The following is a 72,089-nucleotide window of genomic DNA, read 5'->3' as shown; positions in this document are numbered from 1 at the left end:
CAATGCAAGTTAATATCTTGTAGTTTCATTGTGGTTCTTTTTCTTCTTAGTTTCCAAATTTCCGCGTGCTTTGATGGCACTTAAGGTTCTAACGCATCGATGTTGCTTATGACCCATTGTCAGCAACATCGATGCACCAACCCACAAGGTAGTGCAATATGTTGCACATGCTCTTCACTCTTCCCCAGAAAAACTGACTTTTTTGCTAAAACTTCCATGGATTTCATTCACATTATTCGGAATGCTGAAGTCCAAATAGTCAACATGCTCGTGACCTTTGATGTAATCTCCTTGCTCACAAATACGCCCATTGATGACTCCATGCTACTCATCAAAAACCTCACCTCACAGGGATTAGCTAAGGATTAACCTGGACCTCGTAAATTCTGTCTCTGGAACTCATACTTCCTATGGAATGATAAGCACATTGAACATCATGAAAGTGCAGCCATGGGATCACCCCTCTCTTCCGTACTAACCAACATTTTCATTCAGATCTCGCAGCTGAAGGCAATGGTCTTACCCAAAGAGACCAACCCGTAGTAATAGTGGTTCTTTTTGCAATACTTTTTAAAACATTTAAAACCTCAATCCAATTTTGATATATACATTAATGTATAAAAAAACACATATATAGTTAAAAACAAAATTATTTAAAAATAAAGAAACAGAAACTCAAGTTGTCAGTTCAGGTCAGTTTCCTTTAAAAACTCAGAAACCTTACCTAAAAAGTTGGGGTCCTCTCCTAAACTATTGCTTAAATTACCTCTTATTTTAAAAAAGGTATCTGGCCTTTTATAATTTATTTCTGAGTCACAATCAGGCGCAAGTTACAAACATTGCAGCAAGGTTGCACTTTTGTCTCCATGAAGAGTGTGTGAGGGCTAAGTGCCCTATTCTCAGGCTCGTGATCCTGACCTCTTCCCTCTGAATGTTCCAGATGGAAGAGGGCCCTGTCAAAAAAACCAAATTTATGGCCTTAAGTTCCTTGTTTTGCAAGAATCACCAAGCTGCCTTCCACTGGTTCAGAACCAAATTCCGCAAGGCAGCCACGACGTTCACCACAGGAAGCAATGCTGAGTCTGTTTTGAGTTTGACCAGGGCTTCCTTTGCTGCTTTGCCAGCTTTTTCAATGCCTGGTATTCCCACATGACCAGCAGTCGGTATAGAGGATACTTACTTCCCCTTTATCTGAAGGGACCACAGGGTATAATAGATCTCCTGAACCATCAGGTGCATTGATGACAAGATTGACATGGATTTTAGGGAAATAAATGAGTGCGAACAGATGAGAGAAAAGCCATTACATTCTGTTATGTCTTTTAGGGCCCTTTTGAAAGCTGACAGTTAGGCTGTGAACCCCTAAATCATCTCTTAACTCTCCCCCAACCTCCGATCAACACCCTCCGCCACCCTCTGGTCAACACTCTCCCTCAATCAATGACCAATCATCAACCGCAAATATAAGAACTGCTCTATTGAGCATAACTACGAAACTTCTCTCTCCTACTGACAATTAAAACCCTTATTAGCATCTTCACCAATGACCTTATACCAGCCCTTCTTCAACTTGTAAATGGTGCCTAATTCACAAATAAAGAACCACTTCCTTAAAACTCTACAATGGAACATAAATTGCATAAAATACAAAAAAACAATAGCTAAACCTCCTAATAACCAATCATAATCCAGACATCATCCTTCTTCAAAAAACCAAACTTAATAATAGCCAAACATTTAATTGTCCAAATTACTCTACAATCAGAAGAGATAGAGCCAATGATCCTGGTTGCGGGGTCATGATCCTATCCAAAACTAACCTACTCTTCACATAACTTCAACCCTCACCCACCCAAAAACTGGAATTCGCTGGAATAGCAATAAAAGGAGTTACTGGGACCCTTAACATTTGGTCAGCCTACTTTCCACCTTCATCCTCAATGTCAGATGCCCCTGGCTTATCAGCGCTCTCATCCCTACTCCACCCAAATCTCATAAAATGTGGTGACTTAAACGCCAAACATTCTCCCTGGGGTTGCAAAACCACTATCACACGAGGGCGAGCCCTTCATAAGCTCCTATTTACCAAAAATATCGCAATTCACTCACCGCCTTTCCCTACCCTCTTCCATCATCACCCCCACTCCTCAAATATCCTGGATGTAGTTCCATTATCCGCAGATATCGCATTCCAAATCCTTAACCTAGATAACTCAGCCTCGGACCACTGCCCCATATTTTACTGCGTTCCTACCCTTCTTCATAAAACCAGAACCAACTAGAAGAGTTAACTGGAAACTATTTAAAGAAGACTGCTTGGCCATTAACCTTGTCCCATCTCCTGCTAGCACTCCAGACAGCTTTGGGACAGCGGCTCAAGATTTTACAAGCACCTTAACCATAACCATTCATCGCTCTTGCTACCCTCCTTCTCCGGCCTCAATCGCTGGTGCCACACTACCTCCGGATATTTTGCACTTAATTTCACTTAGAAACAAGGCCAGAGCCCTTATGGCAACGCACTCATATCCGCCAAGATAAAATCGGCTTCTGTGCACTTCAAAAATTTGTAACATACAAAAGTAGAACATATTGCGAAAAAACTTGGCAAGAGAAAATAAGTTCACTCTCACATAACGACAATTCGGTATGGACCCTAGCCCACTGTCTGCGAAGGAAAAAGGTACCCATGCCGCCAATACCACATAATGGGAGAGTACTATACAATGACTGCGACAAAGCAAATACCTCTGCCAACTCCCTCCATTGCATTTTAAAAAACCATAATACATCATCTTTGGATTCAGAAGCGTTGAACAGCGTCTCTTGCCTGTCACTTTGCCCATTCCACATATTCCCGGAAATTACTCGTCATGGACTTTACTCCATTTGTTGCGTGGACATAGTAGGGTTGGGTTCGTGGAATCAAAGAGGGGCTTTCATTGCAATACATTTATTGGACTTACTACACAAGGAGTCCAGCCCGGAAGGAAAGAGGAAGCGTGGAGACAACAGCAGGTTCGGCCTCCGTAAGAGATTTCCACAACCTTTAGTGTCTTCAGTCACTGCTCTGCTTTGCTTATAGAGCAGTTTCTTGCAAGGGCTCTTGCGTAGCCCTTACACTGCGCCTTTCCAGCTTCCAAGGCTACTAAGGCGGGAAGAATTCTTCAGCGTTTTCAGTCGTTTGATTTATTCCCGCTCAGAGCAGCCTTGGCTTCTTCTTTGCCGGAAGGGTGTCTTACTCGTCTTGGCATGCTATGGGGCGCTTGTAGCGGTCCCATGGCCAGACCCTTATGTCGCCAACCCGAAGAATTACTTTTACTTCCGCTTCTGCCACTTTTATGAAGAATTTTCCAGATATTCTAGGGAGAAGGACGTCCAGGGTTTCCAGCTTTCCGTCCTCGTGCACCTCGGAAACGCGGGCGTAAGCACCGCGTGCCATGATGTCACGAAGAGCAGAATTCTGCACCACCTGAATTTGAGCGAGACTCGTTCGCGACACTCCTGACCGTACCGGAGCAGCGTACGTAAACAGGCAGCACGCACGCTTGGTACAGTCTACGCTTCCTGTCGATACTCAGGACCGGCGGGAGGATAATCGGCCGGAGCCGATTAAGCGCCGCGAATGCCTTTCTACGTACACGAAGCGCTTGGGCGTTCCTAAGGAGTTTCCGGTCCATCAGTACTCCGAGGTAGGTAACTTCGGATTCCCACGGTAGGGCGACTCCATTCACTGTTAGGTTCACTCCTGGCGGCCGACCATTTCCCGGATGGAAGATGATCGCCTTCGTCTTCTGTGCGTTAACAGCAAAGCGCCATCGGCGGTACCATTCAAGGAGATCCGCCACAGCGCTCTTTAGTCTTCGCACCGCGGTCACCTTCTGCCAGGAGCAGCACAGGAGGGCCGTATCGTTGGCAAAGAGAGACAGGATATCGAGGTTACCACGTGGAGTTGGAATGTCGTGGGAGTAGATATTGAAGAGCAGTGGTCCGAGGACTGATCCCTGGGGCACGCCGGCGGAGATCCGACGCACCCCTGAATTCGCCCCGAGCCATTGCACGGTGAATGTCCTGTCTCTCAAATAGGAGTGAACCATCCGAACAATCCAAGGTGGGAAATGGAGTCGTCTCATCTTCAACAAGAGAGCCGGATGCCAGACGCGATCGAACGCCTTACTGACCTCGAAGAAGGCCCCAGCAACCGCCCTATTTCTGTTGAAGCTGTCCGTTATGAAATCCGCCGCTCGCACCAGCCGATGGACTGTGGAAGGCTGCGCACGGAAACCAAACTGCTCCTCCGGGAGGATGTCATTCTCCCGGACGAAATCAGTCAGCGGCCGTTGCAGCAGTCGCTCGAATATCTTACCGAAGCCGTCGAGCAAGGAGATAGGCCGGAATTCTCCGGGACCCACCTCCAATTTCTGCGACTTCGGCAGGCAGACGATTCTCGCTCTTCTCCAAGTGGTCGGGAAGAACAAAATCCTGACCCAGCCATTTAGGAATTTTGTCAGGGACCTCTCCGCCGCCTTTGGAAGCTCCCGAATGACCACATTGGGAATGTTGTCGCTTCCGGGGGCCTTCCTCGTGCGTAGGTGACGTATTGATTCTTTGACGTCCTTCTCGTCGAATCTTGGAATTTCCGAGGCGTCTTTCAGATCGGCGTCTCAGGCTCTTTCAAACGCTTCGATTTCTTCTTCAATCTCGGCAGAAGCGGGATTCCCAGGATTGGGTGAAAAGCTGCAGACCAAGTGATCAGCGAGCAGTTCCGCCTTCTCCATGGGAGATCGTGCCTCTCTGTCTCCGTCGGTAATAATCGGGTCAAGTCTTTGAGGGGCCCGCAGCCTCCGGCATATCTTCCACACCGACGGCAGGTCCTCGTTGCCGTCTTCTGATAGGAGCTCATCCAGCAGGTGTGCCTCCCAGTGGCCCGATCGGACCTCCCGGAGGGCATCCTGTACCGACGCGTTGAGCTCTGAGAGCTGCCTTCTCACATCCGCTGTACGATATTTCTGCCATTGGCGCCGCACGTTGTTTTGCCGCGAAATGAGGCCTCTAACCCCCGCTGGAAGTGGAACCCGAAGATACGAGTTTCGTTGTTCCTATAGCGGTATCGAGGCCTTCATTGCGCCGTCTATTGCAGAGGTGAGGTGGCTGACCATTTGATCGGCCATCTCCGGTGAAGTCGGCTCCAGTGGCTCTCTTGGCAGCTCCTCAGCGATGACGTGTCGGAATGGTCTTTGTCCCGGTTCCGCTGCCGGTTTTTTGGGCGGCTGCTTCCCTGGTGCTGGCTTGCGTGCGTTGGCGTGTTGTCGCCGCTCAGCCTCCTGAAAGGCGGGACACCGGCGAGAGACGGCCGCATGAGGTCCACCGCAGTTTCACAGATGGCATCATCTCCCCTTCCTCGGGAGCATTCCTTGACTGCGTGTGCTCCTGCACAGCGCATGCAGCGTTTCGCACACCAGCAAGCTATGCCGATGTGTCCAAACCGCATGAAGTTGCTGCACTGGAGTGGACCTCTGTCTCCACGGTAACGCTCCACAGTGACGTAGCGGTGGCAGAGCTGGCGGATGTCCCCGGGGGCGATGGCCGATGGAGTCTTTACCACGTTCGCTACGTGGCGATCAATGGGGACCGGTTTTCCGTCCTCCGTGACCGTAAGGCGACGTACGCTACGAATTTCGTATCCGAGGGATCTGTCCCTCGGATACCTTTTCGACTGCTATCCATCGAGAGATACCCTTGATGAACAGCTTCATCCCTGGCACCCTTTCAATGGGCTGCGAGTGGTGTTGGATTTTCTTCCTCTGCAGCAAGGAGAGTGCCTTTTCATGCCCCTCTCTGTTGGAGGTGATGATCCGGATTAAAGCTCTTCGAACTTCCAAGCCAACCAATACCATCCAACAGCCACCGAATTCACCTGATTTGGCTCCCTGTGACTTCTTTCTGTTCAATCGAGTTAAAAAACCATTACGGGGAACGCGTTTTACCAGCCGAGAGGAAGTAATGGAAAAATCGCAGGAAGCACTGATGGACATACCGAAAACCGAATAAAAAAATGTTTCGAGGATTGGATCAAGCGCTGGCATAAGTGTGTTGCAGTCGATGGGGATTACTTTGAAGGGGACAATATAGATTTAGATGAATAAACTTGTATTTTTAATTTTCTGAATAAATTCCGGGAAATTTTTGATTAAGGTAGTATGCTCGAGAACCGCCTCCTCTCACAGTTCTGTGTCGGACTTAGGGAAAAATTGGGCGATTCGTGCTAGTGCGCAATCCAAGAACCATGCAAGAGGCTGAGGAATTTGCTAACCTAGCGGAATTCAATGCTCGTAATTACTCAGGCATTAGGGAAGTAAACTTCTTGCAGAACCATGACTTTTGTATACCCGTGCGCAGTCCTAACGTGAAGACACCGACAACCTTTCCGTACAGTGACCCGACACGATATTTCACAACGAGTCATGTTCAACCCCATCTCGGGCCAATCTTAAACCCCACTGTGAGCCCTAGTCTTTCGGATCAAGTGCACGCAATCCAGACAAATGTAAACACGAAGCCTTCACAGTCTACACTGTCGGTGGGTGGAGGGAACGTAACTAATGCGGCTCGGACTTGTAATTACTGTAAAAAGGTGGGGCACATCGCGCGCTATTGCCGTACAAAACCCCGCGCATGTTATAACTGTGGGGAAGGGAGCCATGTCAGTAAAGATTGCCGTCTGATGATTTGCGGCGTGTGCAAGCAAGCGGGTCATCGCCCGATAGATTGTCCCACCCCCAACCAAAAACGAGATCAGGGAAACGCGGCCACCCCGGCCGGCAGGTCGGGGACGAATTAGTGCTCGTCGTAGCACCAGAAGTCGGCTTCACGGTCTCGGTTACAGTACTAGGTAGAGTGTATTCCTTTTTAGTGGATACCGGTGCCGCTGTGAGTATTATGCAGAGTATAAATTTCCCTTTTGGAAACCTAAAAATTGACGACTATTCCTCCTTTGAGAGAAGTGCCTCCGGCCATGCGCTCGCCACAGTAGGGCAATGCAACATACCTTTCATTATCGATGGAGAAGTTTACCCTCACGATACATTGATTGCAAATCTAGGGAAAGTACCGTATGACGGTATCCTTGGACTAGACTTCATGGTAAAATACGGAAGTAGCATTTCGAGCGGAGAAGGTAAAATGAAAATAACAGAAGGGCACGAAACCATGTTTAAATCAGGTTACTAAAAACAGAAAATTTCCGCCGTATTTTTAGAGGACATAATTTCATGTGATGATATCCAAGCAGTGCCTAAAACACCAAGTAATGAATCTTTCAAAGAGGATAACGCCAGCAGAAGCTCAAAGGATAAAGTGAATGATTGACTCGTGGCTGTTGATGATTTGCTTAATATTAATTGGGAAGAGTTGAGTGATGATATATTAGTGCCCCAAGGAATCGAAGTCACAAGCACCGGTTTCTTGCGGACATTTTTGGGGATACTGAAGATGTCTTGGTTGAGGCCACTCACTCTAGCGGGACAGAAGGACGAGTAACCTGTACGCGAGAAGTTTTTAATTGAGCAAATCTAACTGTTGGGCAGAAAGGCGAATGTAAAACGTCAGTTGTTGAAAGCGATCCATCCGTAGTCCATGCAGAAAGTAATTGCGGGACAGAAGGACGAGTAACCTGTACGCAAGAGAAAGCGTCGCATGAAGCTACATTTGTTGATACAATTAAAATTCCTCCACGCTCGGTTATGTTGACGAGTACAAAGATTCAGGACTATTATGGCGAGGATATCATTATTCAGGGAAGGGAGGGAGATGTATTAATACTTCCAGTTCTAGCAACCGTCTCCCCCGATGGTGTAAAACCTTTGTTGTTATGTAACACACGGCCTGAACCAAAGATGTAAAGAAAAGGGTCCTTATACAGTTTCAACATTTTTTCAGAAAGTCATGAATTACTAGCTGTAAATTCGATTGAAACAGAACCCCCAGAAATTTTGCCCGAGCACCACTCCACCGCTGAGTTACTGTCACTATTCTCGTTTTCTGATACTCCAAATGAAGCGACTGACTCTTTAAAGCAACTTTTACTAGAGTATGCAGATATTTTTATCCACGGGGATATTAAATTGGGATGCACCAACCTGGTACAGCACACCATAGATGTGGGAGATTCCAAACCCATTAAAAAGGCTCCATATCGCGTCCCTCACTCTCAAAGTGAAGCTCTTAAGGAGGCCATCGGGGATATGCTTGAGCAGGGAGTCATATCTCCATCTACCAGTCCATGGTCTGCTCCTCTGATTCTAGTAAAGAAAAAGCATGTTCCAGGAGAACCTGTCAAGTATAGGCCTTGCTTTGACTATCGCGCTCTGAACGCCGTCACTAGAAAGGAAGTATTTCCACTGCCAAATATGGACGAAATATTCGATCAGTTAGGAGGGACAAAATATTTCAGTTGCCTAGATTTATCTCAAGGTTACTGGCAAGTTGAAGTAGACGAAAAAAACAGGGCACAAACCGCTTTTAGCACTCCAGACGGGCACTACGAGTGCAACAGGATGGCATTCGGCCTTTCGAACGCGCCTTCCACATTCATGCGTCTTATGACAACCGTACTAGATGGAATGATCAATCGAGGAGTTTTGTTCCATCTCGACGACATATTACGGCATGATGAGAGCATGGAAAAACACATACTAGGCTTGAGAGAAATTTTTTCAAGACTGAGGAAAGCGAATTTGAAACTGAAACCACAAAAATGTAAATTCTTCCAAACACGAGTGAAATTCCTCGGTCACGTCGTTTCCGTTAATGGGTTGGAACCCGATGAAGAAAAAATACATGCAATAAGCAGTTTTCCAGCACCACGTAACGTTAAGCAACTGCAAACGTTCCTTGGGTTAGTGGGATATTACAGGAAATTTATTTTGCATTTTGCTCAATTTTCGAGTCCTCTTACCTCGCTAACAAGGAAGGATACGGAGTTTATTTGGGAAAGAGAGCAACAAGAATATTTTGAAAAATTAAGGGTTTGTCTCACGAGTCAACCCGTATTGCGATTCCCTGACTTTTCGAAAGAATTCATTTTGACCACTGACGCTTCTTCCGTGGCGATTGGAGGAGTGCTGTCGCAGAATTTTGAAGATGGCGAGCATATGATAGCATGCGCCAGCAAGCAGTTGACACAGCAGCAAAAAGCATACTCCGCCACTGAACTTGAGTGTTTGGCGGTCGTACATATGATTAGAAAGTTCAGAGTATATCTTTTAGGCCGTCCGTTCACTTTAATCACTGATCATAGCCCGCTCCGATGGCTACTTGCCCTTTCCGAGCCGCAACCCAGACTGGCTTGGTGGATAATGGAGCTCACCGAATGCTCGTTTACAATAAACAACAAAGCAGGAAAAGATATTCCGCACGTAGACGCTCTCTCCCGCGCAGTGAACTCAATTGTAAATGCCCTCCATCAAGACACGAAATACGAGCCAGTTTGGGATAAAACCAAGATTGCGCAAGAACAGTCAATTTGTCCGGAACTTCGACCACTGCGTACGCTAGCGGAAGAACGAAACCCCAACTATCTCTTAGACGAGCATGGAGTACTCTATAAAATCCACGTTAAGACCCCCGATCCACTATACATCATCTGTGCACCCGTAAGCATGAGAGATTACATATTACAAAGATGCCATGACAGCCATTAAGGATATCTAGGAATAGACAAAACATTAAATATTGTGCAAAGACATTTAAATTGGCCCGGGCTGTACGCCGACACTCGAAATTACGTTAGTAATTGCGTAAGCTGCAAGAAACGAAAGGGAAGAAAGGAAAGAATACCTAATCAACCTGTCACCTAAGCGTCATATCGGTTCGAGAAATTTGCTTTGGATATAATTGGTCCATTAAAGGTATCCAATAGAGGCAATCGCTACATACTATCATGTCAAGATTATCTTACGAGATATCCGGAGGCCATACCTATCATCGATCAATCCGCAGAAACTGTAGCTCGAGCCTTCGTAGAGCAGATCATTTGCCGTCATGGGGTGCCAGCCATCCTTCTCACTGACAGAGGTGCCAATTTCACATCACAGCTTATGAGGCGAATTTGTGATCTATTGAAAGTAAAGACAAATTTTACCTCCCCTTAATATCCCGCTTCCAATGGTAGGCTGGAGAGGGCGCACCAATCTTTTGCCGCCGTTATTTCTCACTATGTCAACCAAGACCACTCGGATTGGATCATCCTCCATCGTCAGAAAAATTTTAGACTTGCGGCCCCTGCCCGGGAGGATACGCTCTTAATTCACCCTACTTCCCTCCCTTGTATCTGCCTATTAGTTATGGCCCGAGTAATAGCAGTAAGACAATTGCTACGGAGAAAGAAGGTAGCAAGGATGATCAAAGAATTGTTTGGCGAGACACCTCCAATCTACGACCGCCTTCCGGCGGCCGATGGCCACTCCTGGTGGGAAGGAAGCCCACCTCTTTCGCCTCCAGCCCAGGTGGATGGACCACCGCCCACACCAGGTCGCTTCCCTTCTCCCGTGCGACAACACCTGGGTGGCGGTGATGAGTATTGACTGGCTTCCTGTATGTACAGCATGGGGAAGGGCAACGCAGCCAGCCAATGTATTCCGCAGGAGATGGAGAGGGTCTAGCTCCAGCGTCACCAACCCAGGGAAGAAACTACTCCTGGCGGGATGAAACCCCACCGTTTTCGCCTCCAGCCCAGGCGGGTGGACCGCCACCCACGCCGGGTCGCAGTCTCTCAACACCGGAGATCCCGCCCAACGAAGAGAGAGGAGGGGATTCCTCTCCTGCCTCCTCACCCTTCGACGGACAAAGCAGTCCACCAACCGCTGTCGTGGAAGCCGGTGAATACTTCACAAACTCCAACTTGCCCCCCCTCCCCATTGTGTTCAAAACTGCAGTTTCAAATTTAACATTGGAAGATTCAGTGCCTCGTCCCCCAGCCGGAATTGAAAAAAGGAGAGAATACCCCCCGTCGCGGAAAGAGCATAAGCGTAGGCGACGTATTCTCAATAAAAGACGGAAAAGACAATTAATCCAACAAAATAAAGGAGATCGCGAGATCGCCATGTGAACTCTGCGACCGCATTAACTATATATTCTAATCTAACCTTTAATTTCCTCCTTATAGAAACCATGGACCTCCTTACCGTACAGACTGTGTGTCTAGTGACAATAGGACTGTTGAGTGGAGCAAACACCTCTGGTCTGCTTTTCGTCCCGAAAGGACAATTGTACTTCATAGTGAGTGATTGGATAGTGAACATAGACCTTCACATACCTCAGCTAACAGCTGCAGTGGACATAGTTAAACGACAGAACACCCAATTCCATGAGATTAATTTAAAATTAACAGCATAACCAAACGCGAGCATGTTTTTTCACTTTGCTAATATCTCTTTTCTAATATGATTTGCTATATCTAACAAAATGTACGGTTCAACTTAAACAATTTGGAAAGGTAATTAGAAATGTTAATTGGAGCCACCGAAGCAACTCGTAAGGGCAGAGGATTGTTTGACGTGGTCGGTTACGGACTGCATTACTTTACAGGCACTGCGACCGACCATCAGATACAAACATTAGATAAGAAAATAGAAGGGTTATCCATTCGCACCGAACATACCTTAAATGCGTGATATACATTTCTGTCCAACGCATCCAATATACTTAAAAGACATGACTTCTTCGACAGGGAAAGCCCTAGAACTCATGCAAAAAAATATAGAAAAGAGTATCAAAGTACATACTGAGACTATAGCTTCAACAAAATACGCTTTTAAAGTCTTCAGCTACAGCCATACCGCTTTTATTGCCCTCACTCTCCACATCACTGAACTGCCAGATAGGATTAGCTCAGTCTCCATTTGCAATGTTTATCAAGGGCGGAACGCCTTTGAAAGTGGCGCTTTAGCCTCAGTAGCGTCACCGAATTAACTCTCGACTGCCCTCAAAAATACTCCAAGTTATCCATCAGTAAGCAAGGCACCCTAACTCTTGCATCTGGGTGTTCGGCCAGCGTTGGAGTAAATTACATACCCGCCTTAACTGAATTCCACAGTGTAAGTACTTCCTTGCAAACAAATATTTCAGTAGAACCACTGCTAATGATAAATGAAAGTGTTATTGATGACCGATACCTGAACCTGGCAAGTAACGACGCCAACCTTGAGCACCTCTTAAATTCGATCGCAAAATTAGATACTCATGACGTACCCACCGTATCCCTGTCCGATATAGAAAGAAACGTTAATTCCCTGTCCCCCCTGGGTTTGGACATAAAGCGCGCTCATTACGTAGGAATCTCGTCTTTTGTGGTGCTCTTGAGCTCTACCGGATACGCTGCAAAATGCTTTTCCTGTAGGTGCGCGGGCCACATAGCTCGCGATTGTCGCTCTAAAACTCGAGCTTGTTTTAACTGCGGAGCAAGGAGACATATTTCCCGAGACTGCCCCCGCTATGCATCGGCATATGTAAGGAAGTTCGCCACCTTCCAATTAATTGTCCAGAGCGCTCAAACCGAATGGCCTCGGGAAACGGGATGACCCCGACCAGCGGGTTGGGGAAGACCTCATCCTATCCATCACTCCAGTGAAAGGAATGACGATTAGCGTGCAGATTATAGGAAAATTACGTCACTTCCTTGTAGGCACAGGTGCGGCGGTCACGATACTTCACGAAAGAGTGTTCCTTTTAGATACATTAGGAATAGCCCCGTACGACCGCGTAGTGAGAAGCGCCTCAGGCCATGCATTGATGACAAACGGTCAGAGTCGCGTACCTTTCTGTATAGACAATCGTGTTTACCCTCATGATGCTTTAGTAATAAATCTAGGGGACACACTCAATGAAGGCATATTTGGCTTGGATTTTATGATAAAGTATCGTAGCTAGATTTATTTTGAGAACAAGACCATTAAATTTGAACCTGACCACATGATGTCTTTAGAATCTGTATGCAGTAAAGGTGAGGAAGTAGATTTCATTTCGTGCGAGAATCCCCCATTAGGACCCTGCGAAGAGGCCGACACGGTGCAACACTGTTTCATAAACTGAATGACTTCGTGGAGAATAGCGATGGGACGGGTTCAAGGAGTTCCCATTAGTCCGGCTACTTTTACGATGAGGAAAATGTGCTATAGAAAGTTGACCCTTTGGAGATTGAACCAATTTTTAAAATATGTGCACCCAAAAATATGCGGAAATTTATTTTGACTCGTTGTCACGATAATCCCCTATCAGGAATCATCGCGGAATCGACAAAATGGTGGAAATCGTCCAGCGACACTTCAACTGGAAAGGCTGTTATTCGGACACCCTCCAGTACGTTCAGCATTGCATCGAATGCCAAAAGAGCAAATTACGCGTGAATAATATTCCATTACAGCCACTGATTGAAGCTGCCTACCCAATTGAGAAATTAGTTTTGGATATTGTTGGATCACTACCCCTATATCTCCGAGTTAACCGATATCATTTAACTCGCCAAGATTGTTTCACAAGTTATTATGAAGCCTTTACGACTCCAGATCAATCGGCTAAAACAGTAGCAGGATTTTTTTTCGAGCACATGATTTGCCGTCACGGTGTGCTTAAATATTTACTGGCAGACAGAGGTGCAAACTTCACTTTGGAACTAATGGAAAGCGTTTGCAGGGAACTGAAAATAAAATCTATCTTCACTTCTCTCCATATAACCCCGCCTCAAATGGTCGTCTAGGGCATGCACACCATTCCTTTGCTTCCGTGACTCCCCATTATGCAGCCCAAGACCACTCTGATTGGGACGAACAACTGGGCTTTGCATTGCTCACTTATCAAGACAGCAAGAGCAAGCAAGCACCAAGTGGTCAAACACGGAAGTAAGTTTCCCGTTGGGGAGGACCCTCCAAAACAGTTAAAGTTAGAAGCTCGGTTACCGCAGACATTGAGGTCCTGAAACACGGAAGACGTCTCCTAGCTCATATGCGTAACCTTTTACCCTCACCGCCAGATAATCCCTTACCCCTGTTTTTACGTGACGGCATGGCATGGAAGCCCTACAACTACAGACCATGCACGAGCCCTCAACAACCAAACCAAAATACAAATTCTCAGTCGTTTCCTTCTCTCCGTAACCCTTGGCAAAACCATCAAACCGAAATCGTGGAGACCCCTCAATCATCTCTTAACTCTCCCCCAACCTCCGATGAACAACCTTCGCCACCCTCTGGACCACACTCTCCCTCAATCAATGACCAATCATTAACTGCAAATATAAGAACTGCTCTATTGAGCATAATTACGAAACTTCTCTCTCCTACTGACAGTAAACCCCTTATTAGCATCTTCACCAATGACCTTATTCCAGCCCTTCTTCAACTTGTAAATGGTGCCTAATTCACAAATAAAGAACCACTTCCTTAAAGTTTTGCAATGGAACATAAATGGCATAAAAAACAAAAGCTTGAAAAACCACTACAACACGAAGGCAAGCCCTTCACAAGCTCCTATTTACCAAAAATATCGCAATTCACTCACCGCCTTTCCCTACCCACTTCCATCATCACCCCCACTCCTCCGATATCCTGGACATAGTTCCCTTATCCGCAGATATCCCATTCCAAATCCTTAACCTAGATAACTCAGCCTCGGACCACTGCCCCATATTTTACTGCGTTCCTACCGTCGTTCATACAACTAGAAGAGTTAACTGGAAACTATTTAAAGAAGACTGCTTGGCCATTAACCTTGTCCCATCTCCTGCTAGCACTCCAGACAGCATAAAGAAAGCGGCTCAAGATTTTACAAGCACCTTAACCATAACCATTCATCGCTCTTGCTACCCTCCTTCTCCGGCCTCCATCGCTGGTGCCACACTACCTCAGGATAATTTGCACCTAATTTCACTTAGAAACTAGGCCAGAGCCCACTGGGAACGCACTCATATCCGCCAAGATAAAATCGGCTTCTGTGGACTTTGAAACCTTGTAACATCCAAAACTAGAAAACATTGGAAAAAAACTTGGCATGAGAAAATAAGTTCACTCTCACATAAGGATAATTCGGTATGGACCCTAGCCCACTGTCTGCAAAGGAAAAAGGTACCCACCCCGCCAATACCACATAATGGGAGAGCACTATACGATGACAGCGACGAAGCAAATACCTCTGCCGACTCCTTCAAATGCATTTTTAAAAACAATAATACATCCTTGTTGGATTCAGAAGCGTTGATCAGCGTCTCTGGCCTGTCACTTTGCCCATTCCCCATATTCCTGGAAATTACTCCTCAAGAACTTTACTCTATTATGTCCCACTCCAAAACCTAGTCATCTGCGGGACCCGATCAAATCTCCTACCTTCACCAGAAAAACCTTCCTTAATCTTTTATCAAACACCCACTCTCTATCCTCAACGCCTGTCTTACCCAATTGCACTTCCCAAAGGCAAGTAGTCTTCTTTGATCTCCAAAGAGCTTTTGACAAGTTCTGGCGAACTGGTTTAATACATAAACTACTTAAAACCGACATATCAGTATACCTAAATTAGACCATCCCCTCCTTTCTTTCAAACCACACGTTCTTTTTAGCCCTTAACAATGCCAAATCAACTACCCGGTCCATATCCGCAGGCTTTCCTCAAGGATCAATTTTGTCACCCGTCCTATTACACCTCTACATTAATGACCTCCCATCCGACCTAAAAGCTATCTCTATGCGGATGACTCAGCTAGAGCGTCAACTTTCTTTGACCCAAATAATGCCGCGAAAAATGTCCAAAAACACCTTAAGAGCATAGCAGAGTGGATGACCAATTGGAAACTAACCATTAACACCACAAAATGCATATACGTAAACTACGCTAGAAAATGGAAGAAACCTCACATTACACCTATCCACTATGGCAGGGAAATAATCCCACAGGCATCATCGGCTAAATTTCTCGGTGTACAAATGGACAGTAAACTCACTTGGCAAGCACACACTCAATATGCACACAACAAGGCCAATTCAGCCGCTTTCTTATTCTATCCCCTCAGAAAACGCACCAGTCCCCTTTGTCTTCTCACCAAGGTACTGTTCCTTAAATCTATGATACCACCTATCAGCCAATGATGCCTGGTTTGTAAGAAACTCAGATATTCACACCGATCTAAAAATACCGGACCTTCTAACATATCTAAGCGACCTAGCCACGTCATTTCAACAAGCAATAGGAAATACAAGTAACCCATTATTAGAACCTTTATGGGATTATCCTGATAATCCCCATTTCAGATACAATTGTGCTAAAGCAAGCATAGATGGGCAGTCATAATTTCCAAATATAATACTGTCACAAACTGCAATAAAATATACTCACTAGCTTAACTTCGCCCATAAACCACTTATAACCTGCGACCATTGATCAGCCTAGCTGGATATTGGTATAAGATAACGCCCTAGCACCTAACGGCGCAGTCCAAAAGCATCGTTTGGTCGGCCGGTAGCAAGACCCCCATTCTTCTTTCGCATCAATAACGACCAATGAAAAAACGTGGAAAAAGTGAAAGAAATTGTTTACGATTTAATCAGCATAATCAAAATATTCGGAGAGAAAACGATTGAAGATGTATGGCATGTCGCAATTGGCTCATTCTAATTAAATTATTTTTATAAAGAATGTTTTGGGTATTAAAAGCGAGAGAAACAGCAACATTTCTCCATAATTTTCGAAATTTGAATTACAAACACAGCGGCAAATGAAAGTTGCTCAGGAACATTCACACGCAAATGAAGTCATCGACGATTTTGAATTATTTATTCCTGTTGAAAAATAGGATGACGAAACAACATTGGGATTAAAATCATATGACGTAGAACTTTAAGGCATGATTTACAAATTCTTTTAACCATATTTTTAAAACACACGAAAATCATCTCCCGTTCATAAAATCACATGTCTGTTCTTAGTGGCTGTGACATGCTTGGAAATGGCACCTTGCTTCTTTTCCAATCTTTTTGCTAGTTCCATCCCTTTTGGCACAACAAACTGCACACATCCTACAAAGCTTTTCCTTCTTCTCTGTAGGTGGAATATACTTGGGAAATTGTAACTTTCATAGAGGTTCAAGGATTTGTTCTACTGAAGTCCTTCCACCCTCACATGTTATATCATATGCAATGTACCCATCAATTACATCTTCCACTAGTTTGATTCTAAATTCTGAACTTACCCTTTGGTCCACCACCCTTTCTCTGCAACAGAAATCCATTCCATGAGCCTTGGTCCAACAAGTGAAAAATGTTTAAAATAATTTTTGACCCCCTTTTTTCATAATGGGGAAATAAGTCAGGTGCTGATCTTCCCTTTCTACTCCACCTATTGTATTATTGTACACAACAGCAACTTTTGGCTTTTATAGCACCATATCCTTTTCATTTATATTCCACAAATTCCGTATTATGTACTGTAAAGGGTACAAAGACGTGACGGCCTTCTTATCTTCCCAATTCATAGCAATCACTTTGCCTTGCTGGAGGGCAGTCAATTCCTCCTTTTTCAACTTCTTTAGTCTATACGTCATCTAGTGCTTCCTTCCTTTTAATTCTCAATGTCCAATGTCTATCGGTTCCTTTCGAAACCAATAAATCAGCCAGCTCTGAGGAGGTCTAATAGTTGTCTGCAGTCAGGATATAATCTTTGACCTAGCAGAGGTTTCATTACTGCTAGCACAATCTAAGTATGTATTAGAAAGATTGGCATATTCCACGTTCAATACTGACCATTTCCTGTGTACAATAAACACAGTAATCAATGCTGGAAGGTCGGTTTAAGGGTGATGGTAGAGTTCACCCTGTACTTAGCTCTATACAGTCTGTGAAATTCACACATCAGGGTATTAAGGGAAGCCAGTTACTTTCACTGTGGCAGATAAGGTTTTCCAGGAAGATTGGTACCAGAAAAAATCACATAGCTTGACTGGAGCAGCAGCTGCCCTGAGTGCCTTGCCTGGGGTTTGAACTCAGGACCCTCCGGTCAATAGTCCAATGCTCTACCCCCCTGGACTATTATGACCCACATTTTTCCTGTAGAAATAATATTAAATGACCATATATATCCAGACTTAGGCTCAGAAAATCTAAACGTTTCTACCCCAAATCTGGCTCCTTTCAGGGAAACATACTGCATCAGTGAGAGCTCATCCTTGTACAGTTGTTTTATGAAGAATGATCAATGCAAAACAACACACTAATTTCAATAGTATTTATACACTACCAATCTATAAAACTTGATTTTTTTTAACAAAAGAATCAGTATAGTGGTCAGCATATAACTTGATTTCCACAGTTATTAGTTCAATTGAGTAATCATCAATTAATGCCTGAGAGCATTGAAGAATTCCAGCAGTTTCATCAATCTCTAAATGAAAAGGATGAGAAGCAGTCAAAAGAAATCTTGGAATTGGTGGTTAGCGATGTTGCTGGGAATCCATCGGACACCAAAACACCCATGCATCAAGCAATTGGGCAATCAAACCTTCTTCATAAATCTGGGAAAATATGTCCGTTTCTGGATCATTCATTCTGAGGTAATGAAGATTAATATTTAATATGTTTGTTTTAATTTGAGTTTATAAATTTTCCAAAATAAAACGACAATGAATACATAAATGAATTAATAACTGTTTAAATGAGTTTGCCATTAAATTGGTTTGATATTTTATAATTTTGAACACAAACTTTATAATTCAAGAAGACTTCTCATCGTCTTAAACTGTTCCAATATTTCATCGAAATCTGTTTTGATTGATTCTGAATTTTTTATGAAAATAAAGCCTATAAAAATAAATAAAATATACTCAATGAACCTGTATGGAATCAGTAATTATTAATTGGCTTTGAAATCGCGTGCATTTAAAACAATTGACTTATATATGTCATACATATATTCTAAAATAAATGGCATTTCTAAGCCAATAGATGCCAAACAAATATAATGAAGATGAAGAAATGAATTCATTTTACAACCACTTTAATTAAAAAGGAGTGCTTTATAATATGGGATTTGTGGCACCCAATTGGGTAATTGCAAAATGGCTGTGGAAATAACTTAAGAAGCCCTATCATCTACCGAGCGTGTATTAAATACAGTTTATTTCATGTTTAATTTTTCAATATTGAATCTTTCAATAAATTGTATTTTAAAAATCCACATTGAATAATTTGGTCTCAATGTTTTGGTTGATCATGGAATACATTATTAAGTATTATTTTCAATTTATATTGACATTGTTTACGGCTGTAGTTTGGCACTTGATTCCTGTTCAATTCCATCCAAAACATAGACCATAACTACTTCAAAAAGGAGCATTAACATATATATTTTCTACACTTAGATGGATACTCCAGTCAATTCAAGCAGAGTTTACGATCAGAACAAAATTAAAAGACAACTATCTCAGCAGCTGGAAATCTTGTCGTGAATGAAATTTGGTGTTCTCCAGAATTTAAAAGGTATATGTTTCATAAAAGATCTCACCAGTCCATTCTTTCCATGTATGGCGTAAATAGGAAGATTTAATATTTTAAACAACAAAGCTTATTATATTTGAACGAAATTCTAGATGGTAACTTTGCAAAAATGTATATATCTATTGTCGCAAGTATGCGACATGGTACTCCTTCCCTGGCTCCTCCGAATGTCCCACGTGACCAAAGACAATGTTTCATAAGTATTCCTCCCCTGACTCCTAAATTGGGTATAAAAGCCCTGGTCGCCGGGCAAAAAGCAGTCAGTTGGTTATCTGGCGGTAACCCGTAGGGCACGATGATTCAGCTATGTTGCGCTTGTCGTGACAGTGTGTCCTATTCCTTACTAAACTTCAGACGAGTGCTCTGCCTAGGTTACGTTCGTTTGACCTCGTCCCCCCAGCAATACTCCCTTCCTTTCCGACGGACGAGGGCTCCACCTAGGTTATGCGTGCCATGACCACGTCCACCCTGCCATACTCCCTTCTTTTCCGACGGACGAGGGCTCTGCCTAGGTTATGTGTTTTGTGACCGCGTCCACCCTGCATTTACCCTGTCCCAGGTAATTTTCTGCCATTTTAATTCTGTCGGCACTCGCGTTCATTTACCGAGGGTCTAGCCATCCATAATTTGCTTACACTTATGTAAATGGTGCATTATGACTGATGTTGGGTAATATACGGCTGCTTTGTTAATACTTGGTGTAGTTACTCTGACCTTACCCATACCCTTTGTGTCGCATCATAGAAATCCCTCTTTCGACATATTGGTGTCAAGTGAGGGGTTGCACGGTTGGACTAGTGATTTATTCAGTGTATGCGACAGTGTCTCATAGATTATCATGTGCCCGTGTACCTCTTTAAATCGGAAGTTCAGTATTTTCTCGGACAGGTGGGATATGCTAATCTGAGCTGAGCTCACGAATTATTATTTTAAGACACGTGCTATAACCTCATCCCGATTCTCTGCGCACAATTAAATTAAGGATTACTTCATCAGAAACCATTAATTAGCCCGAGAAGGGCCCACCATGGGTATCGGATACACAAGGAGTATGAAAAAATAAATTAATTAAGCTTTAGTTTGTCAGTCAGACAAGGAGTTGTAAGGATTGCTGAGTGAATTGGAAATTTAGTGGGACAGATATGGGATGAGAAACAAAATTAATAAAACAAAGGTTATGCAATTTTCTAGAAAGAAAAAAACTAAGCTAAACATTAAAATAGGCAGGCAAAAACTAATGCAGGTAGAACAGTTCACTTATCTCTGAAGCATTTTGGACCAATTCGGTCAAAGTAGTAGGGACGTATGGAGAAGAATTATGCTAGGCACAGAGGCTTTCATAAGGAGGAGAGAGTTGATGAATGGGATGTTATGTAAGGATATTAAAAAAAGACTCGGGAAACTTTTGATATGGTGCAGAGTTATATAAGGTGCGGAAATGTGGTCATTGAAGCAGGAGGATAGTCGTGGACTGGAGGCTTTTGACATGTGGGTGTGGAGAAAATGGAGAAGGTGAAATGGACCGAGAAGAAAACCAATGAGAAAGTACTTGGTATGGTTGGTGAAGAGAGGGGTTGGTTGGGAGAAATCCTGTTTAGGCAGTAAAAATGGATGAAGGGCATATTGACCGACAGGGGACTGTTCAAGATGGTAATAGAGGGGAGAATTTGAGGCAAGCAAGAAAAGGGAAGGAACAGGATAGGGAAGTTTCATTTAAGGATTCAAGTTCCTTCTAGATTATTATTATAAGGAGTTAATTTCATTATTCCCTTGAAAATTGTATCTTAGTATAACAGTCTGATTTACCTAATTTCTCTTAAATTTTTAGTAGTTCTAGGATTAATTTGTCCATAAAAACATTGCCTCATTCGGCTTCCAATAATAATTTCAATGCCCATATTTTCATGAAGAATTTCTAGTCTTTGAGATATTTTTGGTATCATCATGATTACTGATTTGCCCTGTAAAATTAAACCTACATATGTTTTATATCCTTATTATGCTTTGTGTGTGCAAAAATATCAAAATCTAGAAGATGCAAAGGTACGATTCAGAGCCACTGAAAGATAGGCTAAAGCAGGCAGGTTTCAGTTTATCATTTACGTTTAAATACTAACAAAACTCAGCATATTGTATGCAGTTATAGTATATAAAAATGTACTGATGTTGAAAATTCTAAAATACTAGGAATTAATATAGATAGGAAACTTAACAGGGAGACTCACATCAGTCAGATCTGTAATGAACTGATTAAAGCTCAACTTTCCCATTTCAAATGAGTATCGTTTAACACTTGGCCATGTCTTCTTTCCATGTCATTTAAATTACAGTGATGAGTTATGGGGTCATTTCCCTAATCATATCATACGAATCTTGCTACTATACAAGAGAGATTTTTGCTCCTTTGCTAATACACCACAACGTGATTTCTGCAGACCATTTTTAATTAGCTGTGGAGTCATGATTGTACACCATGAGGGGTAGAGCAAATCTAAATAATACAATTTTTTGTGGATTTTCATCAACTTACAGTGCATTTCATATTGTGGACATTCAAATGTAAAACTATCTGTTTTTTTACACTGTTTTTGTAACACTGATTGCTTATTGAGAGATGAGTAAGGTGGAAATGAAATCCTTTGAGTTTGGTGCATTCATCAAAATAAATCCAAGAACGCTACAATAAAACTGCTAATTCTTCAAGGAAATTTGACAGAAATTATGATGGGTGCCATTTCATTATGTGTGCTCATTTTGGTTTACTAAATTCTCCAAAATCAAAGGACAATTGATGCATGTTCCTTCATCATACTTAATGAGAATTTAACCGTTTAAATGAGCGTGTCATTATATTGGTGATGTTAAACATTTTTTTATTATTTTACACAAACACTCAAATTCAAGGAGACTTCTTATTGTCTTACATTGCTCCAATATTTAATTAAATTTTGTTTCCATTGATTCTGAATTTGTATAATAATAAAGCCCGTCTAAATGCATAGTGTACTCAATTAAACTGCATATAATCAACCATTATCGGTTTGCTGTGAAAGTGAGTACATTAAATGCATTTGAAATATAAAGGTCACACTTGTATCCTTAAATACTGGCATTTTCAAGAATATAAGCAATGGCAATCGAACAGAATGTAGAAGAAGATGTGAATTCAGGTCACAGTCACCATAATTAAAAAGGAGTATTTCACAACAGCAAGGGATTTGTGGCGTTAATAGGTGTATTTGCGAATTGATTCAGCATATTAAATAAAATGGTCCCTCACTACAGAACAGATTAAAAATCTAACTTTACGTTAACTACTTAAATATCCAATCTTCCTTTTTATAACCATTTTATTTTAACAATCCATTTTCATTGATTTTTACTCAATGTATCGTTTGATCATTGCGCATGTGAAATAATACTAATTTCTAAATATTATTGACGATGTTTACAGCTGTCGTTTGACACTTGACTCCCGTTCAATTCTACCAAAAACATGGATCTTAACTACTTCAAAAAGGAACATTTACAAATATATTTTCTACAGAGATTGATACTGCAGTCAATTCAAGCAGAGCCCAAAGCAATTAAAACATGACTATCTCAGCAGCAAGTATTATTGTTGTGTATGTAATTAGGTGTTCTCCAAATTTAAAAGGCATATATCTCACAAAAGATCTCCCCCGTCCATTCTTTCCAAAATACATTCACTAAGATTAGCAACCTGAAACACCATATCCTTGTGTACGCAAATGAGAAGCCATGCCGTTAAGAATTTGCTCAATGTCATTCAGTTGGAATGGAAAGCCTATGGTCTTTGAGTGTGTAAAGAATGCTGTTTCTGAAGTACGCAAAAATGTTTGTTTTGATTCGTTCATTTGGTGACGCTGTTGCCGTGGCAACAGTAACAAACAAGTGCAGAATGAAATGTTTCGAATTAGATTGAGAATAAGATCTAATTTTAAAGAGAAATAAAGTATGCTCTATGGATACTATATTTTCGTTTGTTAGGTATAAAGATCAAATACTGGAAAGGAAAATCAAATTATTGGACATGTGCGGAGACATACAAACGTTTGACTTTCCTTTCTCAACAAATATATAATGGCAATTGAAGATGTTTTTCTTTCTTGCAAGCAAGAAAGTCATTTCAAGATGTATCCGGGCTTCGTGTTGGTAATATAATAAATAAATGAATGAATAAATTTACCATACATGGGAAGGAGTGTATGAAATATATCAATATGTAATTATATTTAAGAATGCGAACCATTGCCTATTAGTGTACACGCCTGGGCTATGTTCCAAGCAATGCAAGTTAATATCTTGTAGTTTCATTGTGGTTCTTCTTCTTCTTAGTTTCCAAATTTCCGCGTGCTTTGATTGCACTTAAGGTTCTAACGCATCGATGTTGCTTATGACCCATTGTCAGCAACATCGATGCACCAACCCACAAGGTAGTGCAATATGTTGCACATGCTCTTCACTCTTCCCCAGAAAAACTGACTTTTTTGCTAAAACTTCCATGGATTTCATTCACATTATTCGGAATGCTGAAGTCCAAATAGTCAACATGCTCGTGACCTTTGATGTAATCTCCTTGCTCACAAATACGCCCATTGATGACTCCATGCTACTCATCAAAAACCTCACCTCACAGGGATTAGCTAAGGATTAACCTGGACCTCGTAAATTCTGCCTCTGGAACTCATACTTCCTATGGAATGATAAGCACATTGAACATCATTAAAGTGCAGCCATGGGATCACCCCTCTCTTCCGTACTAACCAACATTTTCATTCTGATCTCGCAGCTGAAGGCAATGGTCTTACCCAAAGAGACCAACCCGTAGTAATAGTGGTTCTTTTTGCAATACTTTTTAAAACATTTAAAACCTCAATCCAATTTTGATAAATACATTAATGTATAAAAAAACACATATATAGTTAAAAACAAAATTATTTAAAAATAAAGAAACAGAAACTCAAGTTGTCTGTTCAGGTCAGTTTCTTTTAAAAACTCGGAAACCTTACCTAAAAAGTTGGGGTCCTCTCCTAAACTATTGCTTAAATTACCTCTTATTTTAAAAAAGGTATCTGGCCTTTTATAATTTATTTCTGAGTCACAATCAGGTGCAAGCTAAAAACATTGCAGCAAGGTTGCACTTTTGTCTCCATGAAGAGTGCGTGAGGGCTAAGTGCCCTATTCTCAGGCACGTGATCCTAACCTCTTTTATCTGAATGCTCCAGATGGAAGAGGGCCCTGTCAAAACAACCAAATTTATGGCCTGAAGTTCCTTGTTTTGCAAGAATCACCAAGCTTCCTTCCACTGGTTCAGAACCAAATTCCGCAAGGCAACCCCGACGTTCACTACAGGAAGCAATGCTGAGTCTGTTTTGAGTTTCACCAGGGCTTCCTTTGCTGCTTTGCCAGCTTTTTCAATGCCTGGTATTCCCACATGTCCAGCAGTCCATATAGAGGATACCTACTTCCCCTTTATCTGAAAGGACCACTGGGTATAATAGATCTCCTGAACCATCAGGTGCATTGATGACAAGATTGATATGGATTATAGGGAAATGAATGAGTGCGAACAAATGAGAGAAGAGCCATTACATTCTCTTATGTCTTTTAGGGCCCTTTTGATAGCTGACAGTTTGGCTGTGACCCCTAAATCATCTCTTAACTCTCCCCTAACCTCCGATCAACACCCTCCGCCACCCTCTGGTCAACACTCTCCCTCAATCAATGACCAATCATCAACCGCAAATATAAGAACTGCTCTATTGAGCATAATTACGAAACTTCTCTCTCCTACTGACAATAAAACTCTTATTAGCATCTTCACCAATGACCTTATACCAGCCCTTCTTCAACTTGTAAATGGTGCCTAATTCACAAATAAAGAACCACTTCCTTAAACCTCTACAATGGAACATAAATTGCATAAAAAACAAAAAACAATAGCTAAACCTCCTAATAACCAATCATAATCCAGACATCATCCTTCTTCAAAAAAACAAACTTAATTCTAGCCAAACATTTAATTGTCCAAATTACTCTACAATCAGAAGAGATAGAGCCAATGATCCTGGTTGCGGGGTCATGATCCTATCCAAAACTAACCTACTCTTCACATAACTTCTACCCCCACCCACCCAAAAACTGGAACTCGCTGGAATAGCAATAAAAGGAGTTACTGGGACCCTTAACATTTGGTCAGCCTACTTTCCAACTTCATCCTCAATGTCAGATGCCCCTGGCTTATCAGCGCTCTCATCCCTACTCCACCCAAATCTCATAAAAGGTGGTGACATAAACGCCAATTATTCTGCCGGGGGTTGCAAAACCATTATCACACGAGGGCGAACCCTTCATAAGCTCCTATTTACCAAAAATATCGCAATTCACTCACCGCCTTTCCCTACCCTCTTCCATCATCACCCCCACTCCTCCAATATCCTGGATGTAGTTCCATTATCCGCAGATATCGCATTCCAAATCCTTAACTTAGATAACTCAGCCTCGGACCACTGCCCCATATTTTACTGCGTTCCTATCTTCCTTCATACAACCAGAACCAACTAGAAGAGTACACTAGAAACTATTTAAAGAAAACTGCTTGGCCATTAACCTTGTCCCATCTCCTGCTAGCACTCCAGACAGCATTGGGACAGCGGCTCAAGATTTTACAAGCACCTTAATCAAAATCATTCATCGCTCTTGCTACCCTCCTTCTCCGGCCTCCATCGCTGGTGCCACACTACCTCCGGATATTTTGCACTTAATTTCACTTAGAAACAAGGCCAGAGCCCTCATGGCAACGCACTCATATCCGCCAAGATAAAATCGGCTTCTGTGCACTTCAAAAATTTGTAACATACAAAAGTAGAACATATTGGGAAAAAACCTGGCAAGAGAAAATAAGTTCACTCTCACATAACGACAATTCGGTATGGACCCTAGCCCACTGTCTGCGAAGGAAAAAGGTACCCATCCCGCCAATACCACATAATGGGAGAGCACTATACAATGACTGCGACAAAGCAAATACTTCTGCCAACTCCCTCAATTGCATTTTAAAAAACCATAATACATCATCGATGGATTCAGAAGCGTTGAACAGCGTCACCACCTGAATTTGAGCGAGACTCGTTCGCGACACTCCTGACCGTACCGGAGCAGCGTACGTGATGACAGGCAGCACGCACGCTTGGTACAGTCTACGCTTCCTGTCCAAACTCAGGACCAGCGCTTACTACACGAAGCGCTTTGGCGTTCCTAAGGAGTTTCCGGTCCATCAGCACTCCGAGGTAGGTAACTTCGGATTCCCACGGTTGGGCGACTCCATTCACTGTTAGGTTCACTTCTGGCGGCCGACCATTTCCCGGATGGAAGATGATTGCCTTCGTCTTCTGTGCGTTAACAGCAAAGCGCCATCGGCGGTACCATTCAAGGAGATCCACCAGAGCGCTCTTCAGTCTTCGCACCGCGGTCACCTTCTGCCAGGAGCAGCACAGGAGGGCCGTATCGTCGGCATAGAGAGACAGGATCTCGAGGTTCCCACGTGGACTTGGAATGTCGTGGGAGTAGATATTGTAAAGCATTGGTCCGAGGACTGATCCCTTGGGCACGCCGGCGGAGATCCGACGCACCCCTGAATTCGCCCCGAGCCATTGCACGGTGAATGTCCTGTCTCTCAAATAGGAGTGAACCATCCGAACAATCAAAGGTGGGAAATGGAGTCGTCTCATCTTCAACAAGAGAGCCGGATGCCAGACGCGATCGAACGCCTTACTGACGCCGAAGAAGGCCCCAGCAACCGCCCTATACCTGTTTAAGCTGTCTGTTATGAAATCCGCCGCTCGCACCAGCCGATGGACTGTGGAAGGCTGCGCACGGAAACCAAACTGCTCCTCCGGGAGGATGTCATTCTCCCGGACGAAATCAGTCAGCGGCCGTTGCAACAGTCGCTCGAATATCTTACCGAAGCCGTCGAGCAAGGAGATAGGCAGGAATTCTCCGGGACCCACCTCCAATTTCTGCGACTTCGGCAGGCAGACGATTCTCGCTCTTCTCCAAGTGGTCGGGAAGAACAAAATCCTGACCCAGCCATTTAGGAATTTTGTCAGGGACCTCTCCGCCGCCTTTGGAAGCTCCCGAATGACCACATTGGGAATGTTGTCGCTTCCGGGGGCCTTCCTCGTGCGTAGGTGACGTATTGATTCTTTGACGTCCTTCTCGTCGAATCTTGGAATTTCCGAGGCGTCTTTCAGATCGGCGTTTCCGGCTCTTTCAAACGCCTCGATTTCTTCTTCAATCTCGGCAGAAGCGGGATTCCCAGGATTGGGTGGAAAGCTGCAGACCAAGTGATCAGCGAGCAGTTCCGCCTTCTCCATGGGAGATCGTGCCTCTGTGTCTCCGTCGGTAATAATCGGGTCAAGTCTTTGAGGGGCCCGCAGCCTCCGGCATATCTTCCACACCGACGGCAGGTCCTCGTGGCCGTCTTCCGATAGGAGCTCATCATGCAGGTGCGCCTCTCAGTGGCCCGATCGGACCTTCCGGGAGGGCATCCTGTACCGACGCGTTGAGCTCTGAGAGCTGCCTTCTCACATCCGCTGTACGATATTTCTGCCATTGGCGCCGCACGTTGTTTTGCCGCGAAATGAGGCCTCTAACCCCCGCTGGAAGTGGAACCCGAAGATACGAGTTTCGTTGTTCCTATAGCGGTATCGAGGCCTTCATTGCACCGTCTATTGCAGAGGTGAGGTGGCTGACCATTTGATCGGCCCTCTCCGGTGAAGTCCGCTCCAGTGGCTCTCTTGGCAGCTCCTCAGCGAAGACGTTGAGGAAACTGCTCCAGTCGGCCGACGACAGATCCAATCGCCGGGTGGAAGACAGCACTGGGATTCGGCTCCCCACTGCCAGGATGATCGGGTTGTGGTCCGACGACAGTTCCACGCATGTGTACAAACTCAGGGACGGCCTTACATTGTGAGCAATCGCAATGCCTAAAACGTCCCCACGTTCGTGCGTGGGTATCGCCGGTCCTAAGATGGTTAGGCCTTTTGCATCTGCTAGCTGACGCAGGGATTCTCCTCTCGGGTTCGAGGACCGTGAATTCCAAGTAGGATGCTTGGCATTCAGGTCCCCAAAGATGACCGATGATCCGCAGTCCCCAACAAGGTACTGGATGATATCCGGATCCCAAGGTTTCCCGGGTGGGAAATACAGAGATGAGACCCGGAGCCCTCCTCCTCTTGTCCGTACGTCCACCGAAACAGACTCCGCATGCGGGTGAGAAATCTCTCTACATGCTCGGTGCTCGATGGACCTGTGGACGAGGATGGCCGCACCTCCTGATGTTTTAAGTCGTTGTCGCCTGGGATCGCTGTCCGCCCTATAGATGGTCCAGCCAGGTAACCTCCAGGCGTCCGTTGGCCGAAGGTTCGTCTCATTGACAGCGACGACTATGGCTCCCTTCTCCTGAAGGAACGCCCGTAATTCCTCGCGTCGGTGAAGAATTCCGTTGGCGTTCCATTGCGCAAGCAGGACGGGTCGTTCAGCCATGGTTGGTTAAATTTCCGATCTTGCTGCGCACCAGCTCTTCCAGCAGTGAGAGGAGAAGTTTGCCCTGCGTCGAGGTGACGAGTTTCATCAAGGTGCATGCAATAACATCAATGGTCAGCCATAATTCCTGGTCCTCTCTGTCTGGTGTCAGCGAGGACTCTGCGGAAACCGTACACTTATCAGTTGATGTCCCCTCTCTCCGTTTTTCCTGTTTCTGGCTTGGTTTTTCGCCTTCTTCACTTGCCGTTCGGAGGGTGTTCCCAAGCGCCCTCTGGGTTGGCTTCGTAATGGCTTTTCCTTCTTTCTCGGTGGTGATCGGGGATTTCATCTTCTGCTTCTTTTTCTTCTTCTTCCCTTCGGAAGAAAAAGGAAGGGTCGCTTCCTTCGGAGGGAGGCTGTCGGGGGGTGACAAGTTCCCCTTGGTGGCCTCTACTACGGCTGGCGCTGGTCGTGGTTCTCGGACCGCCTTAGCATCCTTGGGTGGATCTGTGATATCCACCTCCATGTTCCCCTCTCCTCCGGAGAGAGCCTGAACCTTGTCCTGAGAAGGGCCCTTCAGGATTGCTCCGTAGGTTGTAGCGTGATCTACTTGTCGGAATGGTTTTTGTCCCGGTTCCGCTGCCGGTTTCTTGGGCGCCTGCTTCCCTGGTGCTGGCTTGCGTACGTTGGCGTGTTGTCGCCGCTCAGCCTCCTGAAAGGCGGGACACCGGCGAGAGACGGCCGCATGAGGTCCTCCGCAGTTCGCACAGACGGCATCATCTCCCCTCCTTCGGGAGCATTCCTTGACTGCGTGTGCTCCTGCACAGCGCATGCAGCGTTTCGCACACCAGCAAGCTATGCCGATGTGTCCAAACCGCATGCAGTTGCTGCACTGGAGTGGACCTCTGTCTCCATGGTAACGCTCCACAGTGACGTAGTGGTGGCAGAGCTGGCGGATGTCCCCGGGGGCGATGGCCGATGGAGTCTTTACCGCGTTCGCTACGTGGCGATCAATGGGGACCGTTTTTCCGTCCTCCGTGACCGTAAGGCGACGTACGCTACGAATTTCGTACTTTTCGACTGCTATCCATCGAGAGATACCCTTGATGAACAGCTTCATCCCAGGCACCCTTTCAATGGGCTGCGAGTGGTGTTGGATTTTCTTCCTCTGCAGCAAGGAGAGTGCCTTTTCATGCCCCTCTCTGTTGGAGGTGATGATCCGGATTCAAGCTCTTCGAACTTCCAAGCCGAAAGCATCACCTTTGTAGCCCGACAGCTGGTCAATCAGTCCCTGGACGTCGGTGACCCCATAGACGACGATAGGCGGTGGTCGCAGCGTCTTAGGTGCCGGTGCCGGTAGAGGTGTGGCTTCCGGGACGGCTGCGTCGTTCGTCAGAAGCGGTTTCCTTTTCTTCCTCTTGGAAGAAACCAAGGTAAATCCGCCGTCGCCTTCCCCCTCCTCTGTGCTCGGCGCACGCTCCGCCCTATCGTCTCCTTGAAGATTCGGCATCCGCGTTACCGCGGAATCTTCTTGCTTCTGGTTCCTTACAGATGCCTTCTTTCGCTTGACGCCGCCTGCGGTGTCCTTCACCACCTGGCCCTGTATAGGGCCAAGGTCTGCTCTTGCCTCCGTTGTCCCGCTTCGGGTCTTCGTCTCCTCCAAGCACTGCGACGGGCTGAGAGCCAAGGCTTCAACACCTGATGATGAATTTGCCGAAGGCTTAGATACCCCCGGCAAAACAGCTGGAGGTTCGTTGCCTTGCGGACGATTATTCCCACGCTGTGTAATTCCCTTCGTGGACATGAAGTCTCCGAAGGAGTTGGCACGACGGTGTATCTTCCTCCTTACCTGGACCACCGGAAAAGCAGAGTTGCTAGATGAAATCCGAAGAAAGTAGTAGGCTCTCGTCTGATGTCTCCTATATTCTGGCAATCAAGTTGGGGGGCTCGGGGTTTATATATGAATTCCCGGGTACAAAGACCGGGCGCCGAATTCCGTGTCATTAGCGAAAGGGGAGAGAGTAGGTTAACCTCGGTAGTGGGTGACTGTGTCCAGCCACTGTTCACCAAATTTGCTATCGCGGATTCGGCGAAAAGGACACTAGCTCGCATGAGTCCTTCTAGTTGTCCAAGCATCATGTCCCCGCGACATTGTGTATTGAGACTGCCATCTACTTGGCTTTTCCGAAACATCAGAACTAGCATCATGTCCCCGCGACATCACCCCGGCTTTGAAATCAAACTGTTAGCCCCTTAGAAGTCAACCTTGCTTTCTCCGCTGTTGTCTCTACGCTTCCTCTTTCCTTCCGGGCCGGACTCCTTGTGTAGTAAGTCCAATAAATGTATAGCAATGAAAGCCCCTCTTTGATTCCACGAACCCAACCCTACTATGTCCACGCGACATATTGGTGTCAGGTGTGGGGTGGCGAAGTCTTGTAGCGGCTTATTTAAATGCAACTTCCGTTCCGTTCATCATGCTTCATTCGTTTGATTGAATTTCGATTTAAGAAGTAGTTACGCGTAATGCCAAAAGGAAACTAACCCCATTTTTTTATTAACGATAATCGGTTATATTGCTAACATATGGCGAATGAATTTTTTCCTAGCCGTATTGTCTTTAATTCATAATGGATTTCGGTGGCAAGGGCACGTATGGGCGCTTTGGCAAATCTCTGCCTTGGGAGCGTGATTTATCACCAAACAATACGAACTTAATTGATTTTACTTCCGCTGTTTATATGATAGAAAGCGCCCCTGTTTCCCTCCAACTATGCAACAAACATTTTCAGGACATCACATTCATTTAATTCCGAGTTTTAACGGCGATGGGGACACAAGCATCGAGGATTTTTTGGACAGTCTTAAGTTAGTGAGTCATCTTAGCAGGTGGAGTGAGAATCAGACCTTAAGCGTAGCACGGCTGCGTCTGAGCGGTACTGCTGCCGAATTCATTATGTCAAATCCTCACGTTATTGAGTCTTATGAACTTTTTTCTTAACTAATGAAAAAGCGCTTCATTCCCAAAATTTCACTGGTCTCTGTTGAAAGAATGTTCACACGCTGTTTGCAACGACCCTTGGAAAGCGTGAACGAGTATTCTTCCCGTCTCAGGGAATTGGGACGAAAACTAAGAGATGCTTTTCTAGACCTAGACTCACAAGCGACAGGAATTATGCTCGAAAACCGCCTCCTCTCACAGTTCTTGGTCGGACTTAGGGAAAAATTGGGCGATTCGTGCTAGTGCGCAATCCAAGAACCATGCAAGAGGCTGAGGAATTTGCTAACCTAGAGGAATTCAATGCTCGTAATCACTCAGGCGTTAGAAAAGTAAACTTCTTGCAGAACCATGACTTTGGTATGCCCGTGCGCAGTCCTAACGTGAAGACACCGACAACCTTTCCGTACAGTGACCCGACACGATATTTCACAAGGAGTCATGTTCAACCCCATCTCGAGCCAATCTTAAACCCCACTGTGAGCCCTAGTCTTGCGGATCAAGTGCACGCAATCCTGACAAATGTAAACACGAAGCCTTCACAGTCTACACTGTCGGTGGGTGGAGGGAACGTATCTAATGCGCCTCGGACTTGTAATTACTGTAAAAAGGTGGGACACATCGCGCACTATAGCCGTACAAAACCCCGCGCATGTTATAACTGTGGGGAAGGGAGCCATGTCAGTAAAGATTGCCCTCTGATGATTTTCGGCGTGTGCAAGCAAGCGGGCCATCGCCCGATAGATTGTCCAACCCCCACCCAAAAGCGAGATCAGGGAAACGCGGCCACCCCGGCCGGCAGGTCGGGGACGAATTAGTGCTCGTCGTAGCACCAGAAGTCGGCTTAACGGTCTCGGTTACAGTACTAGGTAGAGTGTATTCCTTTTTAGTGGATACCTGTGCCGCTGTGAGTATTATGCAGAGTACAAGTTTCCCTTTTGAAAGCCTAAAAATTGACGACTATTCCTCCCCTGTGAGAAGTGCCTCCGGCCATGTGCTCGCCACAGTAGGGCAATGCAACATAACTTTCATTATCGATGGAGAAGTTTATCCTCACGATACATTGAGTGCAAATCTAGGGAAAGTACCGTATGACGGTACTTTCCCTAAATTTGCCGGTTGGGAGATCTGGAGATACGTCCGCCCTGACCTCGAAATCTCGATCGACTGTCCGTTTCAGGCTTCATCCCACCTATATACCAGCCCGGACCCCGAATCCGAGGCCGAGCGGGCATAGGGAGGTAGCACGGTCCGAGACGGACGGTCGGCCGGATTCCGGTCCGAGGGGATGTACCTCCAGGTCACATTGCGTGACAAATCCTTTATTAAGAGCATAAATAATCTTACAACATCAGGGTAGGTCAACAGGACCCCCCTGCCTTTGATTAAAGAATACATAACTGCCATATTATCTGTGTAAACATTTATTAGTGTATCCGGTTCCGTGACACTGATGGCGTGGTGTGCTGCCATCAAGGCCGCCAGCCCCTCCGCTTCCAATATGGGCCGCTCTTGCCCTAGCGCCCAAATCTCAGTCGTCCGGAGCATGGGGATGGTCCACGCCGTCTGCCATGGTGTGGCATCGGCGTATACATCCATGACGTAGTGGAAATTTGTAAATTCCCTTGGTGCGTGCCAGACTCCGTCATCCCATAAGCGGGCCAACCAGGTGGTGTAGCGTTGCGCCGTCTGGGTAATCAGGAACAACGGGAGTCGGAGGACATAAACACACCATGAAATGAATCCCGCTGCTTTCGGGATGTCGCGGTTTCTAATGCGCTTGATTACTTTAATAATATACGCGATTCTAAGCAGGGAGTATCTGGTAAGACTGAGGGTCATGGCTATTGTAACTATTTTAACTCCCAGGTATTTGATTCTGGTTGCCGGGACCAATCGGCTTTTCTTATCGTTAATTTGAATTTGTAGTTCCTGGCTTAGGAAGTCTACCACCTCTAGGATCAAGTGTTCCGTAGAGTCGTCAAACAACAGCAACCAGTCGTCTAAATATGCAATCATAACTATTTTGAATTTCCGATGGACTTACTTTATCACCGCCCGCGCCCACCTCTGCATGATTGCAGGCGCTAGCGCGTGGCCCATTGGCAGGTGTGTCCAAGTATATGTCGTGCTCCGGTGATAAACTCCGTAATTATCCCGATCGACGGCTCGATCGGCACTTGCCAAAAGGCATCTTTTAGGTCAATCTTAATTAGAAGGGAACCTGGGGGGATTGACTCTAGGGCTTGGGCCGCGGATTTTAATGTGAACCGTGGTGTGCGGATGAACCTCGTCCAAGCCGATAGATCCTGGATTACCCTGACGCCGCCTCCCGCCTTCGGGATTGCAATTAGGGGGAACGCATTGGTTGCCCGTCCTATGGTCAGGATGCCTCGATTGACTAACTTGTGTATATATTGATCGATTAATACCGTTTGACGTGTTGGGATGAATACATGTGGTGCATGCTCCAGCATGGGCAGATTGGCGCCATACCAAATGGTGTCCCGGGTGGATTGGCATTGGTAGTAAAATTTCCCCGCCGTGGGGAAGTAATCGTCCTCCTCTGCCACGTCCTCTGGCTCCTGCGCATCCTCGGGGGCATCCGGGTCATCGCCGGGCTGCACCTTCTCCTCCGGGTCGTAAGTAATGGGGTCGTCGGGTTCCGGGGCGTCCGCCGTTCCCAACGGTCCGGGAATCCGCCATGCGCTGGGTTCTATATCGTCGTTATTATCACTGTCACTGACACTGTACTGTGGGTTTTCCTGTTCGGATCCTGGTTCGCTTGGGGAATCTGTGGCGTCACTCACCGATTCGGAGTCCGTTCGCCACTCGTCTGGATTGTCCGGTTCCGCGCTGTCACGAAAGAGCAGGAATTCTCCCAGCTGCTGCAGTGTCGGCTTGTGGCCGTTAGGGCTGCCCTCAACCGCAGGTGGTGTCGGCTGGGAAACGTTCATGCTTTCAATTGTTGTATCTGGCGGAGGACCCATGGCCGCCGCCTCGGCGACCACGACCGCGAAAGGGCTGCTGCGGCTGGCCTCCTGCATTTCTCGGGCATGCCTTTTGTTGGGTTGGTTCTCCGGCGTACCACTGCTGGGGTGTTTGGACGATGATGGTGGGAGGCGGCGGTGGGATAGAGTTGGCTGGCAGCCGGAGTAATGCGTGTCCCGTTGTGTCCGTTAAACGCATTGCCGCGTCCCACCCATGGGCCTGGACGATGGCGAGGACCCTGATACGATTATAAATGATGTGCCGGCTCGTCTCAGGCAACGTCGGCCAGTCAGCCGCCAAATCTAACATCGCGTCCAAGTCATGAAGGTCGCGTTAAGTTAAACGCTGAGAGCCCCGTGCTGCCTTTACCTGATGGCAGAGTTGCATCACCCCCTGATCGTCCGCCGGCGGGGCGATCCACGTGGGTGGACCCGGCTGGCGGAGGGCCGCAAAGGTAAGCTCGTCGGGGGCTGGCGTTCCGGGTCTTGCCTGACATTGGCCTTAGGGTAACCGCCATTCTTGAGTGGCTTGTTGCAGTGGCTTGTTGCTCCTTCATACAACCAGAACCAACTAGAAGAGTTAACTGGAAACTATTTAAAGAAAACTGCTTGGCCATTAACCTTGTCCCATCTCCTGCTAGCACTCCAGACATCATTGGGACAGCGGCTCAAGATTTTACAAGCACCTTAACCAAAATCATTCATCGCTCTTGCTACCCTCCTTCTCCGGCCTCCATCGCTGGTGCCACACTACCTCCGGATATTTTGCACTTAATTTCACTTAGAAACAAGGCCAGAGCCCTCATGGCAACGCACTCATATCCGCCAAGATAAAATCGGCTTCTGTGCACTTCAAAAATTTGTAACATACAAAAGTAGAACATACTGGGAAAAAACATGGCAAGAGAAAATAAGTTCACTCTCACATAACGACAATTCGGTATGGACCCTAGCCCACTGTCTGCGAAGGAAAAAGGTACCCATCCCGCCAATACCACATGACGGGAGAGCACTATACAATGACTGCGACAAAGCAAATACCTCTGCCGACTCCCTCGATTGCATTTTAAAAAACCATAATGCATCCTCGTTGGATTCAGAAGCGTTGAACAGTGTCTCTTGCCTGTCACTTTGCCCATTCCACATATTCCCGGAAATTACTTCTCAAGGACTTTACTCCATTTGTCGCGTGGACATAGTAGGGTTGGGTTCGTGGAATCAAAGAGGGGCTTTCATTGCAATAATTTTATTGGACTTACTACACAAGGAGTCCAGCCCGGAAGGAAAGAGGAAGCGTAGAGACAACAGCAGGTTCGGCCTCCGTAAGAGATTTCCACAACCTTTAGTGTCTTCAGTCACTGCTCTGCTTTGCTTATAGAGCAGTTTCTTGCAAGGGCTCTTGCGTAGCCCTTACACTGCGCCTTTCCAGCCTCCAAGACTACTAAGGCGGGAAGAATTCTTCAGCGTTTTCAGTCGTTGGATTTATTCCCACTCAGAGCAGCCTTGGCTTCTTCTTTGCCGGAAGGGTGTCTTGCTCGTCTTGGCATGCTATGGGGCGCTTGTAGCGGACCCACGGCCAGACCCTTATGTCGCCAACCCGGAGATTTACTTTTACTTCCGCTTCTGCCGCTTTTATGAAGAATTTTCCAGATATTCTAGGCAGAAGGACGTCCAGGGTTTCCAGCTTTCCGTCCTCGTGCACCTCGGAAACGCGGGCGTAAGCACCGCGTGCCATGATGTCACGAAGAGCAGAATTCTGCACCACCTGAATTGAGCGAGACTCGTTCGCGACACTCCTGACCGTACCGGAGCAGCGTACGTGATGACAGGCAGCACGCACGCTTGGTACAGTCTACGCTTCCTGTCCATACTCAGGACCAGCGCTTACTACACGAAGCGCTTGGGCGTTCCTAAGGAGTTTCCGGTCCATCAGCACTCCGAGGTAGGTAACTTCGGATTCCCACGGTAGGGCGACTCCATTCACTGTTAGGTTCACTCCTGGCGGCCGACCATTTCCTGGATGGAAGATGATCGCCTTCGTCTTCTGTGCGTTAACAGCAAAGCGCCATCGGCGGTACCATTCAAGGAGATCCGCCACAGCGCTCTTCAGTCTTCGCACCGCGGTCACCTTCTGCCAGGAGCAGCACAGGAGGGCCGTATCGTCGGCATAGAGAGACAGGATCTCGAGGTTCCCACGTGGAGTTGGAATGTCGTGGGAGTAGATATTGTAAAGCATTGGTCCGAGGACTGATCCCTGGGGCACGCCGGCGGAGATCCGACGCACCCCTGAATTCGCCCCGAGCCATTGCACGGTGAATGTCCTGTCTCTCAAATAGGAGTGAACCATCCGAACAATCAAAGGTGGGAAATGCTAGTCGTCTCATCTTCAACAAGAGAGCCGGATGCCAGACGCGATCGAACGCCTTACTGACGTCGAAGAAGGCCCCAGCAACCATCCTATTCCTGTTGAAGCTGTCCGTGATGAAATCCGCCGCTCGCCATAGCCGATGAACTATGGAAGGCTGCGCACGAAAACCAAACTGCTCCTCCGGGAGGATGTCATTCTCCCGGACGAAATCAGTCAGCGGCCGTTGCAGCAGTCGCTCGAATATCTTACCGAAGCCGTCGAGCAAGGAGATAGGCCGGAATTCTCCGGGACCCACCTCCAATTTCTGCGACTTCGGCAGGCAGACGATTCTCGCTCTTCTCCAAGTGGTCGGGAAGTAGAAAATCCTGACACAGCCATTTAGGAATTTTGTCAGGGACCTCTCCGCCGCCTTTGGAAGCTCCCGAATGACCACATTGGGAATGTTGTCGCTTCCGGGGGCCTTCCTCGTGCGTAGGTGACGTATTGATTCTTTGACGTCCTTCTCGTCGAATCTTGGAATTTCCGAGGCGTCTTTCAGATCGGCGTCTCCGGCTCTTTCAAACGCCTCGATTTCTTCTTCAATCTCGGCAGAAGCGGGATTCCCAGGATTGGGTGAAAAGCTGCAGACTAAGTGATCAGCGAGCAGTTCCGCCTTCTCCATGGGAGATCGTGCCTCTCTGTCTCCGTCGGTAATAATCGGGTCAAGTCTTTGATGGGCCCGCAGCCTCCGGCATATCTTCCACACCGACGGCAGGTCCTCGTTGCCGTCTTCCGATAGGAGCTCATCCAGCAGGTGCGCCTCCCAGTGGCCCGATCGGACCTCCCGGAGGGCATCCTGTACCGACGCGTTGAGCTCTGAGAGCTGCCTTCTCACATCCGCTGTACGATATTTCTGCCATTGGCGCCGCACCTAGTTTTGCCGCGAAATGAGGCCTCTAACCCCCGCTGGAAGTGGAACCCGAAGATACGAGTTTCGTTGTTCCTATAGCGGTATCGAGGCCTTCATTGCGCCGTCTATTGCAGAGGTGAGGTGGCTGACCATTTGATCGGCCATCTCCGGTGAAGTCGGCTCCAGTGGCTCTCTTGGCAGCTCCTCAGCGATGACGTTGCGGAAACTGCTCCAGTCGGCCGACGACAGATCCAATCGCCGGGTGGAAGACAGCACTGGGATTCGGCTCCCCACTGCCAGGATGATCGGGTTGTGGTCCGACGACAGTTCCACGCATGTGTACAAACTCAGGGACGTCCTTACATTGTGAGCAATCGCAATGCCTAAAACGTCTCCTTGTTCGTGCGTGGGTATCCCCGGTCCTAAGATGGTTAGGCCTTTTGAATCTGCTAGCTAACGCAGGGATTCTCCTCTCGGGTTCGAGGACCGTGAATTCCAAGTAGGATGCTTGGCATTCAGGTCATCCAAGATGACCGATGGTCCGCTGTCCCCCGCAAGGTACTGGATGAGATCCGGATCCCAAGGTTTCCCGGGTGGGAAATACAGAGATGAGACCCGGAGCCCTTCTCCTCTTGTCCGTACGTCCACCGAAACAGACTCCGCATGCGGGTGAGAAATCTCTCTACATGCTCGGTGCTCGATGGACCTGTGGACGAGGATGGCCGCACCTCCTGATGTTTTAAGTCGTTGTCGCCTGGGATCCCTGTGCGCCCTATAGATGGTCGAGCCAGGTAACCTCCAGGCGTCCGTTGGCCGAAGGTTCGTCTCATTCACAGCGACGACTATGGCTCCCTTCTCCTGGAGGAACACCCGTAATTCCTCGCGTCGGCGAAGAATTCCGTTGGCGTTCCATTGCGCAAGCAGGACGGGTCGTTCAGCCATGGTTGGTTAAATTTCCGATCCTGCTGCGCACCAGCTCTTCCAGGAGTGAGAGGAGAAGTTTGGCCTGCGTCGAGGTGACGAGTTTCTTCAAGGTGTATGCAATAACTGCAATGGTCTGCCATAATTCCTGGTCCTCTCTGTCTGGTGTCAGCGAGGACTCTGCAGAAACCGGAGACTTATCAGTTGATGTCCCCTCTCTCCGTTTTTCCTGTTTCTGGCTTGGTTTTTCGCCTTCTTCACTTGCCGTTCGGAGGGTGTTCCCAAGCGCCCTCTGGGTTGGCTTCGTAATGGCTTTTCCTTCTTTCTCGGTGGTGATCGGGGATTTCATCTTCGGCTTCTTTTTCTTCTTCTTCCCTTCGGAAGAAAAAGGAAGGGTCGCTTCCTTCGGAGGGAGGCTGTCGGGGGGTGACAAGTTTCCTTTGGTGGCCTCTACTACGGCTGGCGCTGGTGGTGGTTCTCGGACCGCCTTAGCATCCTTGGGTGGATCTGTGATATCCACCTCCATGTTCCCCTCTCCTCCGGAGAGAGCCTGAACCTTGTCCTGAGAAGGGCCCTTCAGGATTGCTCCGTAGGTTGTAGCGTGATCGACTTGTCGGAATGGTTTTTGACCCGGTTCCGCTGCCGGTGTCTTGGGCGCCTGCTTCCCTGGTGCTGGCTTGCGTGCGTTGGCGTGTTGTCGCCGCTCAGCCTCCTGAAAGGCGGGACACCGGCGAGAGACGGCCGCATGAGGTCCTCCGCAGTTCGCACAGATGGCATCATCTCCCCTTCCTCGGGAGCATTCCTTGACTGCGTGTGATCCTGCACAGCGCATGCAGCGTTTCGCATACCAGCAAGCTATGCCGATGTGTCCAAACCGCATGCAGTTGCTGCACTGGAGTGGACCTCTGTCTCCACGGTAACGCTCCACAGTGACGTAGCGGTGGCAGAGCTGGCGGATGTCCCCGGGGGAGATGGCCGATGGAGTGTTTACCGCGTTCGCTATGTGGCGATCAATGGGGACCGGTTTTCCGTCTTCCGTGACCGTAAGGCGACGTACGCTACGAATTTCGTATCCGAGGGATCTGTCCTTCGGATACCTTTTCGACTGCTATCCATCGAGAGATACCCTTGATGAACAGCTTCATCCCTGGCACCCTTTCAATGGGCTGCGAGTGGTGTTGGATTTTCTTCCTCTGTAGCAAGGAGAGTGCCTTTTCATGCCCCTCTCTGTTGGAGGTGATGATCCGGATTCAAGCTCTTTAACTTCCAAGCCGAAAGCATCACCTTTGTAGCCCGACAGCTGGTCAATCAGTCCCTGGACGTCGGTGACCCCATAGACGACGATAGGCGGTGGTCGCAGCGTCTTAGGTGCCGGTGCCGGTAGAGGTGTGGCTTCCGGGACGGCTGCGTCGTTCGTCAGAAGCGGTTTCCTTTTCTTCCTCTTGGAAGAAACCAAGGTAAATCCGCCGTCGCCTTCCCCCTCCTCTGTGCTCAGCGCACGCTCCGCCCTATCGTCTCCTTGAAGATTCGGCATCCGCGTAACCGCGGAATCTTCTTCCTTCTGGTTCCTTACAGATGCCTTCTTTCGCTTGACGCCGCCTGCGGTGTCCTTCACCACCTGGCCCTGTAAAGGGCCAAGGTCTGCTGTTGCCTCCGTTGTCCCGCTTCGGGTCTTCGTCTCCTCCAAGCACTGCGACGGGCTGAGAGCCAAGGCTTCAACACCTGATGATGAATTTGCCGAAGGCTTAGATACCCCCGGCAAAACAGCTGGAGGTTCGTTGCCTTGCGGACGATTATTCCCACGCTGTGTAATTCCCTTCGTGGACATGAAGTCTCCGAAGGATTTGGCACGACGGTGTATCTTCCTCCTTACCTGGACCACCGGAAAAGCAGAGTTGCTAGATGAAATCCGAAGAAAGTAGTAGGCTCTCGTCTGATGTCTCCTATATTCTGGCAATCAAGTTGGGGGGCTCGGGGTTTATATATGAATTCCCGGGTACAAAGACCGGGCGCCGAATTCCGTGTCATTAGCGAAAGGGGAGAGAGTAGGTTAACGTCGGTAGTGGGTGACTGTGTCCAGCCACTGTTCACCAAATTTGCTATCGTGGATTCGGCGAAAAGGACACTAGCTCGCATGAGTCCTTCTAGTTGTCCAAGCATCATGTCCCCGCGACATTGTGTATTGAGACTACCATCTACTTGGCTTTTCCGAAACATCAGAACTAGCATCATGTCCCCGCGACATCACCCCGGCTTTGAAATAACACTTTTAGCCCCTTAGAAGTCAACCTTGCTTTCTCCGCTGTTGTCTCTACGCTTCCTCTATCCTTCCGGGCCGGACTCCTTGTGTAGTAAGTCCAATAAATGTATAGCAATGAAAGCCCCTCTTTGATTCCACGAACCCAACCCTACTATGTCCACGCGACATATTGGTGTCAGGTGTGGGGTGGCGGAGTCTTGGAGCGGCTTATTTAAATGCAACTTCCGTTCCGTTCATCATGCTTCATTCGTTTGATTGAATTTCGATTTAAGAAGTAGTTACGCGTAATGCCAAAAGGAAACTAACCCCATTTTTTTATTAACGATAATCGGTTATATTGCTAACATATGGCGAATGAATTTTTTCCTAGCCGTATTGTCTTTAATTCATAATGGATTTCGGTGGCAAGGGCACGTATAGGCGCTTTGGCGAATCTCTGCCTTGGGAGCGTGATTTATCACCAAACAATACGAACTTAATTGATTTTACTTCCACTGTTTATATGATAGAAAACGCCCCTGTTTCCCTCCAACTATGCAACAAACATTTTCAGGACATCACATTCATTTAATTCCGAGTTTTAACGGTGATGGGGACACAAGCATCGAGGATTTTTTGAACAGTCTTAAGTTAGTGAGTCATCTTAGCGGGTGGAGTGAGAATCAGACCTTAAGCGTAGCACGGCTGCGTCTGAGCGGTACTGCTGCCGAATTCATTAAGTCAAATCCTCACGTTATTCAGTCTTATGAACTTTTTTCTTAACTAATGAAAAAGCGCTTCATTCCTAAAATTTCACTGGTCTCTGTTGAAAGAATGTTCACACGCTGTTTCCAACGACCCTTGGAAAGCGTGAACGAGTATTCTTCCCGTCTCAGGGAATTGGGACGAAAACTAAGAGATGCTTTTCTAGACCCAGACTCACAAGCGACAGGAATTATGCTCGAAAACCGCCTCCTCTCACAGTTCTTGGTCGGACTTAGGGAAAAATTGGGCGATTCGTGCTAGTGCGCAATCCAAGAACCATGCAAGAGGCTGAGGAATTTGCTAACCTAGAGGATGCTCGTAATCACTCAGACGTTAGAAAAGTAAACTTCTTGCAGAACCATGACTTTGGTATGCCCGTGCGCAGTCCTAACGTGAAGACACCGACAAACTTTCCGTACAGTGACCCGACACGATATTTCACAAGGAGTCATGTTCAACCCCATCTCGAGCCAATCTTAAACCCCACTGTGAGCCCTAGTCTTGCGGATCAAGTGCACGCAATCCTGACAAATGTAAACACGAAGCCTTCACAGTCTACACTGTCGGTGGGTGGAGGGAACGTATCTAATGCGCCTCGGACTTGTAATTACTGTAAAAAGGTGGGACACATCGCGCACTATAGCCGTACAAAACCCCGCGCATGTTATAACTGTGGGGAAGGGAGCCATGTCAGTAAAGATTGCCCTCTGATGATTTTCGGCGTGTGCAAGCAAGCGGGCCATCGCCCGATAGATTGTCCAACCCCCACCCAAAAGCGAGATCAGGGAAACGCGGCCACCCCGGCCGGCAGGTCGGGGACGAATTAGTGCTCGTCGTAGCACCAGAAGTCGGCTTAACGGTCTCGGTTACAGTACTAGGTAGAGTGTATTCCTTTTTAGTGGATACCTGTGCCGCTGTGAGTATTATGCAGAGTACAAGTTTCCCTTTTGAAAGCCTAAAAATTGACGACTATTCCTCCCCTGTGAGAAGTGCCTCCGGCCATGCGCTCGCCACAGTAGGGCAATGCAACATAACTTTCATTATCGATGGAGAAGTTTATCCTCACGATACATTGATTGCAAATCTAGGGAAAGTACCGTATGACGGTACTTTCCCTAGATTTGCCGGTTGGGAGATCTGGAGATACGTCCGCCCTGACCTCGAAATCTCGATCGACTGTCCGTTACAGGCTTCATCCCACCTATATACCAGCCCGGACCCCGAATCCGAGGCCGAGCGGGCATGGGGAGGTAGCACGGTCCGAGACGGACGGTCGGCCGGATTCTGGTCCGAGGGGATGTACCTCCAGGTCACATTGCGTGACAAATCCTTTATTAAGAGCATAAACAATCTTACAACATCAGGGTAGGTCAACAGGACCCCCCTGACTTTGATTAAAGAATACATAACTGCCATATTATCTGTGTAAACATTTATTAGTGTATCCGGTTCCGTGACACTGATGGCGTGGTGTGCTGCCATCAAGGCCGCCAGCCCCTCCGCTTCCAATATGGGCCGCTCTTGCCCTAGCGCCCAAATCTCAGTCGTCCGGAGCATGGGGATGGTCCACGCCGTCTGCCATGGTGTGGCATCGGCGTATACATCCATGACGTAGTGGAAATTTGTAAATTCCCTTGGTGCGTGCCAGACTCCGTCATCCCATAAGCGGGCCAACCAGGTGGTGTAGCGTTGCGCCGTCTGGGTAATCAGGAACAACGGGAGTCGGAGGACATAAACACACCATGAAATGAATCCCGCTGCTTTCGGGATGTCGCGGTTTCTAATGCGCTTGATTACTTTAATAATATACGAGATTCTACGCAGGGAGTATCTGGTAAGACTGAGGGTCATGGCTATTGTATCTATTTTAATTCCCAGGTATTTGATTCTGGTTGCCGGGACCAAGCGGCTTTTCTTATCGTTAATTTGAATTTGTAGTTCCTGGCGTAGGAAGTCTACCACCTCTAGGATCAAGTGTTCCGTAGAGTCGTCAAACAACAGCAACCAGTCGTCTAAATAAGCAATCATAACTATTTTGAATTTCCGATGGACTTACTTTATCACCGCCCGCGCCCACCTCTGCATGATTGCAGGCGCTAGCGCGTGGCCCATTGGCAGGCGTGTCCAAGTATATGTCGTGCCCCGGTGATAAACTCCGTAATTATGCCGATGCGACGGCTCGATCGGCACTTGCCAAAAGGCATCTTTTAGGTCAATCTTAATTAGAAGGGAACCTGGGGGGATTGACTCTAGGGCTTGGGCCGCGGATTTTAATGTGATCCGTGGTGTGCGGATGAACCTCGTCCAAGCCGATAGATCCTGGATTACCCTGACGCCGCCTCCCGCCTTCGGGATGGCAATTAGGGGAACGCATTGGTTGCCCGTCCTATGGTCAGGATGCCTCGATTGAGTAACTTGTGTATATATTGATCGATTAATACCGTTGGACGTGTTGGGATGAATACATGTGGTGCCTGCTCCGGCATGGGCAGATTGGCGCCATACCAAATGGTGTCCCGGGTGGATTGGCATTGGTAGTAAAATTCCCCGCCGTGGGGAAGTAATCGTCCTCCTCTGCCACGTCCTCTGGCTCCTGCGCATCCTCGGGGGCATCCGGGTCATCGCCGGGCTGCACTTCCTCCTCCGGGTCGTAAGTAATGGGGTCGACGGGTTTAGGGGCGTCCGCCGTTCCAAACGGTCCGGGAATCCGCCATGCGCTGGGTTCTATATCGTCGTTATTATCACTGTCACTGTCACTGCACTGTGGATTTTCCTGTTCGGATCCTGGTTCGCTTGGGGAATCTGTGGCGTCACTCACCGATTCGGAGTCCGTTTGCCACTCGTCTGGATTGTCCGGTTCCGCGATGTCACGAAAGAGCAGGAATTCTCCCAGCTGCTGCAGTGTCGGCTTGTGGCCGTTAGGGCTGCCCTCAACCGCAGGTGGTGTCGGCTGGGGCACGTGCACGCTTTCAATTGTTGTATCTGGCGGAGGACCCAAAGCCGCCGCCTCGGCGACCACGGCCGCGAAAGGGCTGCTGCGGCTGTCCTCCTGCATTTCTCGGGCGTGCCTGTTGTTGGGTTGGTTCTCCGGCGTACCACTGCTGGGGTGTTTGGACGATGATGGTGAGAGGCGGCGGTGGGATAGCGTTGGCTGGCAGCCGGAGTAATGCGTTTCCCGTTGTGTCCGTTAAACAAATTGCCGCCTCCCACCCAATGGCCTGGACGATGGCGAGGACCCTGATACGATTATAAATGATGTGCCGGCTCGTCTCAGGCAACGTCGGCCAGTCAGCCGCCAAATCTAACATCGCGTCCAAGTCATGAAGGTCGCGTTTAGTTAAACGCTGAGAGCCCCGTGCTGCCTTTACCTGATGGCAGAGTTGCATCACCCCCTGATCGTCCGCCGGCGGGGCGATCCACGTGGGTGGACCCGGCTGGCGGAGGGCCGCAAAGGTAAGCTCGTCGGAGGCTTGCGTTCCGGGTGTTGCCTGACTTTGGCCTTGGGGTAACCGCCATTCTTGAGTGGCTTGTTGCTGTGGCTTGTTGCTCCTTCATACAACCAGAACCAACTAGAAGAGTTAACTGGAAACTATTTAAAGAAAACTGCTTGGCCATTAACCTTTTCCCATCTCCTGCTAGCACTCCAGACAGCATTGGGACAGCGGCTCAAGATTTTACAAGCACCTTAATCAAAATCATTCATCGCTCTTGCTACCCTCCTTCTCCGGCCTCCATCGCTGGTGCCACACTACCTCCGGATATTTTGCACTTAATTTCACTTAGAAACAAGGCCAGAGCACTCATGTCAACGCACTCATATGCGTCAAGATAAAATCGGCTTCTGTGCACTTCAAAATTTTGTAACATACAAAAGTAGAACATACTGGGAAAAAACTTGGCAAGAGAAAATAAGTTCACTCTCACATAACGACAATTCGGTATGGAGCCTAGCCCACTGTCTGCGAAGGAAAAAGGTACCCATCCCGCCAATACCACATGATGGGAGAGCACTATACAATGACTGCGACAAAGCAAATACCTCTGCCAACTCCCTCCATTGCATTTTAAAAAACCATAATACATCATCGTTGGATTCAGAAGCGTTGAAAAGGGTCTCTTGCCTGTCACTTTGCCCATTCCACATATTCCCGGAAATTACTCCTCATGGACTTAACTCCATTTTTTGCGTGGAAATAGTAGGGTTGGGTTCGTGGAATCAAAGAGGGGCTTTCATTGCAATACATTTATTGGACTTACTACACAAGGAGTCCAGCCCGGAAGGAAAGAGGAAGCGTAGAGACAACAGCAGGTTCGGCCTCCGTAAGAGATTTCCACAACCTTTAGTGTCTTCAGTCACTGCTCTGCTTTGCTTATAGAGCAGTTTCTTGCAAGGGCTCTTGCGTAGCCCTTACACTGCGCCTTTCCAGCCTCCAAGACTACTAAGGCGGGAAGAATTCTTCAGCGTTTTCAGTCGTTGGATTTATTCCCACTCAGAGCAGCCTTGGCTTCTAATTTGCCGGAAGGGTGTCTTGCTCGTCTTGGCATGCTATGGGGCGCTTGTAGCGGACCCATGGCCAGACCCTTATGTCGCCAACCCGGAGATTTACTTTTACTTCCGCTTCTGCCGCTTTTATGAAGAATTTTCCAGATATTCTAGGCAGAAGGACGTCCAGGGTTTCCAGCTTTCCGTCCTCGTGCATCTCGGAAACGCGGGCGTAAGCACCGCGTGCCATGATGTCACGAAGAGCAGAATTCTGCACCACCTGAATTGAGCGAGACTCGTTCGCGACACTCCTGACCGTACCGGAGCCGCGTACGTGATGACAGGCAGCACGCACGCTTGGTACAGTCTACGCTTCCTGTCCATACTCAGGACCAGCGCTTACTACACGAAGCGCTTGGGCGTTCCTAAGGAGTTTCCGGTCCATCAGCACTCCGAGGTAGGTAACTTCGGATTCCCACGGTAGGGCGACCTCATTCACTGTTAGGTTCACTCCTGGCGGCCGACCATTTCCTGGATGGAAGATGATCGCCTTCGTCTTCTGTGCGTTAACAGCAAAGCGCCATCGGCGGTACCATTCAAGGAGATCCGCCACAGCGCTCTTCAGTCTTCGCACCGCGGTCACCTTCTGCCAGGAGCAGCACAGGAGGGCCGTATCGTCGGCATAGAGAGACAGGATCTCGAGGTTCCCACGTGGAGTTGGAATGTCGTGGGAGTAGATATTGTAAAGCATTGGTCCGAGGACTGATCCCTGGGGCACGCCGGCGGATATCCGACGCACCCCTGAATTCGCCCCGAGCCATTGCACGGTGAATGTCCTGTCTCTCAAATAGGAATGAACCATCCGAACAATCAAAGGTGGGAAATGGAGTCGTCTCATCTTCAACAAGAGAGCCGGATGCCAGACGCGATCGAACGCCTTACTGACGTCGAAGATGGCCCCAGCAACCGCCCTATTCCTGTTGAAGCTGTCCGTGATGAAATCCGCCGCTCGCACCAGCGGATGGACTGTGGAAGGCTACGCACGGAAACCAAACTGCTCCTCCGGGAGGATGTCATTCTCCCGGACGAAATCAGTCAGCGGCCGTTGCAGCAGTCGCTCGAATATCTTACCGAAGCCGTCGAGCAAGGAGATAGGCCGGAATTCTCCGGGACCCACCTCCAATTTCTGCGACTTCGGCAGGCAGACGATTCTCGCTCTTTTCCAAGTGGTCGGGAAGTAGAAAATCCTGACACAGCCATTTAGGAATTTTGTCAGGGACCTCTCCGCCGCCTTTGGAAGCTCCCGAATGACCACATTGGGAATGTTGTCGCTTCCGGGGGCCTTCCTCGTGCATAGGTGACGTATTGATTCTTTGACGTCCTTCTCGTCGAATCTTGGAATTTCCGAGGCGTCTTTCAGATCGGCGTCTCCGGCTCTTTCAAACGCCTCGATTTCTTCTTCAATCTCGGCAGAAGCGGGATTCCCAGGATTGGTTGAAAAGCTGCAGACCAAGTGATCAGCGAGCAGTTCCGCCTTCTCCATGGGAGATCGTGCCTCTCTGTCTCCGTCGGTAATAATCGGGTCAAGTCTTTTAGGGGCCCGCAGCCTCCGGCATATCTTCCACACCGACGGCAGGTCCTCGTGGCCGTCTTCCGATAGGAGCTCATCCAGCAGGTGCGCCTCCCAGTGGCCCGATCGGACCTCCCGGAGGGCATCCTGTACCGACGCGTTGAGCTCTGAGAGCTGCCTTCTCACATCCGCTGTACGATATTTCTGCCATTGGCGCCGCACCTAGTTTTGCCGCGAAATGAGGCCTCTAACCCCCGCTGGAAGTGGAACCCGAAGATACGAGTTTCGTTGTTCCTATAGCGGTATCGAGGCCTTCATTGCGCCGTCTATTGCAGAGGTGAGGTGGCTGACCATTTGATCGGCCATCTCCGGTGAAGTCGGCTCCAGTGGCTCTCTTGGCAGCTCCTCAGCGATGACGTTGCGGAAACTGCTCCAGTCGGCCGACGACAGATCCAATCGCCGGGTGGAAGACAGCACTGGGATTCGGCTCCCCACTGCCAGGATGATCGGGTTGTGGTCCGACGACAGTTCCACGCATGTGTACAAACTCAGGGACGTCCTTACATTGTGAGCAATCGCAATGCCTAAAACGTCTCCTTGTTCGTGCGTGGGTATCCCCGGTCCTAAGATGGTTAGGCCTTTTGAATCTGCTAGCTAACGCAGGGATTCTCCTCTCGGGTTCGAGGACCGTGAATTCCAAGTAGGATGCTTGGCATTCAGGTCATCCAAGATGACCGATGGTCCGCTGTCCCCCGCAAGGTACTGGATGAGATCCGGATCCCAAGGTTTCCCGGGTGGGAAATACAGAGATGAGACCCGGAGCCCTCCTCCTCTTGTCCGTACGTCCACCGAAACAGACTCCGCATGCGGGTGAGAAATCTCTCTACATGCTCGGTGCTCGATGGACCTGTGGACGAGGATGGCCGCACCTCCTGATGTTTTAAGTCGTTGTCGCCTGGGATCGCTGTCCGCCCTATAGATGGTCCAGCCAGGTAACCTCCAGGCGTCCGTTGGCCGAAGGTTCGTCTCATTGACAGCGACGACTATGGCTCCCTTCTCCTGGAGGAACGCTCGTAATTTCTCGCGTCGGCGAAGAATTCCGTTGGCGTTCCATTGCGCAAGCAGGACGGGTCGTTCAGCCATGGTTGGTTAAATTTCCGATCCTGCTGCGCACCAGCTCTTCCAGGAGTGAGAGGAGAAGTTTGCCCTGCGTCGAGGTGACGAGTTTCTTCAAGGTGCATGCAATAACGGCAAGGGTCTGCCATAATTCCTGGTCCTCTCTGTCTGGTGTCAGCGAGGACTCTGCGGAAACCGGAGACTTATCAGTTGATGTCCCCTCTCTCCGTTTTTCCTGTTTCTGGCTTGGTTTTTCGCCTTCTTCACTTGCCGTTCGGAGGGTGTTCCCAAGCGCCCTCTGGGTTGGCTTCGTAATGGCTTTTCCTTCTTTCTCGGTGGTGATCGGGGATTTCATCTTCTGCTTCTTTTTCTTCTTCTTCCCTTCGGAAGAAAAAGGAAGGGTCCCTTCCTTCGGAGGGAGGCTGTCGGGGGGTGACAAGTTCCCCTTGGTGGCCTCTACTACGGCTGGCGCTGGTGGTGGTTCTCGGACCGCCTTAGCATCCTTGGGTGGATCTGTGATATCCACCTCCATGTTCCCCTCTCCTCCAGAGAGAGCCTGAACCTTGTCCTGAGAAGGGCCCTTCAGGATTGCTCCGTAGGTTGTAGCGTGATCGACTTGTCGGAATGGTTTTTGTCCCGGTTCCGCTGCCGGTTTCTGGGGCGCCTGCCTCCCTGGTGCTGGCTTGCGTGCGTTGGCGTGTTTTGCAGCCGCTCAGCCTCCTGAAAGGCGGGACACCGGCGAGAGACGGCCGCATGAGGTCCTCCGCAGTTCGCACAGATGGCATCATTTCCCCTTCCTCGGGAGCATTCCTTGACTGCGTGTGCTCCTGCACAGCGCATGCAGCGTTTCGCACACCAGCAAGTTATGCCGATGTGTCCAAACCGCATGCAGTTGCTGCACTGGAGTGGACCTCTGTCTCCACGGTAACGCTCCACTGTGACGTAGCGGTGGCAGAGCTGGCGGATGTCCCCGGGGGCGATGGCCGATGGAGTCTTTACCAAGTTCGCTACGTGGCGGTCAATGGGGACCGTTTTTCCGTCCTCCGTGACCGTAAGGCGACGTACGCTACGAATTTCGTATCCGAGGGATCTGTCCCTCGGATACCTTTTCGACTGCTATCCATCGAGAGATACCCTTGATGAACAGCTTCATCCCAGGCACCCTTTCAATGGGCTGCGAGTGGTGTTGGATTTTCTTCCTCTGCAGCAAGGAGAGTGCCTTTTCATGCCCCCCTCTGTTGGAGGTGATGATCCGGATTCAAGCTCTTCGAACTTCCAAGCCGAAAGCATCACCTTTGTAGCCCGACAGCTGGTCAATCAGTCACTGGACGTCGGTGACCCCATAGACGACGATAGGCGGTGGTCGCAGCGTCTTAGGTGCCGGTGCCGGTAGAGGTGTGGCTTCCGGGACGGCTGCGTCGTTCGTCAGAAGCGGTTTCCTTTTCTTCCTCTTGGAAGAAACCAAGGTAAATCCGCCGTCGCCTTCCCCCTCCTCTGTGCTCAGCGCACGCTCCGCCCTATCGTCTCCTTGAAGATTCGGCATCCGCGTAACCGCGGAATCTTCTTGCTTCTGGTGTCTTACAGATGCCTTCTTTCGCTTGACGCCGCCTGCGGTGTCCTTCACCACCTGGCCTTGTAAAGGGCCAAGGTCTGCTGTTGCCTCCGTTGTCCCGCTTCGGGTCTTCGTCTCCTCCAAGCACTGCGACGGGCTGAGAGCCAAGGCTTCAACACCTGATGATGAATTTGCCGAAGGCTTAGATACCCCCGGGAAAACAGCTGGAGGTTCGTTTCCTTGCGGACGATTATTCCCACGCTGTGTAATTCCCTTCGTGGACATGAAGTCTCCGAAGGAGTTGGCACGACGGTGTATCTTCCTCCTTACCTGGACCACCGGAAAAGCAGAGTTGCTAGATGAAATCCGAATAAAGTAGTAGGCTCTCGTCTGATGTCTCCTATATTCTGGCAATCAAGTTGGGGGGCTCGGGGTTTATATATGAATTCCCGGGTACAAAGACCGGGCGCCGAATTCCGTGTCATTAGCGAAAGGGGAGAGAGTAGGTTAACGTCGGTAGTGGGTGACTGTGTCCAGCCACTGTTCACCAAATTTGCTATCGTGGATTCGGCGAAAAGGACACTAGCTCGCATGAGTCCTTCTAGTTGTCCAAGCATCATGTCCCCGCGACATTGTGTATTGAGACTGCCATCTACTTGGCTTTTCCGAAACATCAGAACTAGCATCATGTCCCCGCGACATCACCCCAGCTTTGAAATCAAACTGTTAGCCCCTTAGAAGTCAACCTTGCTTTCTCCGCTGTTGTCTCTACGCTTCCTCTTTCCTTCCGGGCCGGACTCCTTGTGTAGTAAGTCCAATAAATGTATAGCAATGAAAGCCCCTTTTTGATTCCACGAACCCAACCCTACTATGTCCACGCGACATATTGGTGTCAGGTGTGGGGTGGCGGAGTCTTGGAGCGGCTTATTTAAATGCAACTTCCGTTCCGTTCATCATGCTTCATTCGTTTGATTGAATTTCGATTTAAGAAGTAGTTACGCGTAATGCCAAAAGGAAACTAACCCCATTTTTTTATTAACGATAATCGGTTATATTGCTAACATATGGCGAATGAATTTTTTCCTAGCCGTATTGTCTTTAATTCATAATGGATTTCGGTGGCAAGGGCACGTATGGGCGCTTTGGCGAATCTCTGCCTTGGGAGCGTGATTTATCACCAAACAATACGAACTTAATTGATTTTACTTCCGCTGTTTATATGATAGAAAACGCCCCTGTTTCCCTCCAACTATGCAACAAACATTTTCAGGACATCCCATTCATTTAATTCCGAGTTTTAACGGTGATGGGGACACAAGCATCGAGGATTTTTTGAACAGTCTTAAGTTAGTGAGTCATCTTAGCGGGTGGAGTGAGAATCAGACCTTAAGCGTAGCACGGCTGCGTCTGAGCGGTACTGGTGCCGAATTCATTAAGTCAAATCCTCACGTTATTGAGTCTTATGAACTTTTTTCTTAACTAATGAAAAAGCGCTTCATTCCCAAAATTTCACTGGTCTCTGTTGAAAGAATGTTCACACGCTGTTTCCAACGACCCTTGGAAAGCGTGAACGAGTATTCTTCCCGTCTCAGGGAATTGGGACGAAAACTAAGAGATGCTTTTCTAGACCCAGACTCACAAGCGACAGGAATTATGCTCGAAAACCGCCTCCTCTCACAGTTCTTGGTCGGACTTAGGGAAAAATTGGGCGATTCGTGCTAGTGCGCAATCCAAGAACCATGCAAGAGGCTGAGGAATTTGCTAACCTAGAGGATGCTCGTAATCACTCAGACGTTAGAAAAGTAAACTTCTTGCAGAACCATGACTTTGGTATGCCCGTGCGCAGTCCTAACGTGAAGACACCGACAAACTTTCCGTACAGTGACCCGACACGATATTTCACAAGGAGTCATGTTCAACCCCATCTCGAGCCAATCTTAAACCCCACTGTGAGCCCTAGTCTTTTCGGATCAAGTGCACGCAATCCTGACAAATGTAAACACGAAGCCTTCACAGTCTACACTGTCGGTGGGTGGAGGGAACGTATCTAATGCGCCTCGGACTTGTATTTACTGTAAAAAGGTGGGACACATCGCGCACTATAGCCGTACAAAACCCCGCGCATGTTATAACTGTGGGGAAGGGAGCCATGTCAGTAAAGATTGCCCTCTGATGATTTTCGGCGTGTGCAAGCAAGCGGGCCATCGCCCGATAGATTGTCCAACCCCCACCCAAAAGCGAGATCAGGGAAACGCGGCCACCCCGGCCGGCAGGTCGGGGACGAATTAGTGCTCGTCGTAGCACCAGAAGTCGGCTTAACGGTCTCGGTTACAGTACTAGGTAGAGTGTATTCCTTTTTAGTGGATACCTGTGCCGCTGTGAGTATTATGCAGAGTACAAGTTTCCCTTTTGAAAGCCTAAAAATTGACGACTATTCCTCCCCTGTGAGAAGTGCCTCCGGCCATGTGCTCGCCACAGTAGGGCAATGCAACATAACTTTCATTATCGATGGAGAAGTTTATCCTCACGATACATTGAGTGCAAATCTAGGGAAATTACCGTATGACGGTACTTTCCCTAGATTTGCCGGTTGGGAGATCTGGAGATACGTCCGCCCTGACCTCGAAATCTCGATCGACTGTCCGTTACAGGCTTCATCCCACCTATAAACCAGCCCGGACCCCGAATCCGAGGCCGAGCGGGCATAGGGAGGTAGCACGGTCCGAGACGGACGGTCGGCCGGATTCTGGTCCGAGGGGATGTACCTCCAGGTCACATTGCGTGACAAATCCTTTATTAAGAGCATAAATAATCTTACAACATCAGGGTAGGTCAACAGGACCCCCCTGACTTTGATTAAAGAATTAATAACTGCCATATTATCTGTGTAAACATTTATTAGTGTATCCGGTTCCGTGACACTGATGGCGTGGTGTGCTGCCATCAAGGCCGCTAGCCCCTCCGCTTCCAATATGGGCCGCTCTTGCTCTAGCGCCCAAATCTCAGTCGTCCGGAGCATGGGGATGGTCCACGCCGTCTGCCATGGTGTGGCATCGGCGTATACATCCATGACGTAGTGGAAATTTGTAAATTCCCTTGGTGCGTGCCGGACTCCGTCATCCCATAAGCGGGCCAACCAGGTGGTGTAGCGTTGCGCCGTCTGGGTAATCAGGAACAACGGAAGTCGGAGGACATAAACACACCATGAAATGAATCCCGCTGGTTTCGGGATGTCGCGGTTTCTAATGCGCTTGATTACTTTAATAATATACGCGATTCTACGCAGGGAGTATCTGGTAAGACTGAGGGTCTTGGCTATTGTATCTATTTTAACTCCCAGGTATTTGATTCTGGTTGCCGGGACCAAGCGGCTTTTCTTATCGTTAATTTGAATTTGTAGTTCCTGGCGTAGGAAGTCTACCACCTCTAGGATCAAGTGTTCCGTAGAGTCGTCAAACAACAGCAACCAGTCGTCTAAATATGCAATCATAACTATTTTGAATTTCCGATGGACTTCGTTTATCACCGCCCGCGCCCACCTCTGCATGATTGCAGGCGCTAGCGCGTGGCCCATTGGCAGGCGTGTCCAAGTATATGTCGTGCCCCGGTGATAAACTCCGTAATTATGCCGATGCGACGGCTCGATCGGCACTTGCCAAAAGGCATCTTTTAGGTCAATCTTAATTAGAAGGGAACCTGGGGGGATTGACCCTAGGGCTTGTGCCGCGGATTTTAATGTGAACCGTGGTGTGCGGATGAACCTCGTCCAAGCCGATAGATCCTGGATTACCCTGACGCCGCCTCCCGCCTTCGGGATGGCAATTAGGGGAACGCATTGGTTGCCCGTCCTATGGTCAGGATGCCTCGATTGTCTAACTTGTGTATATATTGATCGATTAATACCGTTGGACGTGTTGGGATGAATACATGTGGTGCCTGCTCCAGCATGGGCAGATTGGCGCCATACCAAATGGTGTCCCGGGTGGATTGGAATTGGTAGTAAAATTTCCCCGCCGTGGGGAAGTAATCGTCCTCCTCTGCCACGTCCTCTGGCTCCTGCGCATCCTCGGGGGCATCCGGGTCATCGCCGGGCTGCACCTCCTCCTCCGGGTCGTAAGTAATGGGGTCGACGGGTTCCGGGGCGTCCGCCGTTCCCAACGGTCCGGGAATCCGCCATGCGCTGGGTTCTATATCGTCGTTATTATCACTGTCACTGTCACTGCACTGTGGGTTTTCCTGTTCGGATCCTGGTTCGCTTGGGGAATCTGTGGCGTCACTCACCGATTCGGAGTCCGTTTGCCACTCGTCTGGATTGTCCGGTTCCGCGCTGTCACGAAAGAGCAGGAATTCTCCCAGCTGCTGCAGTGTCGGCTTGTGGCCGTTAGGGCTGCCCTCAACCGCAGGTGGTGTCGGCTGGGGCACGTGCACGCTTTCAATTGTTGTATCTGGCGGAGGACCCACGGCCGCCGCCTCGGCGACCACGGCCGCGAAAGGGCTGCTGCGGCTGTCCTCCTGCATTTCTCGGGCGTGCCTGTTGTTGGGTTGGTTCTCCGGCGTACCACTGCTGGGGTGTTTGGACGATGATGGTGGGAGGCGGCTGTGGGATAGCGTTGGCTGGCAGCCGGAGTAATGCGTTTCCCGTTGTGTCCGTTAAACGCATTGCCGCCTCCCACCCATGGGCCTGGACGATGGCGAGGACCCTGATACGATTATAAATGATTTGCCGGCTCGTCTCAGGCAACGTCGGCCAGTCAGCCGCCAAATCTAACATCGCGTCCAAGTCATGAAGGTCGCGTTTAGTTAAACGCTGAGAGCCCCGTGCTGCCTTTACCTGATGGCAGAGTTGCATCACCCCCTGATCGTCCGCCGGCGGGGCGATCCACGTGGGTGGACCCGGCTGGCGGAGGGCCGCAAAGGTAAGCTCGTCGGGGGCTGGCGTTCCGGGTCTTGCCTGACTTTGATCTTGGGGTAACCGCCATTCTTGAGTGGCTTGTTGCAGTGGCTTGTTGCTCCTTCATACAACCAGAACCAACTAGAAGAGTTAACTGGAAACTATTTAAAGAAAACTGCTTGGCCATTAACCTTGTCCCATCTCCTGCTAGCACTCCAGACAGCATTGGGACAGCGGCTCAAGATTTTACAAGCACCTTAACCAAAATCATTCATCGCTCTTGCTACCCTCCTTCTCCGGCCTCCATCGCTGGTGCCACACTACCTACGGATATTTTGCACTTAATTTCACTTAGAAACAAGGCCAGAGCACTCATGTCAACGCACTCATATGCGTCAAGATAAAATCGGCTTCTGTGCACTTCAAAAATTTGTAACATACAAAAGTAGAACATACTGGGAAAAAACTTGGCAAGAGAAAATAAGTTCACTCTCACATAACGACAATTCGGTATGGAGCCTAGCCCACTGTCTGCGAAGGAAAAAGGTACCCATCCCGCCAATACAACATGATGGGAGAGCACTATACAATGACTGCGACAAAGCAAATACCTCTGCCAACTCCCTCCATTGCATTTTAAAAAACCATAATACATCATCGTTGGATTCAGAAGCGTTGAAAAGGGTCTCTTGCCTGTCACTTTGCCCATTCCACATATTCCCGGAAATTACTCCTCATGGACTTAACTCCATTTTTTGCGTGGAAATGGTAGGGTTGGGTTCGTGGAATCAAAGAGGGGCTTTCATTGCAATACATTTATTGGACTTACTACACAAGGAGTCCAGCCCGGAAGGAAAGAGGAAGCGTAGAGACAACAGCAGGTTCGGCCTCCGTAAGAGATTTCCACAACCTTTAGTGTCTTCAGTCACTGCTCTGCTTTGCTTATAGAGCAGTTTCTTGCAAGGGCTCTTGCGTAGCCCTTACACTGCGCCTTTCCAGCCTCCAAGACTACTAAGGCGGGAAGAATTCTTCAGCGTTTTCAGTCGTTGGATTTATTCCCACTCAGAGCAGCCTTGGCTTCTTCTTTGCCGGAAGGGTGTCTTGCTCGTCTTGGCATGCTATGGGGCGCTTGTAGCGGACCCACGGCCAGACCCTTATGTCGCCAACCCGGAGATTTACTTTTACTTCCGCTTCTGCCGCTTTTATGAAGAATTTTCCAGATATTCTAGGCAGAAGGACGTCCAGGGTTTCCAGCTTTCCGTCCTCGTGCATCTCGGAAACGCGGGCGTAAGCACCGCGTGCCATGATGTCACGAAGAGCAGAATTCTGCACCACCTGAATTGAGCGAGACTCGTTCGCGACACTCCTGACCGTACCGGAGCAGCGTACGTGATGACAGGCAGCACGCACGCTTGGTACAGTCTACGCTTCCTTTCCATACTCAGGACCAGCGCTTACTACACGAAGCGCTTGGGCGTTCCTAAGGAGTTTCCGGTCCATCAGCACTCCGAGGTAGGTAACTTCGGATTCCCACGGTAGGGCGACCTCATTCACTGTTAGGTTCACTCCTGGCGGCCGACCATTTCCTGGATGGAAGATGATCGCCTTCGTCTTCTGTGCGTTAACAGCAAAGCGCCATCGGCGGTACCATTCAAGGAGATCCGCCGCAGCGCTCTTCAGTCTTCGCACCGCGGTCACCTTCTGCCAGGAGCAGCACAGGAGGGCCGTATCGTCGGCATAGAGAGACAGGATCTCGAGGTTCCCACGTGGAGTTGGAATGTCGTGGGAGTAGATATTGTAAAGCATTGGTCCGAGGACTGATCCCTGGGGCACGCCGGCGGATATCCGACGCACCCCTGAATTCGCCCCGAGCCATTGCACGGTGAATGTCCTGTCTCTCAAATAGGAATGAACCATCCGAACAATCAAAGGTGGGAAATGGAGTCGTCTCATCTTCAACAAGAGAGCCGGATGCCAGACGCGATCGAACGCCTTACTGACGTCGAAGATGGCCCCAGCAACCGCCCTATTCCTGTTGAAGCTGTCCGTGATGAAATCCGCCGCTCGCACCAGCCGATGGACTGTGGAAGGCTACGCACGGAAACCAAACTGCTCCTCCGGGAGGATGTCATTCTCCCGGACGAAATCAGTCAGCGGCCGTTGCAGCAGTCGCTCGAATATCTTACCGAAGCCGTCGAGCAAGGAGATAGGCCGGAATTCTCCGGGACCCACCTCCAATTTCTGCGACTTCGGCAGGCAGACGATTCTCGCTCTTTTCCAAGTGGTCGGGAAGTAGAAAATCCTGACACAGCCATTTAGGAATTTTGTCAGGGACCTCTCCGCCGCCTTTGGAAGCTCCCGAATGACCACATTGGGAATGTTGTCGCTTCCGGGGGCCTTCCTCGTGCGTAGGTGACGTATTGATTCTTTGACGTCCTTCTCGTCGAATCTTGGAATTTCCGAGGCGTCTTTCAGATCGGCGTCTCCGGCTCTTTCAAACGCCTCGATTTCTTCTTCAATCTCGGCAGAAGCGGGATTCCCAGGATTGGTTGAAAAGCTGCAGACCAAGTGATCAGCGAGCAGTTCCGCCTTCTCCATGGGAGATCGTGCCTCTCTGTCTCCGTCGGTAATAATCGGGTCAAGTCTTTGAGGGGCCCGCAGCCTCCGGCATATCTTCCACACCGACGGCAGGTCCTCGTGGCCGTCTTCCGATAGGAGCTCATCCAGCAGGTGCGCCTCCCAGTGGCCCGATCGGACCTCCCGGAGGGCATCCTGTACCGACGCGTTGAGCTCTGAGAGCTGCCTTCTCACATCCGCTGTACGATATTTCTGCCATTGGCGCCGCACGTTGTTTTGCCGCGAAATGAGGCCTCTAACCCCCGCTGGAAGTGGAACCCGAAGATACGAGTTTCGTTGTTCCTATAGCGGTATCGAGGCCTTCATTGCGCCGTCTATTGCAGAGGTGAGGTGGCTGACCATTTGATCGGCCATCTCCGGTGAAGTCGGCTCCAGTGGCTCTCTTGGCAGCTCCTCAGCGATGACGTTGCGGAAACTGCTCCAGTCGGCCGACGACAGATCCAATCGCCGGGTGGAAGACAGCACTGGGATTCGGCTCCCCACTGCCAGGATGATCGAGTTGTGGTCCGACGACAGTTCCACGCATGTGTACAAACTCAGGGACGTCCTTACATTGTGAGCAATCGCAATGCCTAAAACGTCTCCTTGTTCGTGCGTGGGTATCGCCGGTGCTAAGATGGTTAGGCCTTTTGCATCTGCTAGCTAACGCAGGGATTCTCCTCTCGGGTTCGAGGACCGTGAATTCCAAGTAGGATGCTTGGCATTCAGGTCATCCAAGATGACCGATGGTCCGCTGTCCCCCGCAAGGTACTGGATGAGATCCGGATCCCAAGGTTTCCCGGGTGGGAAATACAGAGATGAGACCCGGAGCCCTCCTCCTCTTGTCCGTACGTCCACCGAAACAGACTCCGCATGCGGGTGAGAAATCTCTCTACATGCTCGGTGCTCGATGGACCTGTGGACGAGGATGGCCGCACCTCCTGATGTTTTAAGTCGTTGTCGCCTGGGATCGCTGTCCGCCCTATAGATGGTCCAGCCAGGTAACCTCCAGGCGTCCGTTGGCCGAAGGTTCGTCTCATTGACAGCGACGACTATGGCTCCCTTCTCCTGGAGGAACGCTCGTAATTTCTCGCGTCGGCGAAGAATTCCGTTGGCGTTCCATTGCGCAAGCAGGACGGGTCGTTCAGCCATGGTTGGTTAAATTTCCGATCCTGCTGCGCACCAGCTCTTCCAGGAGTGAGAGGAGAAGTTTGCCCTGCGTCGAGGTGACGAGTTTCTTCAAGGTGCATGCAATAACGGCAAGGGTCTGCCATAATTCCTGGTCCTCTCTGTCTGGTGTCAGCGAGGACTCTGCGGAAACCGGAGACTTATCAGTTGATGTCCCCTCTCTCCGTTTTTCCTGTTTCTGGCTTGGTTTTTCGCCTTCTTCACTTGCCGTTCGGAGGGTGTTCCCAAGCGCCCTCTGGGTTGGCTTCGTAATGGCTTTTCCTTCTTTCTCGGTGGTGATCGGGGATTTCATCTTCTGCTTCTTTTTCTTCTTCTTCCCTTCGGAAGAAAAAGGAAGGGTCCCTTCCTTCGGAGGGAGGCTGTCGGGGGGTGACAAGTTCCCCTTGGTGGCCTCTACTACGGCTGGCGCTGGTGGTGGTTCTCGGACCGCCTTAGCATCCTTGGGTGGATCTGTGATATCCACCTCCATGTTCCCCTCTCCTCCAGAGAGAGCCTGAACCTTGTCCTGAGAAGGGCCCTTCAGGATTGCTCCGTAGGTTGTAGCGTGATCGACTTGTCGGAATGGTTTTTGTCCCGGTTCCGCTGCCGGTTTCTGGGGCGCCTGCTTCCCTGGTGCTGGCTTGCGTGCGTTGGCGTGTTTTGCAGCCGCTCAGCCTCCTGAAAGGCGGGACACCGGCGAGAGACGGCCGGATGAGGTCCTCCGCAGTTCGCACAGATGGCATCATTTCCCCTTCCTCGGGAGCATTCCTTGACTGCGTGTGCTCCTGCACAGCGCATGCAGCGTTTCGCACACCAGCAAGTTATGCCGATGTGTCCAAACCGCATGCAGTTGCTGCACTGGAGTGGACCTCTGTCTCCACGGTAACGCTCCACTGTGACGTAGCGGTGGCAGAGCTGGCGGATGTCCCCGGGGGCGATGGCCGATGGAGTCTTTACCAAGTTCGCTACGTGGCGGTCAATGGGGACCGGTTTTCCGTCCTCCGTGACCGTAAGGCGACGTACGCTACGAATTTCGTATCCGAGGGATCTGTCCCTCGGATACCTTTTCGACTGCTATCCATCGAGAGATACCCTTGATAAACAGCTTCATCCCTGGCACTCTTTCAATGGGCTGCGAGTGGTGTTGGATTTTCTTCCTCTGCAGCAAGGAGAGTGCCTTTTCATGCCCCCCTCTGTTGGAGGTGATGATCCGGATTCAAGCTCTTCGAACTTCCAAGCCGAAAGCATCACCTTTGTAGCCCGACAGCTGGTCAATCAGTCACTGGACGTCGGTGACCCCATAGACGACGATAGGCGGTGGTCGCAGCGTCTTAGGTGCCGGTGCCGGTAGAGGTGTGGCTTCCGGGACGGCTGCGTCGTTCGTCAGAAGCGGTTTCCTTTTCTTCCTCTTGGAAGAAACCAAGGTAAATCCGCCGTCGCCTTCCCCCTCCTCTGTGCTCAGCGCACGCTCCGCCCTATCGTCTCCTTGAAGATTCGGCATCCGCGTAACCGCGGAATCTTCTTGCTTCTGGTATCTTACAGATGCCTTCTTTCGCTTGACGCCGCCTGCGGTGTCCTTCACCACCTGGCCTTGTAAAGGGCCAAGGTCTGCTGTTGCCTCCGTTGTCCCGCTTCGGGTCTTCGTCTCCTCCAAGCACTGCGACGGGCTGAGAGCCAAGGCTTCAACACCTGATGATGAATTTGCCGAAGGCTTAGATACCCCCGGGAAAACAGCTGGAGGTTCGTTTCCTTGCGGACGATTATTCCCACGCTGTGTAATTCCCTTCGTGGACATGAAGTCTCCGAAGGAGTTGGCACGACGGTGTATCTTCCTCCTTACCTGGACCACCGGAAAAGCAGAGTTGCTAGATGAAATCCGAATAAAGTAGTAGGCTCTCGTCTGATGTCTCCTATATTCTGGCAATCAAGTTGGGGGGCTCGGGGTTTATATATGAATTCCCGGGTACAAAGACCGGGCGCCGAATTCCGTGTCATTAGCGAAAGGGGAGAGAGTAGGTTAACGTCGGTAGTGGGTGACTGTGTCCAGCCACTGTTCACCAAATTTGCTATCGTGGATTCGGCGAAAAGGACACTAGCTCGCATGAGTCCTTCTAGTTGTCCAAGCATCATGTCCCCGCGACATTGTGTATTGAGACTGCCATCTACTTGGCTTTTCCGAAACATCAGAACTAGCATCATGTCCCCGCGACATCACCCCGGCTTTTAAATCAAACTCTTAGCCCCTTAGAAGTCAACCTTGCTTTCTCCGCTGTTGTCTCTACGCTTCCTCTTTCCTTCCGGGCCGGACTCCTTGTGTAGTAAGTCCAATAAATGTATAGCAATGAAAGCCCCTTTTTGATTCCACGAACCCAACCCTACTATGTCCACGCGACATATTGGTGTCAGGTGTGGGGTGGCGGAGTCTTGGAGCGGCTTATTTAAATGCAACTTCCGTTCCGTTCATCATGCTTCATTCGTTTGATTGAATTTCGATTTAAGAAGTAGTTACGCGTAATGCCAAAAGGAAACTAACCCCATTTTTTTATTAACGATAATCGGTTATATTGCTAACATATGGCGAATGAATTTTTTCCTAGCCGTATTGTCTTTAATTCATAATGGATTTCGGTGGCAAGGGCACGTATGGGCGCTTTGGCGAATCTCTGCCTTGGGAGCGTGATTTATCACCAAACAATACGAACTTAATTGATTTTACTTCCGCTGTTTATATGATAGAAAGCGCCCCTGTTTCCCTCCAACTATGCAACAAACATTTTCAGGACATCCCATTCATTTAATTCCGAGTTTTAACGGTGATGGGGACACAAGCATCGAGGATTTTTTGAACAGTCTTAAGTTAGTGAGTCATCTTAGCGGGTGGAGTGAGAATCAGACCTTAAGCGTAGCACGGCTGCGTCTGAGCGGTACTGGTGCCGAATTCATTAAGTCAAATCCTCACGTTATTGAGTCTTATGAACTTTTTTCTTAACTAATGAAAAAGCGCTTCATTCCCAAAATTTCACTGGTCTCTGTTGAAAGAATGTTCACACGCTGTTTCCAACGACCCTTGGAAAGCGTGAACGAGTATTCTTCCCGTCTCAGGGAATTGGGACGAAAACTAAGAGATGCTTTTCTAGACCCAGACTCACAAGCGACAGGAATTATGCTCGAAAACCGCCTCCTCTCACAGTTCTTGGTCGGACTTAGGGAAAAATTGGGCGATTCGTGCTAGTGCGCAATCCAAGAACCATGCAAGAGGCTGAGGAATTTGCTAACCTAGAGGATGCTCGTAATCACTCAGACGTTAGAAAAGTAAACTTCTTGCAGAACCATGACTTTGGTATGCCCGTGCGCAGTCCTAACGTGAAGACACCGACAAACTTTCCGTACAGTGACCCGACACGATATTTCACAAGGAGTCATGTTCAACCCCATCTCGAGCCAATCTTAAACCCCACTGTGAGCCCTAGTCTTTTCGGATCAAGTGCACGCAATCCTGACAAATGTAAACACGAAGCCTTCACAGTCTACACTGTCGGTGGGTGGAGGGAACGTATCTAATGCGCCTCGGACTTGTATTTACTGTAAAAAGGTGGGACACATCGCGCACTATAGCCGTACAAAACCCCGCGCATGTTATAACTGTGGGGAAGGGAGCCATGTCAGTAAAGATTGCCCTCTGATGATTTTCGGCGTGTGCAAGCAAGCGGGCCATCGCCCGATAGATTGTCCAACCCCCACCCAAAAGCGAGATCAGGGAAACGCGGCCACCCCGGCCGGCAGGTCGGGGACGAATTAGTGCTCGTCGTAGCACCAGAAGTCGGCTTAACGGTCTCGGTTACAGTACTAGGTAGAGTGTATTCCTTTTTAGTGGATACCTGTGCCGCTGTGAGTATTATGCAGAGTACAAGTTTCCCTTTTGAAAGCCTAAAAATTGACGACTATTCCTCCCCTGTGAGAAGTGCCTCCGGCCATGTGCTCGCCACAGTAGGGCAATGCAACATAACTTTCATTATCGATGGAGAAGTTTATCCTCACGATACATTGAGTGCAAATCTAGGGAAATTACCGTATGACGGTACTTTCCCTAGATTTGCCGGTTGGGAGATCTGGAGATACGTCCGCCCTGACCTCGAAATCTCGATCGACTGTCCGTTACAGGCTTCATCCCACCTATAAACCAGCCCGGACCCCGAATCCGAGGCCGAGCGGGCATAGGGAGGTAGCACGGTCCGAGACGGACGGTCGGCCGGATTCTGGTCCGAGGGGATGTACCTCCAGGTCACATTGCGTGACAAATCCTTTATTAAGAGCATAAATAATCTTACAACATCAGGGTAGGTCAACAGGACCCCCCTGACTTTGATTAAAGAATACATAACTGCCATATTATCTGTGTAAACATTTATTAGTGTATCCGGTTCCGTGACACTGATGGCGTGGTGTGCTGCCATCAAGGCCGCTAGCCCCTCCGCTTCCAATATGGGCCGCTCTTGCTCTAGCGCCCAAATCTCAGTCGTCCGGAGCATGGGGATGGTCCACGCCGTCTGCCATGGTGTGGCATCGGCGTATACATCCATGACGTAGTGGAAATTTGTAAATTCCCTTGGTGCGTGCCGGACTCCGTCATCCCATAAGCGGGCCAACCAGGTGGTGTAGCGTTGCGCCGTCTGGGTAATCAGGAACAACGGAAGTCGGAGGACATAAACACACCATGAAATGAATCCCGCTGGTTTCGGGATGTCGCGGTTTCTAATGCGCTTGATTACTTTAATAATATACGCGATTCTACGCAGGGAGTATCTGGTAAGACTGAGGGTCTTGGCTATTGTATCTATTTTAACTCCCAGGTATTTGATTCTGGTTGCCGGGACCAAGCGGCTTTTCTTATCGTTAATTTGAATTTGTAGTTCCTGGCGTAGGAAGTCTACGACCTCTAGGATCAAGTGTTCCGTAGAGTCGTCAAACAACAGCAACCAGTCGTCTAAATATGCAATCATAACTATTTTGAATTTCCGATGGACTTCGTTTATCACCGCCCGCGCCCACCTCTGCATGATTGCAGGCGCTAGCGCGTGGCCCATTGGCAGGCGTGTCCAAGTATATGTCGTGCCCCGGTGATAAACTCCGTAATTATGCCGATGCGACGGCTCGATCGGCACTTGCCAAAAGGCATCTTTTAGGTCAATCTTAATTAGAAGGGAACCTGGGGGGATTGACCCTAGGGCTTGTGCCGCGGATTTTAATGTGAACCGTGGTGTGCGGATGAACCTCGTCCAAGCCGATAGATCCTGGATTACCCTGACGCCGCCTCCCGCCTTCGGGATGGCAATTAGGGGAACGCATTGGTTGCCCGTCCTATGGTCAGGATGCCTCGATTGTCTAACTTGTGTATATATTGATCGATTAATACCGTTGGACGTGTTGGGATGAATACATGTGGTGCCTGCTCCAGCATGGGCAGATTGGCGCCATACCAAATGGTGTCCCGGGTGGATTGGAATTGGTAGTAAAATTTCCCCGCCGTGGGGAAGTAATCGTCCTCCTCTGCCACGTCCTCTGGCTCCTGCGCATCCTCGGGGGCATCCGGGTCATCGCCGGGCTGCACCTCCTCCTCCGGGTCGTAAGTAATGGGGTCGACGGGTTCCGGGGCGTCCGCCGTTCCCAACGGTCCGGGAATCCGCCATGCGCTGGGTTCTATATCGTCGTTATTATCACTGTCACTGTCACTGCACTGTGGGTTTTCCTGTTCGGATCCTGGTTCGCTTGGGGAATCTGTGGCGTCACTCACCGATTCGGAGTCCGTTTGCCACTCGTCTGGATTGTCCGGTTCCGCGCTGTCACGAAAGAGCAGGAATTCTCCCAGCTGCTGCAGTGTCGGCTTGTGGCCGTTAGGGCTGCCCTCAACCGCAGGTGGTGTCGGCTGGGGCACGTGCACGCTTTCAATTGTTGTATCTGGCGGAGGACCCACGGCCGCCGCCTCGGCGACCACGGCCGCGAAAGGGCTGCTGCGGCTGTCCTCCTGCATTTCTCGGGCGTGCCTGTTGTTGGGTTGGTTCTCCGGCGTACCACTGCTGGGGTGTTTGGACGATGATGGTGGGAGGCGGCTGTGGGATAGCGTTGGCTGGCAGCCGGAGTAATGCGTTTCCCGTTGTGTCCGTTAAACGCATTGCCGCCTCCAACCCATGGGCCTGGACGATGGCGAGGACCCTGATACGATTATAAATGATGTGCCGGCTCGTCTCAGGCAACGTCGGCCAGTCAGCCGCCAAATCTAACATCGCGTCCAAGTCATGAAGGTCGCGTTTAGTTAAACGCTGAGAGCCCCGTGCTGCCTTTACCTGATGGCAGAGTTGCATCACCCCCTGATCGTCCGCCGGCGGGGCGATCCACGTGGGTGGACCCGGCTGGCGGAGGGCCGCAAAGGTAAGCTCGTCGGGGGCTGGCGTTCCGGGTCTTGCCTGACTTTGATCTTGGGGTAACCGCCATTCTTGAGTGGCTTGTTGCAGTGGCTTGTTGCTCCTTCATACAACCAGAACCAACTAGAAGAGTTAACTGGAAACTATTTAAAGAAAACTGCTTGGCCATTAACCTTGTCCCATCTCCTGCTAGCACTCCAGACAGCATTGGGACAGCGGCTCAAGATTTTACAAGCACCTTAACCAAAATCATTCATCGCTCTTGCTACCCTCCTTCTCCGGCCTCCATCGCTGGTGCCACACTACCTACGGATATTTTGCACTTAATTTCACTTAGAAACAAGGCCAGAGCACTCATGTCAACGCACTCATATGCGTCAAGATAAAATCGGCTTCTGTGCACTTCAAAAATTTGTAACATACAAAAGTAGAACATACTGGGAAAACACTTGGCAAGAGAAAATAAGTTCACTCTCACATAACGACAATTCGGTATGGACCCTAGCCCACTGTCTGCGAAGGAAAAAGGTACCCATCGCGCCAATACCACATGATGGGAGAGCATTATACAATGACTGCGACAAAGCAAATACCTCTGCCAACTCCCTCCATTGCATTTTAAAAAACCATAATACATCACCGTTGGATTCAGAAGCGTTGAACAGCGTCTCTTGCCTGTCACTTTGCCCATTCCACATATTCCCGGAAATTACTCCTCATGGACTTAACTTCATTTGTTGCGTGGAAATGGTAGGGTTGGGTTCGTGGAATCAAAGAGGGGCTTTCATTGCAATACATTTATTGGACTTACTACACAAGGAGTCCAGCCCGGAAGGAAAGAGGAAGCGTAGAGACAACAGCAGGTTCGGCCTCCGTAAGAGATTTCCACAACCTTTAGTGTCTTCAGTCACTGCTCTGCTTTGCTTATAGAGCAGTTTCTTGCAAGGGCTCTTGCGTAGCCCTTACACTGCGCCTTTCCAGCCTCCAAGACTACTAAGGCGGGAAGAATTCTTCAGCGTTTTCAGTCGTTGGATTTATTCCCACTCAGAGCAGCCTTGGCTTCTTCTTTGCCGGAAGGGTGTCTTGGTCGTCTTGGCATGCTATGGGGCGCTTGTAGCGGTCCCATGGCCAGACCCTTATGTCGCCAACCCGGAGATTTACTTTTACTTCCGCTTCTGCCGCTTTTATGAAGAATTTTCCAGATATTCTAGGCAGAAGGACATCCAGGGTTTCCAGCTTTCCGTCCTCGTGCATCTCGGAAACGCGGGCGTAAGCACCGCGTGCCATGATGTCACGAAGAGCAGAATTCTGCACCACCTGAATTTGAGCGAGACTCGTTCGCGACACTCCTGACCGTACCGGAGCAGCGTACGTGATGACAGGCAGCACGCACGCTTGGTACAGTCTACGCTTCCTGTCCATACTCAGGACCAGCGCTTACTACACGAAGCGCTTGGGCGTTCCTAAGGAGTTTCCGGTCCATCAGCACTCCGACGTAGGTAACTTCGGATTCCCACGGTAGGGCGACTCCATTCACTGTTAGGTTCACTCCTGGCGGCCGACCATTTCCTGGATGGAAGATGATTGCCTTCGTCTTCTGTGCGTTAACAGCAAAGCGATCTAGGCGGTACCATTCAAGGAGATCCGCCACAGCGCTCTTCAGTCTTCGCACCGCGGTCACCTTCTGCCAGGAGCAGCACAGGAGGGCCGTATCGTCGGTATAGAGAGACAGGATCTCGAGGTTCCCACGTGGAGTTGGAATGTCGTGGGAGTAGATATTGTAAAGCATTGGTCCGAGGACTGATCCCTGGGGCACGCCGGCGGAGATCCGACGCACCCCTGAATTCGCCCCGAGCCATTGCACGGTGAATGTCCTGTCTCTCAAATAGGAGTGAACCATCCGAACAATCAAAGGTGGGAAATGGAGTCGTCTCATCTTCAACAAGAGAGCCGGATGCCAGACACGATCGAACGCCTTACTGACGTCGAAGATGGCCCCAGCAACCGCCCTATTCCTGTTGAAGCTGTCCGTGATGAAATCCGCCGCTCGCACCAGCCGATGGACTGTGGAAGGCTACGCACGGAAACCAAACTGCTCCTCCGGGAGGATGTCATTCTCCCGGACGAAATCAGTCAGCGGCCGTTGCAGCAGTCGCTCGAATATCTTACCGAAGCCGTCGAGCAAGGAGATAGGCCGGAATTCTCCGGGACCCACCTCCAATTTCTGCGACTTCGGCAGGCAGACGATTCTCGCTCTTTTCCAAGTGGTCGGGAAGTAGAAAATCCTGACACAGCCATTTAGGAATTTTGTCAGGGACCTCTCCGCCGCCTTTGGAAGCTCCCGAATGACCACATTGGGAATGTTGTCGCTTCCGGGGGCCTTCCTCGTGCGTAGGTGACGTATTGATTCTTTGACGTCCTTCTCGTCGAATCTTGGAATTTCCGAGGCGTCTTTCAGATCGGCGTCTCCGGCTCTTTCAAACGCCTCGATTTCTTCTTCAATCTCGGCAGAAGCGGGATTCCCAGGATTGGTTGAAAAGCTGCAGACCAAGTGATCATCGAGCAGTTCCGCCTTCTCCATGGGAGATCGTGCCTCTCTGTCTCCGTCGGTAATAATCGGGTCAAGTCTTTGAGGGGCCCGCAGCCTCCGGCATATCTTCCACACCGACGGCAGGTCCTCGTGGCCGTCTTCCGATAGGAGCTCATCCAGCAGGTGCGCCTCCCAGTGGCCCGATTGGACCTCCCGGAGGGCATCCTGTACCGACGCGTTGAGCTCTGAGAGCTGCCTTCTCACATCCGCTGTACGATATTTCTGCCATTGGCGCCGCACGTTGTTTTGCCGCGAAATGAGGCCTCTAACCCCCGCTGGAAGTGGAACCCGAAGATACGAGTTTCGTTGTTCCTATAGCGGTATCGAGGCCTTCATTGCGCCGTCTATTGCAGAGGTGAGGTGGCTGACCATTTGATCGGCCATCTCCGGTGAAGTCGGCTCCAGTGGCTCTCTTGGCAGCTCCTCAGCGATGACGTTGCGGAAACTGCTCCAGTCGGCCGACGACAGATCCAATCGCCGGGTGGAAGACAGCACTGGGATTCGGCTCCCCACTGCCAGGATGATCGAGTTGTGGTCCGACGACAGTTCCACGCATGTGTACAAACTCAGGGACGTCCTTACATTGTGAGCAATCGCAATGCCTAAAACGTCTCCTTGTTCGTGCGTGGGTATCGCCGGTGCTAAGATGGTTAGGCCTTTTGCATCTGCTAGCTAACGCAGGGATTCTCCTCTCGGGTTCGAGGACCGTGAATTCCAAGTAGGATGCTTGGCATTCAGGTCATCCAAGATGACCGATGGTCCGCTGTCCCCCGCAAGGTACTGGATGAGATCCGGATCCCAAGGTTTCCCGGGTGGGAAATACAGAGATGAGACCCGGAGCCCTCCTCCTCTTGTCCGTACGTCCACCGAAACAGACTCCGCATGCGGGTGAGAAATCTCTCTACATGCTCGGTGCTCGATGGACCTGTGGACGAGGATGGCCGCACCTCCTGATGTTTTAAGTCGTTGTCGCCTGGGATCGCTGTCCGCCCTATAGATGGTCCAGCCAGGTAACCTCCAGGCGTCCGTTGGCCGAAGGTTCGTCTCATTGACAGCGACGACTATGGCTCCCTTCTCCTGGAGGAACGCTCGTAATTTCTCGCGTCGGCGAAGAATTCCGTTGGCGTTCCATTGCGCAAGCAGGACGGGTCGTTCAGCCATGGTTGGTTAAATTTCCGATCCTGCTGCGCACCAGCTCTTCCAGGAGTGAGAGGAGAAGTTTGCCCTGCGTCGAGGTGACGAGTTTCTTCAAGGTGCATGCAAATAACGGCAAGGGTCTGCCATAATTCCTGGTCCTCTCTGTCTGGTGTCAGCGAGGACTCTGCGGAAACCGGAGACTTATCAGTTGATGTCCCCTCTCTCCGTTTTTCCTGTTTCTGGCTTGGTTTTTCGCCTTCTTCACTTGCCGTTCGGAGGGTGTTCCCAAGCGCCCTCTGGGTTGGCTTCGTAATGGCTTTTCTTCTTTCTCGGTGGTGATCGGGGATTTCATCTTCTGCTTCTTTTTCTTCTTCTTCCCTTCGGAAGAAAAAGGAAGGGTCCCTTCCTTCGGAGGGAGGCTGTCGGGGGGTGACAAGTTCCCCTTGGTGGCCTCTACTACGGCTGGCGCTGGTGGTGGTTCTCGGACCGCCTTAGCATCCTTGGGTGGATCTGTGATATCCACCTCCATGTTCCCCTCTCCTCCAGAGAGAGCCTGAACCTTGTCCTGAGAAGGGCCCTTCAGGATTGCTCCGTAGGTTGTAGCGTGATCGACTTGTCGGAATGGTTTTTGTCCCGGTTCCCGCTGCCGGTTTCTGGGGCGCCTGCTTCCCTGGTGCTGGCTTGCGTGCGTTGGCGTGTTTTGCAGCCGCTCAGCCTCCTGAAAGGCGGGACACCGGCGAGAGACGGCCGCATGAGGTCCTCCGCAGTTCGCACAGATGGCATCATTTCCCCTTCCTCGGGAGCATTCCTTGACTGCGTGTGCTCCTGCACAGCGCATGCAGCGTTTCGCACACCAGCAAGTTATGCCGATGTGTCCAAACCGCATGCAGTTGCTGCACTGGAGTGGACCTCTGTCTCCACGGTAACGCTCCACTGTGACGTAGCGGTGGCAGAGCTGGCGGATGTCCCCGGGGGCGATGGCCGATGGAAGTCTTTACCAAGTTCGCTACGTGGCGGTCAATGGGGACCGGTTTTCCGTCCTCCGTGACCGTAAGGCGACGTACGCTACGAATTTCGTATCCGAGGGATCTGTCCCTCGGATACCTTTTCGACTGCTATCCATCGAGAGATACCCTTGATAAACAGCTTCATCCCCTGGCACTCTTTCAATGGGCTGCGAGTGGTGTTGGATTATCTTCCTCTGCAGCAAGGAGAGTGCCTTTTCATGCCCCCCTCTGTTGGAGGTGATGATCCGGATTCAAGCTCTTCGAACTTCCAAGCCGAAAGCATCACCTTTGTAGCCCGACAGCTGGTCAATCAGTCACTGGACGTCGGTGACCCCATAGACGACGATAGGCGGTGTCGCAGCGTCTTAGGTGCCGGTGCCGGTAGAGGTGTGGCTTCCGGGACGGCTGCGTCGTTCGTCAGAAGCGGTTTCCTTTTCTTCCTCTTGGAAGAAACCAAGGTAAATCCGCCGTCGCCTTCCCCCTCCTCTGTGCTCAGCGCACGCTCCGCCCTATCGTCTCCTTGAAGATTCGGCATCCGCGTAACCGCGGAATCTTCTTGCTTCTGGTATCTTACAGATGCCTTCTTTCGCTTGACGCCGCCTGCGGTGTCCTTCACCACCTGGCCTTGTAAAGGGCCAAGGTCTGCTGTTGCCTCCGTTGTCCCGCTTCGGGTCTTCGTCTCCTCCAAGCACTGCGACGGGCTGAGAGCCAAGGCTTCAACACCTGATGATGAATTTGCCGAAGGCTTAGATACCCCCGGGAAAACAGCTGGAGGTTCGTTTCCTTGCGGACGATTATTCCCACGCTGTGTAATTCCCTTCGTGGACATGAAGTCTCCGAAGGAGTTGGCACGACGGTGTATCTTCCTCCTTACCTGGACCACCGGAAAAGCAGAGTTGCTAGATGAAATCCGAATAAAGTAGTAGGCTCTCGTCTGATGTCTCCTATATTCTGGCAATCAAGTTGGGGGGCTCGGGGTTTATATATGAATTCCCGGTACAAAGACCGGGCGCCGAATTCCGTGTCATTAGCGAAAGGGGAGAGAGTAGGTTAACGTCGGTAGTGGGTGACTGTGTCCAGCCACTGTTCACCAAATTTGCTATCGTGGATTCGGCGAAAAGGACACTAGCTCGCATGAGTCCTTCTAGTTGTCCAAGCATCATGTCCCCGCGACATTGTGTATTGAGACTGCCATCTACTTGGCTTTTCCGAAACATCAGAACTAGCATCATGTCCCCGCGACATCACCCCGGCTTTTAAATCAAACTCTTAGCCCCTTAGAAGTCAACCTTGCTT

The 72,089-nt window shown here is 49.2% G+C and overlaps 1 protein-coding gene across 1 annotated transcript; it reads right to left on the bottom strand.

Annotated features, from left to right (window-relative positions):
- Positions 1–35,383: 35,383 nt before the first annotated feature.
- On the bottom strand, positions 35,384–66,162 carry LOC139691279 (cell surface glycoprotein 1-like; the record flags this gene model as incomplete). The annotated part of the gene is made up of 7 exons (XM_071589034.1): positions 35,384–35,634; positions 44,751–45,396; positions 45,614–45,794; positions 54,934–55,580; positions 55,798–55,978; positions 65,118–65,747; positions 65,824–66,162. Coding segments are annotated over 7 exons (2,875 nt in total), but the record flags the coding sequence as incomplete, so codon positions are not given.
- Positions 66,163–72,089: the final 5,927 nt, after the last annotated feature.

Source organism: Hetaerina americana, unplaced genomic scaffold (genome assembly GCF_022747635.1).
Source record: "Hetaerina americana unplaced genomic scaffold, ioHetAmer1.1.p SCAF_310, whole genome shotgun sequence".
NCBI lineage: Eukaryota > Metazoa > Arthropoda > Insecta > Odonata > Calopterygidae > Hetaerina > Hetaerina americana.
The sequence above is the reverse complement of the archived record's forward strand: the minus strand, read 5'-3'. Positions and strand labels throughout refer to the sequence as shown.